A 72,089-nucleotide genomic window follows, 5' to 3' on the forward strand; every position below is an offset into this window, starting at 1 on the left:
CATGGAGCCTTTTCAAAACCTCTCAGAACACATGTAAAAATTCCAAAGCCACCGCACAGCCATAAGAAGCCAGAATCCCGGGTATATTCACAAGTATCCTACAATAACGAATCCGACGGGGTTTTCCTTGCACTGTACTGCTATGTGGAAAGCACACAGTTCCTGCTGTTTCAGAGAATGTCTCCTGGGTCCTAAAGCTCTCGAATGGCAGAAGGCTTCTTCCAACCCCCCCCCTCCCAAAAAAAAAAAAAGCCAAGAGGAAAGCGGGAGGGAGGCGAAACCCCACAGTTGTCCGTTTGCCTTGAATGATGATAATCTTCGGTGAAAATAACAAATCAAGAAACCAACAGAGCAAGCAGGAGGAAAAACGTCAATCCACTCCGCATATCCTAAGGCAGGCAACAACGGAGTGATAGAAAGAGGGAGCAGGAGAGAATGAAAGAAGAGGACGAAGAGAAACTGCAATGCAATGCATAAATGATTCCAGTGTTTCGACAAGATTGGCTCATTTGATTGAATGCATTCCCTGCTTTGCTGCAAGTCATAAAGAAACTGTTACTGCCACCCAATGGATAGTTCAGTCCTAACGAATCCACACCAGATTGCCTTCTCTGCAAAGCCTTCACAGAGAAGAAGAGGCTGGGGGGGGGGGGTTTGAGGAAAGGGACAGTAAAGAAAGAATCGTTACTACCCACTTGTTTCGGGGACAGATCACCATAAGAGCCCCTTTGTCCCGCGTCCCACCCTGTCCCATCCCATGGAAATGAACGCCGAAGATAAAACGTCGGGAGGAAACGTTTGATGTAGAAGTTCGATATTGATCAGCCAAGCCGCCTTCCTCCGGAAATTTCTCTAGTGAAGGGTTGTTTTAAAAGCGATGATGCATTATCTATTCTTGGATTTGTGTGTTTCGGTATAAAGCAAACTGTGGGACTTGCTGTTGCCATGGGATCTTCTTTGTGTGAACTCTCTGAACTGTGTGGGAGCAAAGTTTTTTTTTTTTTTAAAAAAGACCCTTTCCTTCTTTATTCCCTTTTTAAAATTAGCTCCCCCTACTTTCTCCTACCCCTTTTACAAATTCTAAAAGCAGGTAACAAACTCTTGCTCCATTATTGCCAGTTAAGACCTTCCGAAGCTGTAAGGTGTACCTAATCAGGATTTTAAGTTGCTTCACCAAAGATATACTCATTTGCAGATGTTTAAAAAGTTAAACAACTGTTCTGCTAAATTTTACACTTGAAAATTCACACCCTCCTATCCTCCACCCCCAATATCTAGATATAGATAGAAAAGCCAGGATGCTTTCTACATGAGTAAATGTGAGTGGGAAGTAGACATAAAGGAGAAAGAAAGGGAAGACTGCAGGTTTAAGCCTACTGCTTTGCAGATATGTGTAATAATAATAAAAGTCAAAGGAACTTATGGGAAACATAATTACAGTCCAATCAGAAGAATTCCTCAGGGATTCCCATTCTTCCCATCAACATGCTTTCCATTTTTATATTTTTTTTTACCATCAGGGCTCCTGTGCTAAAAACTGTGGCATGAGATGCAGTGATTGAACTGATGCGGTTTTTGCCTCATACACGTAGGTTGCCATAAACTCTTCATGTGGTTGGTCCATTATGTAGCAACTACAAAAATGAAGCTTTTCTCAAAATTAATGACAAGTTTTTCCTTATCAAATTATTAAGATTAAAGCTAGGAAATACAAGACCTCTGCTAGGAAAAAGTTATGACTTTGACATGGATTGTTCAGAAATTAACATAAAATGTTTGGAATAGAAGCTTTAAGCTTCCTTGATTATATTAACAAAACTTTCTTTCTTTCTTTCTTTCTTTCTTTCTTTCTTTCTTTCTTTCTTTCTTTCTTTCTCTGTCCCTCACTCACTCCCATTCTCCCTCCCTGGAAAATTGTTTCCTCTACCTTAGGCCTTCCTGTATACATGAATCTTCTAAAAAAATATATTTTACAGGTGTTACATGAGGGAAGGGCTTTCCTCAAACTAGTGACTTAGTTGTAGAGGTCTGGAAGGGAATCTACTGATGGATTGGCTTCCCTTTTAGCTGAACATAGAGAAACTAAATCTACCTATTATTGAAGATTGGCATTATCAAAGATTGCCAGCCAGCTGTCTTACTGGAGGCTGGATTTTTTTCCCGTATTCATAATCACAAATTTGGATGACAGGTAAATGAATCAAATGGGGAAAGAACAACTGAATGAAACAAGATTACAAGAGAAAGGATGAGATGCAAATATCATGTACATATAAAGTCATAGTGCAATTGTGGAGACCTCCAATGTGAGAGCCCTTTGATCAATTTATGTTTATAGAACAGGAAAATGCCTCTGAAATTGTATGCAAATTTTGTTACTGGAAAATGGTGTCAAGAACTTGATTTTAACTTGATTGGGGGGGAGTGAAATTTCAGTTTAGATCATGGGTGTCAAACTCGATCGCATCATGTAACGTATAGTGATGTATTCAGTGGTGGGATTCAGCCAGTTCGGACCACTTTGGCAGAACAGGTAACTAATTTTTTTGTTGGCCAAGCCCAGAATGGACTTCCAGAAGCAGCATCCACACAGAGAACAGGTTGTTCACATATTTCAGACATGTCTAACTTGCGACATCACATGACATCGCGCAACGTATCGGGATGTTTTTGCCATTGCTGACAATGGGGTGGGCGCGGCTTCCAGATGACGCGTCTGGCCCATGGACCACCAGTTTAACATTCCTGGTTTAGACTAAAGATTTTTTGACTCTGTAGCCTTAAGTTGCTAAACTCCCATGTGTCAACCAGCTAGAAATAAAGCTGGTTTAAGCCATCTTTTCCATTTCACTATGATGATTTGATATTCTGTCTCGATCCATAACCTTGGATTGATGATTTTCCCTTGTTTAGTTCTTCTGGATCAGCTTAAAAAGTAAAGAAAAAAGACTACTTTACCTGTTTTCTTGGCACTTGAACTAGAAGCAGAAAGTGACAGAACTTGTCATGCTGAGCTAAGCTGATTTTTGACAAGCGCATTTGGGACAACAACCCCCAGGGTTGAGTGAAATTTTACAAGCCCCATATGAGTTGGCATGGCCAGGTCTTCAAACTCTTGAAAGGCCAGGAGAATGTTACTATTACTGTATTGTTTCAGATAGGTGTTTCAGATAAATGATAGGTGATTACTATTCCAAGTTTTCATTCTGTCATCGGTTCTGCTTCTGTTATCTTCTAGTATAAAGTAAAATGTTAAAGAAATTTGGTACATTAAAAATAGCATACTGTTTCAGAGCAAGAAAAAAGAAAAGCATTTTCATAAAAGTAGACCAGCAGATTTTTGTAAAGGCAGATTAATGGGAAAACATGGAATGGATTTATGAACCAACGTTTTCACTTGTCATGAGCTAAAATTAGTTGCTCTCTAATAAATATGCGAGTAGTCTTGGTCATTTATCAGTTTAGGCCAAGGGCTCCAATTGGCCTTTGAGAGGCAGGTCGGGGACCATACTTCGCAACCGTGTGTGGTGCTAAAAGTAATTTAATTGTGGTTTCAACTCATTTATATTTAAATTTCAACTCAAATATTTTTGACATAATTATTCTCCAGTCATGTATATACTGTAACTGTTTACCTATCTGTCACATTAAAAATTACATTTCAGTATAGGTAGTCTTTAATGATGGCAATCGGTACCAGAATTTCCAATGCTAAACCATATGGTCATAAAGTGTAATGTTACATGCATCATTTAGTGATGGCAATCCCATTGTCCCTGTTGCTATTCTTATGGGTTCTTAAGTGAGGACCTTCCCACAATTTCCTGCTGGCTTTTAATGAGCAAAGTCAATGGGGAAGCTGGCAGGGAGTTGCAAGTCCCAGGCAGCTCACAATGCAGGCTACTGGGCAGGTAAGTGGCTGCTATGGTATGGCAAGGGTGTGTCTGGCTGGGCAGTGGCTGCTTCTAGGTGAAAGAGCATGTGCAGGGAGCCATCACAGGCTTGTATTTGCCTCCCCAGAAGAAAAAGCCATGAGAGCACAAGCAACTTACTGGAATGACTTGTGACCTTCTCTGCTAGTTTCCACATTGACTTTGCTTGTGGAATGCTGGCCTGGAAGTTGTAAATGATGATCATGTGATGACATCATCATCATCATCATCATCATTTTGGAGATCATCTAGTCCAACCCCCTGCTCAGGCAGGAAAACCTATACCATTTCAGACAAATGGCTGTCCAGTCCCTTCTTAAAAACTTTAATAAAAATTTTAAAAAAAAACTTTAATAGTTATTAATTTCTTTCTCTAATCATTGACTCTTGTTTCCTGACCAACAAAGAATGGAAAATGCAAATATAGAACAAATATTCAAAATATTCAAAACTTTACTTTTCATTTAATATTCTTTTCTGGAGAACATCAGCATGGATTACAGTAATTCTGCCCTGGTTTACAGGATTCAAGAGGCATTTATAAAATACATCAAATCTGCGTCCTAAACTCTTTAAGAAGTTATGAGATGTTTTATATATTGTTAAAATGGCCTTTTTAAGAGTTCTACTTTAGGGGTTAGCATCATAAAAATAAATGGATAATGGATGGGTACATTCTGCTAAACTAGGAGTGGAGTCATTCTTTTCCCTGATGAAAGATTTTTGGTTAAAATTCATATTGAAACAGGAAAAGTTTGCAAAAGATGAATTCATGGGTAAAATGACCCTATGTGAAGAATCACAAAAAAATTAAAATGAAAAAGGCTTATCATATAATATATAATAGATATTGATATAGATGGATAGATATAATTATTTCACAGAACTTGCTCAATTTCTCCTGCTGTAAAGAATAGAATTGGCAGGAACAAGCCCTTACAATGTTCCAAAAATTTTCTTCTTCTGTTTTTCTGCCTGATTGTAAGGATATTTTTGCATTCTTTCAAGTTTTTCTTTGTATTGCTTTTGAGTGTTCGAACTGGTGGAAGGTGCATCTGATATAGGTGTTGTTTTCTTTATATGTATATTTCCATTCTTCTGAAGCTTCCTTGGCTGCCCACTCTTCCCTGTCTGATAAAAAGATAATGAAAAGTGGAGGCTGCAAACTGCTGAAGATAAATTAGTTCACAATGAAAGTGACACATTCATACACTGCTTTAGCCAGCCTGAAACTAGTTCAGGAATGGTACACTTTGCCCATGGATGTTCTTCTCCTTTAAGAGTTTTTTTTTTCTTTCCCCAAACTGAATGGGGTAGTAAGAAAAAAAAAAATCCTTTACTTCCCCCTTTGTGCCCCTTTTAAGATTTCTTCTAAAAGTAATCCTTTAGTGGCAATAAAACAAACCAATGCTACGTTTGCATAACATAACATAACATAAAATGTGCACCCAACGTCTGAATAAATCAGTGTGAATGAGTTCTCCTGTTGCAAATGAGCTTAAATCTCACCCATTTGCACATTTGGCCTTTCCACATGCTGTTTAATCATCAATTGATACAACTTCCAATGTAAATGGTGACATTATCTATTCTGTTGCTGTACCAGGTAGACTGATTATTCCCTCATTTACGCTAAAATATGCTCAGATGCCAATGGAACAAAAGCATTCTTCCAATTTAGGCATCAATAGGCTAAGGAAAAACAGTTCTTAAATAGTTGTATGGAATTCTGAATGTTTCTATGGCCTGTTAACGAAACAAGAGAGACTTAGTGAGTGGGTATTGTCCTTTAGCTACATAGCTTTTGAGAAACATACAGTTTAAGAGAATAAACCAATTATGAGACCACATGCAGCTTAATAAGGATTCCAGCTACTCGCTGTCAACAATCTATAAACATTCTGAAACAAACTTTTGTCAGTTCTATGTAGAAATTCAAATTCCCACAAATACACTAGTTGTCCCCCGCCATGAGTGCTTCACATTAATTATTCTCTTGTAGGAAATGTCTTTATGGAGAAAGGCTGCAGCCATAAACACAATCCACATCATACAGGGAGAACAAGCTTAGAATAGCAAAAAAATGAGATCAGCAGCTCTGGAGAGTTGACAGAACACTTTGGTCTACAACCTGTGAGAAAAATAAATTCAACACGGAGCTTTCACCTCAATTGATCCTAAAATGTTAATCTATTTTGAATGTTCAATTGCTTTCTTCTTGCAGGGGGCAACAAGCTGTTTCTTTTGAGAACAACTGCAAAACATACTGAGCTGTTTGGCAATTTGAAGGAGGTGGTTTTGTTCTGAGACCAGTAGACAGAGATGCAATAGGGAGAAGGAGAGAAGGAAAAGGAATGAATAAAAGTGGGGAAAATGAAACAGTCTGAAATGAAAGCAGTATGATCAGAATTTTGATGAAGTGTTGGCAAAATAAATGATCTTCTGACTCTGTTTCTCTTTCAGTTTTATTGAGTAAAACCTGCCCTGTTGAAGCATGCGTATTCTATTTTTACAGCCCAACCTGAATAAATGGGTTTCATGATCAGCAATGACAGCATGCTGCCAGGTACAAATTCAAGACTATGGGAAAGGCTAAGTAACTGTTCTTGTCTTGTATCTCTATACATTTCTTTGTAGGTAATTAGGCATATATAATATTTGAAGTTTTTATACTAAACTTTCATTTCCACAGAATATAATACAAATTTATATTCATTGAGTTCTGAATGAAGCCACATTTATCAAAAATCATCACTACATTAAAGAAGAGCTGACTATCACATGATTTTTTAAAAAATAAATAAATAAATGCTTGATATTGGATTTATATTTATTTCATACTTTCATGAATTTTGGTCTTAAAATGTTGCAGATCTTGCAAAAGCCAACTCTTAACCAAATATTTCTTAATAATGAACCTCATAATTGACTAATGAAGACATAAGATTATTTATGCTGTATCATTATTATTATTATTATTATTATTATTATTATTATTATTATTATTATTATTATTATTATTATTATTATTATTATTATTATTATTATTATTATTATTATTATTTAACCAAAAGTTATATAATATTTGGCTGACCGCATTGTGTAATGGTTCAAAGCAAAGGTTTATTTGTTACAAATAAGGTAATTACATACTACAGAAACATAAGAAGATGCTTGATTGATTTAAGTTGTGGAATCATATAATGATAAGAAAACCACTTTTTTCCATGTAAGTCTATGTAAGATTGAACAATAAGCCTATTTGAAACAAATGAATTAAGTTTCACAAAAAATCTGCAGATATTACATGTGGGATAGAAATGGAAATGCATTGTGCAGCAAGGTACATCTTTTGTTGATGTCATGATGCACCTACAAAAGACATGGAGTTGTGTTGTACCATCACACCATTGCTTTTATCAGATCAACTAGTTTGACCCCCCCCCTTTGTGGATGACACATGTAGAAATTCATTTTGAGGTGCTTGAATAGCTAGGTAAACTTCATTAGATGTTACAAATTTGATTTGAAACTTCTAAAACTACTGTATTTACAGTATATCAATAGGAACTATGACTAAATAAAATAAATTCATTTGAAGTTTTAGTTATATTGGCATTCAGACTTGACAACTGAATGCTGAATTAGGCAACAGTGGTTCTAATTCCACTCAGTTCTACATTTTAGCACTCATTACATGTCATAATATAGTTACTTATCAAAGGCATTGGCACATCTTCTCCAGTGTGATAAAATTTGAATGTATTTAAGGCCACAGTCCATTATCTATTTTTAAGAAGTGGCATCTTCTACTCCCAAGCGAAGTATAATATGCTAAGTTCTTAATCATTTGGTCACTACACACTTCTCCTTTTCATTATCACATAAAAACAAGAATTAACAAAAAGTCAAGTCTACCTTGTCATTTCTCTGACTCTGACTTATATTTGGTCTCAGTTCACAAATATTTTCATGAAGTACACATCTGAAGTTGTTCAAGATAATTAAAAAACCTTTCAAGATTTTCTGGGATGAAAACAACTTTCATATCACACCATGCCATCAACAACATTATAAATTAGGATTTCATGTCAGATACTTATAAAAATATGCCTTCAAGATGAATAGCTTTGAACCACATGCAGTATTTTTACTCCTCCCCTTTTACAAATACAGCAATGTCTTTGAAGACAATGGGAATCTGCCCTTTACAAGGAACAGAAAGACCAAGGTCATTCTTTTTAATATTGCTGATGGATTTCACTGAATTTATTCACAGACAAATGGTGCATAAAAATAATGCTCTTCCTAGGGTGATGTATATCATAAAATGTGATCCTTATAATTTTGAAAATTGAGTGAAAAAAGAGAATGAGTAGCAAATGAATCTGTATGTGCTTATCTTAAAGTAATGTGAGGCGTAAAAGTACTATTGTCATAAACCTAATACAGTAAAATAGAATACATTGATCAATATTATATAATCCTATGGGAATAACAATTATCAACACTCTATGTAAACCATCAAGCCACTATTTTTAAATTTGTTTTTATTTTTTTTGAAAATCTGGATTCTGTAAGTATGCAAATATTTGGAAGTTCTGATTCTATCACCCATGGTATATTCTACTAAAGTCATTCATTTGAACATACAATGCTGTATGAATAATATTATGTACATATTTGATATATGTTAATCTAGAAAGGTATGTTATCTTCCTGGAGAAAAAATATCAAAGATGTGACTGAGAAATTTACTAAAATAATCAACCCCACAGATTACTACTCCTTTCTTCTCCTACACATAGGGACCAATGACACAACAATGAATCTAAAAACAATAACAAGAGATTACAATCAGCATAAATGTATAAACAGAGGCATATAATCAAAATCATGTAAAGTAAGCCTTAGTAAGACTGCATCCAGTTTTGGTTACAACACTACAAAAAAGATGTTGAGACTGAAAAAAATGTGCATAGAAGAGCAAGTATGATGATTAAAGGCCTGGAGACTAAAACATATGAAGAACAGTTGCAAGATTTGGGTTTGGCCAGCCTAGAGAAATGAAGGACTATGGGGGACATGATAACAGTATTCCAATATTTGCCACAAAGAGGAGGGCATCCACTTATTTACCAAAGCACCTGTAGGCAGTATAGAAACATCCCTTCCAGCTGTATTCTGATTAAACTCCTCTTTGATTAGGCAAAATATCGATGCCAATAAGATTAAATACATATTTGCAGATATCTAACCTATATTAAGATCATAATCTAACTTGGTGAGTTTTTAATTCAAGGCAATAGAGCTGTAGACATTGTTTTTTTATATATATAGAAAAAAGTAAATGATTATTTGTCAGAATACTAATCAATGCGGGGATTCTTTTTACACAAGAGTGGAACAGTTTGGCATGCACTGATGTTTGGGACCAGCCCTCCTAAGACCTCCTGGTTTATCACTGTCATCTACTGACTTTTGTTTTCTACATCTTATAGAAATGCAAATATTTGGACATTCTGCTTGACACCAATAAATAATACTTTTTTATTAAAAAGTTTTAAAGTACATTTTTGAACATAAACCCCATCCCCCCTACCCCTAACCCATACCCTAACCCACCCAATAGCCCTACCTCCCCCAGCCCCCCCCAACTTCCCAAAGCTGAATACAGGGTATTATTTTCACAATCTTAATCTAAAATATACTAACTAACTATAATTACACTTTAAATCCAGTCGTGCTTTAACTCTCCTTAAACATCGTAATATAACTCCATTACAAATATTCTTCACATATTCCAAATTCTACCATTTTATCTGATTCAAAACTTTCAAAATCCATTCTTGTATAATAAACAAATCAGCCTTCTTCCAATATCTTAAAGATCTTACATATTCCACTAAATTACTTTAACTTTTAAAATTGTAATCTTTTACAATTCAACCATACATAATAATACATTGCATCATCACAACCACATCTTCAACATTTAGACTAACAATTTAAATACATACATACTAATTTTTAAGATCTACTGTAAATACCATCCCCAAATATCCACCATTATTAGATCTTGATTATCCTACAATCTTTAACAAGTTCCATTTCTAAATCTTATTTCTATCAAAGTCCACCATTAATCTGTACTGTTATTATTATTATTATTCCTTAAATCTAAATGCAGCCCATGTCATTCTTTGAATCTTAAGACCTTTAAATAAAACCAAGGATTGCACAGCTTCCGAAACTATTTCTTGTAACTGTCGCTCTCCTTCTTCCTTTCCTTTTTTAACTTCTGAAGATGACAGTAAGCCTGCTTTCAATACATTAGAATAAAAATCATGTGCCTTCCCTACTGTATTAAGACAATATCTTTCTCCAGAATAATTCACCACAATCCCTGATGGTATCTCCCACCTGAACCGAAGCTGTTGTTTCTTTAATTCATCTGTCAGAAAGAAAAAATCTTTCCTTTTTCTCAAAATTCTTGAAGGAATCTCTTTCAGAATCAAAACCTCCTGATTAGCCACTTTAAGTCTTTTATTATAAGTGATTTGGATGATCTTATTTCTAATCTTTCTCTTTGTAAAATACACAACCACATCCCTTGGCAGTTTCCTTTGTTTAGCAATCCAAGAATTAACACAAAATACTTTATCTTCCCAAAAAAATCCTCAAGTTGAAACCCCAAAATAGGAGCCAGGACATCCACCAACGTCTCTTCCAGATTCTCCTGCGGATTTTCTTTCAAGCCTTTGATCCTCAAGGCGAATTCCATATCTCTATATTGCATCATCATCATTTCATCTTCAAGTTTTTCCATTTTGTTCTCCACTTCACCCATTTTAGCCTCCAGCATCAGATTATTTTGTTTCATTTCTTCCACACATTCATCCAGATTCTCAATACAGCCTGAAAACACTTAAAGTGTCGTCAAAGTATCCTCCCTTATTTTCTTGCTCTCCTTTCCAATAAATTCTGCCACCTTCTCAAATACCAATAAATAATACTTTTGACTACCATGAAAATCACACAATTGCTTTATTATGATAGTTTGCCACATAGTCGGCCAGAGATTCAGACTGAACATCATTCTTACAGAGAGTTTACACATAGAGATGACCATAAATGTAATCATCCTTTTCTGTATGGCAAAAATATTGTGCTCTATAGCCATCACTGTGTACTATTACCCAAGAAATATTTCAGGTTATTGAATTCAAGAAATTATGCATTGGGGGACAATTTGCAAATCATGTTTTGTGCATATGTCTTAATTAAATTTCTATCAAGATCCTGAACTTTGGGACTTGGAGCATCTGAGCTGTGAACAGATAAATGTGATTGAGGATAATCAAATACATTGTAGTCTTCTGAATAAACAGAATGTTTTAAAGAAGGACTTGAATTGCCAACTGCTGTTTGACCTTGTTCAAGCCACTTCAGATGGTTTCTGTTGCACTTGTATAAATGCCATTATGTAATCAATGAAGGACATGTACATTAGAGACTGCTCTGCGTGTATCAATAATTGCCAACTATCATTTGCACTTCTTTTAGATTTATTACCAATGCATAGGATCAAATGGAATAAGCTGCTTACACAGTGTACATTGATCACTAGGGAAAATATTTTTTTCAGCTTTTAGTGGTTTTAATTATATCTTTCTTCTGAATTTGAGAGGAAAATTAAAAAAACAGGAGTGTATTTTTAATTATGAATAGTAAGTTATGAATTTTTGTATGGTTTTTTTTTTGCAAGGAAATGCCTTATATACTTTTTTGTTTTGTTTCAGAGTAACATAAAATTACAAACTCAAGATTTCAATGGACATATGTGTTCTTCACATCACAAGGAAAACTGAACCAGGCATAAAAGAATACATATACATTTACATTTGGTATGTCTTTAAGAGTTATCACAAATATCTGTAATATTTATTCTGCCATCCTTGAAACTTCAGAAAATGCCACCAAGCATATATGCAACACTATAAACATTATGAATAGTGATAAATAGTAAATCCCACTTTTAAAGAGAGAGAGGGGGGGAAAGAAAGAAATGTTCATGTATCATAGATTCTATACAATAGATTAAATTACCCAAACCCTGCTGTGGTAATCAACTTCATAAAAAGCAAATTGGATGAGAAGTTTGTTATTTCACTATGGTGATTAGAAGTTACTATAATTAAACTTTAGAAGTCAGCATGAGGATATTCATTAGTGATGGGCAATATTCAGTACTTGAAACAGTACTAGCAGCCCTTAAAATAAAAGTGATTCCCACTGAACTGTTGCAAAATTGTTTAAAAGATTGGGTGTTATTTGGGAGATGACACTGAAAACTCTGGCTAAGTTGTACCTATCATTTTAATGCCATTGACAAATGCACACTGTCTTAAAGTACAGCAAATCCTGAAGCAGATTTTTAAGAATTTTTTACAAAAATCAACCAATAGCAAAATCATAACATAGATTAAACATTCTTAATATAAGTGAGGTTATTATTCTTTTAGAATAATAATTGTTTTGGAAGTATACACAACATGATAGTGATGATAGTTGTATTAATTATTCACTCTAGAGCAGTTTTTCTCAACCTTGGCAATGTTAAGAGCATAAATTTCAGCTCCCAGAAAAGTACATAGAAGAATGCAATAAAAATCAATTAGCAGCACCATATTTTAGCTTTTATCCCTGAAGCTATTCAAACTTTAAAAACTTCTGGAAAGAGAGGGGTTAACCAAGTCTGGAACACCATAAGAATGGGGTCCACTCAAGAAAGGAGGAATTGCAATATACGTTAAAGAAAGAATCCCAGCAAAACAAACTTATCGAGATGAGGAAGGTAGAATATTGATTATTGAAATTTCCTTGAATAAAAAAAAAAGGTCGCCCTGGTAGGAATTTATGCCCCCAATGAAAAACAAAGACAATTTTATAAGAAATTGCATAAGGTTATTGCTGATATGCAATATGAGAACATTTGTATAATTGGCGATTTTAATGCAATTATAGACAGAGAATTAGATTATAAGAGTGAGGAAGTTAGGAAACGAACCAGGAGTATATTACCCGGTATTTTTTTAAAAATAGTGGAGGAATTAAATGTTCAAGATAGTTGGAGGGAGAGAAATTTGAATGAAAAGCAATTTACATACTATTCAGGGCAGCATCAGTCGTGGTCTAGAATTGATATGGTCTGCACAATGAAAGAACTAAATTCAGATATTGTTGATATAATAATAGATATTAATACTTGGGCAGATCATAATGCCATTTTAATTAAATGGAAAGAACAGAAAACAACAACAAGGAGGTGGACTCTTAAAAAGGGAATCCTAAACCAAACAGAATTTAAGCATAATATGGAGGAACAAATGTGGACATTCTTCCAGATAAATAAGAAAAAGGAGACTAGCACTCAAAATTTATGGGATACGGCCAAAGCAGTTATGAGAGGAACTGCAATTGTGTATATGGTCAATGAATATAAAAAGAAAAGGCAATATCAAAAAAGTTTAGAGGATGAACATAAAAAAATAGAATTAGAACTACAAAAATACCCCACAATGTAGAAATTTAAAACAACAGTTGGATTTAAATAAGCATAAATTGAAAAGGGAGAAATGGCACAAAAAATAAAAAGCATTAGACAAAAATTTTTTGAGAGGCAAATAAACCTGGGAGATGGCTGGCCTATAGATTGAAAAAACAAAAAGATAATAGATGGATTAGTAAATTACGTAATCAAGCAGGGGAGATAGTACATCAAAATGATGGGGAAAAATGGGTGATGTATGAATTCTATAAAAATCTTTATAAAGTGGAGGAAATGATCACTGAGGAAAGAATATCAAAATATCTTATGAAAGCAGATCTACAGAAGGTTTCAGAAGAATTTCAAAATATATTAAATAAAGATATAATAGTCCAGGAAATTATGGAAGCTATTAAAAAACAAAAAGTAATAAAACACCTGGCCCTGATGGTTTACTGTCCGAAATATATAAAAACCTCCAAGAGCTTTTGGTCCCAACCCTATTGGATTTATTTAATGAGGTACTAAATACAGCAAAAATTCCAAACTCATGGAAAGAAGCAATCATCTCACTAATTTATTTATTTATTTATTTATTTAGTTATATTTATATACCGCCCTATTCCCTGAGGACTCAGGGCGGTTTACAGGGAATTAAAAATCCAAAATACAAAAATTAAGAACCAAATTAAAAAATATTAAATTAACCCTGTAGTCAGTTAAAAAGAACCCCAAATTAAAAATTCCTCCTCAGTCTGGGCCCGAGAGCTCGAAGAGCCAGGTCTTCAGGCCCCGGCGGAATGATCGAAGGTTGGGGGCAGTTCTCAGCTCCACCGGCAGCTGGTTCCAGAGGGCAGGCGCTCCCACCGAGAAGTCCCTATCCCTGGGTGTCACCCGCCGGCAGTCTCTTACCGGCGGGACCCTGAGCAGACCCTCCCTGTGGGAGCACACTGGGCGAAGGGCATTTGATGCCGGCAGCAGGTGTTCCCTCAGATATCCCTAAAGAAAACTCTGATTTGACCTGTATTAAAAATTATAGACCCATTTCTTTACTGAACACGGATTACAAGATTTTCACAACTATAAAGACAGAAAGATTAAAAAAATATTTAGCTGAATTTACCCATACTGACCAAAATGGCTTCTTGCCTAAAAGACAAATTAGACATAACATCAGGATCATACTAGACTTAGAATACTATGAATTTCATAGCGAAAAACAAGTGGCATTAATTTTTGTTGATGCTCAGAAAGTGTTTGATAATGTCAAATGGAATTTTATGTTGACTCAACTCAAACAGATGGAATTTGGAGAAAAAATTATAAATATGTTTAAAGAAATCTATTCCAAGCAAGAGGCAAAAGTAATCATAAACGGAGAATTAGCATTCAAATACAAAAAGGCATGAGACAAGGCTGTCCACTATCTCCTTTATTATTCTTTCTTTCTTTAGAAGCACTCACAAGAATAATCTGAAAAGATAAGGTGATTAAAGGATTAGAAATCAGAAAAGAGATATTTAAATTACAGGCTTATGCGGATGATTTAGTTTTCATTCTGGAAGACCCTTTAGAATCTGGAACAAGATTATTACAGGTGCTGGAAAATTATGGAGATGTTGTGGGATTAAAAATCAACAAAGAAAAAACTAAAATGCTAGTTAAAAATATGTCCAATTTACAAGAAACTGAGCTAGTAGAAAAAATTAACATCCACACATCTAAAAGAGTAAAGTACTTGGGGATCCAACTATCAGCAAGATGTACTACACTTAAAAGAGAAAATTATGATAAGTTAATGGACCAAATTATAGTAGACCTAGATAGATGGAAAAAATTGCAGCTCTCTTTTATGGGAAGAATAGCGACAATCAAGATGAATATACTGCCCAAATTACTCTTTTTATTCCAATGTGTACCAATTAAATTACCGTAGATAAGTAGTATAAGACTACTTTTTAACCCATGAAAATCTTCTCAAAAGTCAGGGGTCGTCTTATACGCCGGGTGCTGAAACTTTAGGGACAGGGCTGGCTGGAAAACCTGGAGCGGATCTTCCATTTAGTCTGTGCAGGGAAAGCGGGACCAATTGGAGTAGAAGCTGCAGTCTGTGATTTTTTACAGGCTGGGGTCTGGGCTTCTTTCCTTCTAAAGTTGAAGAGCAGCTGTAGGCAGGTGGGGAATGCAAGAACAATTTGAAAGGCAGGTGGGGAATTCATAGCCCGAGCAGCAGCTTAGCTCTAAGGACACACTTGACTCAGGAACTGGGCGGGCTGGCTGGAAAACCTGGAGTGGATCTCCCATTTGGTCTTTTTTTTAAATCCCATTTATATCCCACTCTTCTCCGAAGACTCAGGGCAGCTTACAATTTAAAGCACAAATCAATGTGCTTAGCAATAGCCTTCATTCTATGTATATGCCTGCCTATTAGAGCTTTCACCCCCCCACACAAGCAGCATTATTACAAAGTCAGCTTATTGCTCCCAACAATCTGAGTCCTCATTTTACCTACCTCGGAATGATGGAAGGCTGACTCAACCTTGAGCCTGGTGGGATGAGAACCTGCACTAATTGCAGGCAGCTGGGGTTACTTAAGGCTCTGTGCAGGGAAAGCTTTAGAGTGAATTAGGAAAAGTGAAAAAGTGAATTAGGAAAATAGGAAAAGGGTTGCTGGAATTGGGTACGTGTAGTTTAATGAAGAGAAGAGTGAGGGGTGACATGATAGCAGTGTTCCAATATCTCAGGGGCTGCCACAAAGAAGAGGGAGTCAAGCTGTTCTCCAAAGCACCTGAAAGCAGGACAAGAAGCAACGGATGGAAACTAGTCAAGGAGAGAAGCAACCTAGAACTAAGGAGAAACTTCCTGACAGTTAGAACAACTAACCAGTGGAACAACCTGCCTCCAGAAGTGGTGAATGCTCCTACACTGGAAGTTTTTAAGAAGAGACTGGACAGCCATTTGTCTGAAATGGTATAGGGTTTCCTGCCTTAGCAGGGGGTTGGACTAGATGACCTCCAAGGTCCCTTCCAACTCCTTCTTCTTCTTCTTCTTCTTCTTCTTCTTCTTCTTCTTCTTCTTATTATTATTATTATTATTATTATTATTATTATTATTATTATTATTATTATTATTATTATTATTATTATTATTATTATTATTATTATTATTATTATTATTATTATTATGTTTAATCCACTTGCACTGTTTTATGTTTACATGTTTGATGACAAACAGCCTTATGTTTATAAGTGACAGTTTTCCTACTAAGTACCTGCATGTCATAAGCATTTGAATTAAAATTACCATATTAAAATCAAATCTGATTTTTTTAATTTTTATTTGGTGTGCGTTGGAAGAGGGGTAGTCTTATACGGCGAGTATAGCCCAAACCCTATAATTTAACAGGAAATGTAGGGGGTCGTCTTATACGCCCAGTCGTCTTATACGCCGGAAAATACGGTAGGTAAGGATTTTTTGAAAATTTAAATGGAATTACATCTAAATTTATCTGGCAAGGTAGAAAACCGAGAATCAAGTTAAAATTATTACAGGATGAAAAGGAAAGAGGAGGCTCGGCCTCTCAGATTGTGAAAAATATTATCAAGCAGCAATAGCGGTATGGATAAAGAATTGGATACATTTAAGGAATAGAAGACTATTAGCCTTAGAAGGTCATGACATGCAAATTGGGTGCCAGGCTATAATGTGGCATGGAAAATATAGGGCTCATCACTACTTTCAGAATCATCATATTAGACGGGCACTATTAGATGTGTGGTTAAAAATTAAAAAAAAATAACTATATAGAAATTCCCAATTGGCTATCTATATTAGAGATTTTTATGCACTCCAAATTTATAAATCTAGGAAGTGTAATTACATATAAAGATCTCTTAGACGAAAATGGAGACCTGAAAACAAGAAAAAGATTATCAGAAGATGGTGTAGAGTTGGAATGGTGGGCATACTTACAAATACAGTCACAATACAGAAAAGATAAAAAAGAACCAGAGATAAAATAAGAGCATACACAATTAGATAAAATTCTTCTAGGAACAGAAGATCGAATGATAAAAAAGATATATCAATATTTATTAGAACAGGATTTGTTAGAAGAACAGGTAAAAGAAACAATGTTAATCTGGAATAAAAATTTTGGTTATAATATTGACTTAGATAATTGGCAATTATTATGGGATAGAAATAGGAGGTTAATGCTAGCCACCTCCTATAAAGAGAATTTGTACAAGATGTTTTATAGATGGCATCTTTCCCCTACAAGGTTAGCAAAAATAGATAAAAAAATCTCACCAATGTGCTGGAAATGCAGAAGGCTTCCAGGGACTTATTATCATATGTGGTGGGAATGTTCAGAATGTTCAGAAGCGCAAATTGGCAGCGGATAAAAAATTGGTTGGAAGAAATATTATGACAGCAAGAATGTCCATCTTGTGTCTCCTTTTGATGGAAAAAGCCTTTACCAGACACTGTTAACTTGCACTGAGCGGACAGAATACCTAGGGTAGACAATTTTAGATACAGTATAATCAATCCCTGAATCATATAAGGTTTTACTGTATAGATATTAGCCCACACCTTTAATTGCACTAAGAAATAGACAAGCAGCCCCTGGGGCAGGAGTCTTATATGGCAACATCATGATTAAACAGTAAGCAAACAGGCACTTAACAATTCTATCATCCAGATTTATTGGTGATCTTCAAGAGCAATTTCAAGTAAAGCAAACTACAGTAATCCAAGAAGAGGTGACAAAACCACAAGATTGCTCTCAGTGCATTATTTTCAGGGAAGGACTACAGAAGAGGAACCATTTAAAATGGAGCAAAGGCCCTATTGCTTCTGTAGCATGACAGAATAAATGTCCTATTTTGTTACCATTTGAAATGGTGCGCCAGTTGCACCCCTATCTGGACCATGATGCCTTATGTATGGTCACTCATGCATTTGTTACCTCCCATGTAGATTACTGCAATGCTCTCTACATGGGGCTGCCCTTGAAGGCCACCCGGAGGCTTCAGCTGGTGCAGAATGCGGCCGTGCGGGTTGTGATGGGAGCATCCCGATACTCCCATATTACACCCCTCCTGCGTGAGCTGCATTGGTTGCCAGTTGCCCTCTGGGTGAGGTTCAAGGTGCTGGTTCTTACTTATAAAGCCCTACATGACTTAGGTCCAGGATATTTGCAGGACCGTCTGCTGCCAGGAACAACTTCCCATCCCCTGTGCGCTCACACAGAGAGGGTCTCCTCAGGGTGCTGTCGGCCAGACAATGTCGGCTGGTGACCCCCAGGGGGAGGGCCTTCTCTGTTGGGGTGCCTGCCCTTTGGAATCAGCTCCCCCGAGAACTTCAGATGGCCCCAGATCTCCAGTTCTTTCATCGCGACCTAAAGACATACCTTTTCCAACTGGCCGACCTGGACTGACGTTGGGGGTTTTAATTATGTTTTTAATTTTTACTGGTTTTTAGTGGGGCTTTGTAAAATTTAATTTCTTTTAATATTTGTATTTATTGCTTTTATTGTTGTTTTTATTTTTGTTAGCTGCCCTGAGTCCTTCGGAAGATAGGGCGGCATATAAGTCCCATAATTAAATTAAATTAAATTAAATTAGAAAGGTAATGTTCCGATGGGTCCTCAGATTTACAACTGTTGCAATGTCCCTGTGATCACAGGATTGAGATTTGGGTGCTTCACAATTAGCAGGTGTTTACAACCATCACAGAAGCCCATGGTCACATGATCCCCATTTGTACACTTCACAACCACCTACTGATAAGGAGAGTCAACATTTGCACAAGCAAGGATCAACTCCAGATAATCCAACAGAAAACAGTTGCTTAATCAAGGAAGTACCAAAGAGAAAAGTTATACCCCCACCTACACTAGCAGGACAAACTACTGTATAAAAACAGAAAGCAAACCCCACACTCACTGCCATTAATGAGGTTACTTAGTTGGATAATGAAATGTCTGCAAGCAAACAGCCAAGCTCAGAGAGTACCAAGGACTCCACAGTTCAACCTTGAGCTAAATATATTCTCCTATTCTACCTTTATTGTGAAGAATATTCTGCCTGGCTTTTTTTGTTGAAAGTATTACACTTTCCCCTATTAGCTTGACAGAATTATAATCACTTGTTTTCTCCATTCCTTCAAGTCTCTTAACACTTGAGGTAATTAACACCTCTGCTAATTAAATTACTGTGCTTGGGACCTGTTCGTATAAAGTAGTGCTGATGCTTTATATTATTTCACATATAGCTTGTATGCAGAGGGGGTTAGGCAGATTATCTGCTGTGTCATACTACAAAATCATACAAAAGGATGATAGAGGAGCTGATGCAGCGAAGGCCAAACAGTTGCCATATCCAGTTTCCCTTCCGTTAGAAGAACCGCCAAAGCCTTTTCTTCTTTAGAGAGACAAATGGCCTTGAAAGTGCATTCCTACTCTTCCCTCCTCCTAACTTTAAACTAAAGCAATACACAAGTCTTAAAGCAATACACAAGTTTAACATATGAAATAGCTACTTCTTCATCTCTTGTCAAGCAATAACATTTGATGTTAGCAGCGTTGACAAATACTTTAATCAAATTGTCTTTCATATTCCAAACAACATACACAGAAATAGAGGAAGAATTACTTGATGATTCAAATGCATTGACTTGGAAAGTTAGTTGGCAAAGGAAGAAAGCTAGAGTAAGACTGCAGAAAATAGAGGTTTTGACCCATTAGATGGGATATTATACTATTAATCAGATGTTTGAACATGGCTGAGAATAGATAATTGTTAGAAATAGAAATATTATTATAACTGGAAAGATATGAGAAGGAAAATATGAAAATGCTAAGAGGGTTTGAATAATTATTGATATTATTAGGAAAATGTAACAAAGATGTTGATATTCAATTGTATATGTATTAACAATAATACGAATTGTATTTGCCTAATGTGGGAAAATGTGTAGTACCAGAAGAAGAGAGGAAGCATTGGATGGGGTAATTTTGGGTCTAGATTGAAGAAGTTAATATGTACCACTGAACTACTAATGGACCCAGGACAGCACGTTTTTTATTAAGTACTTATGATTGTAAAACTAGAAAATTTTTATATATAGATGGAATGGCAGCAATTATTTTTTTAGTTAGGGTCTGCAATTTCAATATTAGATCATGAGCAGTAGGAGCTGTTATAGGAATTGGTATTTTTTGATATTCCAGATATTCTTAAACCCAAACCACAAGCAAGTCTAGTCATCATTGTCAAAGTTGGAGTTGTAGTCAGCAAAATTTCAATGACCATATATTATTAACCTTTATTTTACAGTTTTTCTTTTCACATATCTTTCAATTCACATCACATAAGTCCCAGTCTAAATCACAGTTTTCTGTTGTTGTGTTTAATACTCTGACAGGTTTGAAAATCAGGCATAAATATTTTAAATATTTAGGCTGCCATCTCAATAAGGGACGCTCTTAACAATAAACGCAGACTCTTGAAACTAAGTGACATTTACTAAGCTATTAACATGCACAGCAAAAACTAAACATTTAAAACCCAGTCCCATATGAAATACTGGGAAAAGCAACACTTGGTGTATATCCATTATTTTAGTAGTTTATTATGCCAAGTTTTGATCCTTCTTTCTATAAGATCCTACAAATGCTTCACATAAATATGCCTTACAGACTAGAATGTTCTGAATGCTTTTTTGAAAAAGACATTTGAAGGTGAGAATCTGAAACAACAAAAACAAAGGTCTATTAAAGGCTCAAAGGCTTGAAGGATTTCTAGGCATAATTTTCAATTAATTTATTCAAATGATTTAAGCAGCAGGGGTATTTGTCCAGTGGCACAGGTTCAGCATCTTCATTAATTAACAAGTTTTCTGGTCTCTTTTCTATATCTCTGAAAAAAGCACATTTTTAAAGGAAAAGTATATTTCTCTTCAAGTGGAATGTTAACATGAAAGCAGTTGCTGATACTAGTTGATAGGTTCTGAATCTTCAACATAAACCTGTTGGCATCATAGTTGCATCCTATGCCAATCACAGACCCAATGCTCCAATAGTTAAATGATTAACAGAGATTAAGCTGGCAAAAACTGAGAACTGAGTTTGCTGTCTGCTAATAGGCCACATCAAGCCCTGTGCTTTTATTTTGTTCCCATAGCACGTTCAGAATTCCAAATGTGCCCACTAAGTGAAAAAAAGCTGGTCACTCAGCATTTTCAACTTCTCCAGTTGTTATCCTCTAGTACTCATGGAGTTATAAAGATCACTCAGAACTTTAAAGATCAAGGATCTTTAAATCTGAACTCAAAAAAAGTTTGCAAGACAAAGACTATTTCAAATTATTTCTAGCACCCAACTAAGGAGACAGTCACTTCAGTACTTTGAAGATGTTGTTCATCAAAAGATTATTCTTCATTAACTACAATTAACTGAAATTGCAGTGTTTTACTGGTAAAACTGATAGCTATTTATTATATAAGAAAACAGGTATTTTGGAGACTTTAATTGTATTAAAAACAAAGTTTTGAGGATAAGTAATGACACTTTCACATCACCATTGTTCTTGGTCTTAAATCTCTCTTAAAGAGATCATCTGCAGTCACATTTACTGATTGTGTCATAACTGCAATAATGCATTATTAATGCAGTTGTTGAGGGCAATAATGTATTTCCATAAAAGATAGTTGTTTTAAAAATTATCATGCAATTGCTACATTTGTGGCTCCTCATGTTCTGAATTACTTTGTCAGGGCTAGATCAAAATTCTGAAATAATCTATAGTTTAAGTGGTTGTGGGGCAGATTATTATTAATTATTAGGAATTTAATTGATGCTAGTGCTTTTCAGTTCATCCAAAGATGATCTGCGGTTAGAGTGAACAGTGACATGGCCAAACAGTCAAACAAAACTGATGTGTAATGATTTGAAGAGATCCAAAGTGACAATTCACTTTGGCAAGTATTACTCCATGTAAACAAATTTAAGTTAAAATAACAATCTGTATTTTAATGACTTACAAATTCATTATCACAAGGGATTATAAAGGTAAAGGTAAAGGTTCCCCCGCACATGTGTGCTAGTCGTTTCCGACTCTAGGGGCCGGTGCTCATCTCCGTTTCATAGCCGAAGAGCCAGCGCTTGTCCGAGGACATCTCCGTGGTCATGTGGCCGGCATGACTAGACGCCAAAGGCGCACGGAACGCTGTTACCTTCCCACCGTAGTGGTCCCTATTTTTCTACTTGCATTTTTACATGCTTTCGAACTGCTAGGTGGGCAGAAGCTGGGACGAGTAACAGGCGCTCACTCTGCTACGCGGCACTCGGGATTCGACCCGCCAAACTGCCGACCTTCCGATCGACAAGCTCAGCGTCCTAACCCACTGAGCCACCGCGTCCCTTAAGGGATTATAGGTCACCATCATTAACAGTGGAATACACAACATGACACTAGAGTCAAAAGACTAAGATCACTATACTGTAGTCTTCTAAAGTGTAAAGTGATGCATGTTAGGGAACAAAAAAAAAAAACCATCTCTCACCTTCTCTGTATGACTATAAGAACAACTGTTTGATACTGATGAAGTCTTAATCCCGAGTCAGTGGTAAGTGATCAGCAAATGGGATCCTGGGATATTGGAATATATTAAGTAAAAATACTAAACCAATGTGCATTACTATCAATCAATAAAAACATTTTAACTGAGAAAAAAGCAAAAATCCCTACACTAATATATTTTCTATATTATCTTTCCCCGGGCTATACTTTCTAATTTTGTTAGTTGCTTACCCAAGTGTTTAATGGCTTTATATCATAATAATTCATATTCATGCCCATTTTATTTAGTTCCCCAGATTAGATTCTTGAGGTCCTATTTTACAACTTGTCCTGCTTGTTTCCACGCCTGATCTTTTAATCTGCTAGTTTGTGGCTTTCATCCCACAAATCTATATTCTCTCTTTTCCCAACCCCTTTCTTTTCTGGGAAAACATTTCTGGAAGCATCTCTGAACTTCGATCAATGTTTTGGGGACTGATGCAGGATGATGCAAAGTCTTTATCCTTGTCCCCAGGGATAAACAGAGAGATAGCAATAGTGACCATTAGCAGAGTTGATTGTACCCAGGTAGCTTCACTGTATTTGTATAGATTGTAGGGGCACATTTCCTTTAGGCAAGTCAGGCAAACACAAATAGATCTGTAATGGTCACATCTCCTAGGTTCACAATTCATCATTTGAATGTCTCTTTCAATAATTTTCACTTTGCAAGCCTTGGATAAGCACACAAACTTATGTCATTTTGTGACCAGAAATATACTTAGTCAAAGCACTGAGAGCTTCATGAGAATTTTACTTTCTCCATGCAGAATTGACCTTAAAACATATTTAGTATGTTTCTAGGCAAACAAGGATTCTTCTGTTAGAGCTTACCATTATGTAACTAGGGAGAAACTTTGCTGGGAAACATTTTGACTTCTTTGCTAATTTTTGCAATTGTTCTTCTAATGCATCTCCTTCACACATGTACTGTATACTTGTGGGATTTGGTGATCTGCAGAAAGAGAAAGTTCATAATCCAAAATAATTGCCAATGTGTTTACTTCAAACAGTAAGCAAGTATTACAAGGAGCAAGGCAAAAATATTAGGCATCTTCCTCAGTACAGAAATTAATTTTATATTTTCAAATACAAAGACTTTTTTTTAATCTACATTTGAAGGCTCACTCTAAATTTCAGCTGCATTTAAGATGACCTTTAGATCTTTGAAGGATTTGATACAACCCATTTGTTAGGACCCACCTCAATCCACATCTTAGGAAATAAGAACTCTTGGATGCAAGTTAGTCCAAAAAGGAAATGTTTACTAGGATGGAATCGATTGTGGCAATACAAGACGGGATCTAACAGAGTTACATTTCAATCCTATATAAAGCATTCCCATTTCAACCCCCTCCCCTCATCCATTAGGTCAGGCTCCCATCTTTTACTTAGGTGTCAGGCCCTTCCGTGGGAAAGGGAACTCTCCTGTGTTTATTGTTATTGCTTCTTCCTTTTCAGTTGTAAATGAAGATGCGATCCAGATCTCTCTCTCCCCCTCTCTCCCCCAGATCAAATGCTTCCCTGGTGTTTGAAGATAGCCTATTTTAATCTAAGTAACCATCCTCCCCCCCCTCGAAGAGATGGCAGAATCCCCAGAATAAGCACAATATTCTACCTATACATTTATGAAATGTGATATAAATGGATTCTGACACCATTTGGAAGCTGAGTGGTCTGACACAGTATTGGCATAGCCCGTCATCCAAGGTCAAGCTTACTACAAGTTAGTTTTCTTTCACTCAAGATTCGTTGGAACTTTTCAGGAGCATTACATGGTCCATTCTGATAGAGTCTTGACTTACCTCCAAATCCAGGTACTGTTATTGATCCCTATCAATCTGGTTCATGTCTCCTGGACCATCTGCTGAATTGGATACTCATGTTTTAGAACCTTCTCTAATATTTGTTCAATTTAAACTATGCAAGTTCATAGAAGAAGTGATATATGCATTCTTTCAACCTAATAAATACATTGAAGAACTATAGTCTCTATATATCTTAAATAACCCTGTACCAATGTTCATGTTCTTTCTCTATAGCAATCAGTTATCAATATGGTGCTCAGTAATACCCCTAAGTAATACAGTAATGTGTGACTGGTTAGGTGATGATGGTAATAATACTACTTCTAATAGCAAAGACAATACACTTGGAACTAAGAAGAGTTGAATGTTTGCATTCTATCCATTTTATGGACTATCCAAGGACACCTGATTAAATAATGGGAAAATATAGGCATGACCACATTCAGCTGGTTTTGTTTTGTATTCCGATTCTTTGTTAGTGGTAGAACAAAATGTCCAAAAATTGAATGTATTATTTTATGCTTCCTTAGGTCAGCTGCTTGCCTTCCAGCTCCAGCTGACTCAAATCGGCAGCTTTTTATCCAACTATACTTAGCAAGAGACACACTTCCCAGTTCTGTTATGCTTAATTTCCTAGGTTAATGATTCCTCTTCAGCTGGAATGGTAGCTATCCAAGAATGAGAGAGCTAAGCTTTTAAACAAAAACTGAGCCAAAGTGATCAATTTAATATTTTGACTATGCGGAAGCATAGGAAACATTTAAATGCTGTCTTTAAGCTACTAAAAAAAATAGATCACCCTTTAAAGTATTTATTGGGTTTCTCAAAAGCTAGATTCTTTCATATGGATTTACTTTGTCCCCTTTCAGGTTCAGACTACAGGTAACACAGATCCATGGTTCGAAAATCAATTTTCTTTCCAATTACACAAGAAAGGATGGGATTTCAATCACATTATCAAAAGCAGAACATTGATAAATTCACTATCCCTCTCCCCACTTCCCTGCAGCTTTTCATTTGTATGCTAAATCTATGCCCACCCTGAATTCCCTCTAGGGTTAGAAGAGATCTTTCCCAGGAGCAAAATGCTTTGTGAGAAATTGCAGAGAAATAAATGGCAGAATTCATTTCCCATCTTTATTTAGTCTGCAAAATAATTGTCGTTTCTCATGCTATATACTTGGGCTGATCCTGATTGCTTTTCACAAAAAAACATAATCATAACCACCACATTTAAGCTATAGACTGATTGTGTTAGGAGTGTGCAGTATAGGAACACAATTACAAAATTTATACTACAACATATTACATAATTAGTATAATGTGGAATTTTAAGAGTTAAAATTCTTTAAAAGGTTTTCTTAGCTAAGATTTTTATTTTTATATGTAAATCATTTTCCCTGTGTTGATTAAAAAATTGCATAGAATGAAGACATTTGCTGGGATTCAGGATGCCATGGGAACTTAGTTTAAAGTGACCCTGAGAAATGAAGCAGAAGGCAAATTACAGAAAGCAAAGTTGCATTCTGGGAAGAAGTATAAAAAAGGTTCACCTTATCATTAAATAGAAATAAATGTAGATTATGACTGAAAACAAGACTAGAGCAACAGTTTCAAAATGTTGAGCTGCGGAGGGCGGCGAGCGGAGCGGATGTGTTTTTCTCCTCCTCCTCCTCCTCCTCCTCCTCCTCCTCCTCCTCCTCCTCCTCCTCCTCCTCTTCCTCCTCTTCCTCGCCCGACATGGCGGTGGACTCCAGGCGGTTGGAGGGCCTGAGCCTTCACCAGCTCAACGAGCTCCTGGAAGACGAGGAGCAGCTCCAGAACATGGCCCTGGAGATGGAGGAGGCCCAAAATCTTCAGCTAAGCAAAGATATGACTCTCGCCAGTAACCACAGCCTAGCAGAAGGAAATCTCTTATACCAGCCAAAACTAGATGCCCTGAAAGCCACATTAACCCAAAAGTATCAAGAGGTACAGGTTCTCTTCGAAGCGTATCAGATAAAGAAAACCAAGCTAGACAGGCAATCCAATAATGCTTCGCTGGAGACCCTCCTCGCGCTTCTTCAGACTGAGGGAGCCAAAATTGAAGAAGACACTGAGAACATGGCCGAGAAGTTTCTGGATGGCGAAGTTCCTCTGGACGCTTTCATTGATGAATATCAGAGCCAAAGGAAATTGGCTCACCTCCGGTGGGTCAAAATAGAAAAACTCCAAGAGGTGGTGCTGAAAGGACCCCGGCGGCCCCCGGTGCCCCCTCCCCCTGTGCTTCAGACTTCAGAGCCCAACCCGCCTCCTTCGGTTATGCCTCGCCGTAACCCTCCCCCTCCCTCTCCGGCGTCCGTGGTCCCGGCAGGACGTTTCCCAACCCCGTTTTTGGCGCCCCTAGGCCACAGCCCGTATCCATACCCCCCACTTCCCCTGAGAACAGGGGCTCCACCACCGCTGGGCCAAGGGCCGTCGCCAGCTTACTCAAATCCCTTTCTGCCGCTGTACCCGTCCATGCCGCCTCAGAGGCCCCCGCCTCGCCTTCCCCCCAACCCCGGTTTCATCATGGAATGAAAACACCCTCGAGTCGTGACTCTCGTACGCTGGTGCTGACCTTTACCATCCTTAAAAGCTGGAAACCCAAGCGAAGTCGTGGGGAACCAACAGGGCTCCGCGCACAAAGGAAACCGTCGGCCTTCCTAGAAAGGCCTCAACCCAGTGTAGAATTGGTGAAATGCTTCCAGGGCAGACTTGCCTTGTTCTTCCAAGGAGAATCCAGCCATTGTGGCATGAAGGCCCACTTCCCAGGAGAGCTGAAGTTCTTTTTAGTCCTCGATTTGGAAAGAAAAAAAAATTCCAGAAATGAAACCTCGTTCTAATCCCGGGACGGTAGCTTGTCGAGTATATGTTCTGCGAACAGACTCTCACCAAAATGGCGATACGGTGATTCGTGCTGTGGTGGCACACACACAAAAAAAGACATTTAGGAGCTAGTGAGCTTGTGATTCTAGCAAATTTTCGTGTTAGCCTCAGTTGGGGGGGGCAAGTTTGTTTCCCCACTAATGTAATCCAATCCATTTGAGCAACAGGCTGCCAATTTTCTGTGGGCGAGGGTGGGAAAATCAGCTGTTTTTTACCTGTGGAAACCTCAGGATGTAAAAAAAATAGCAAATGGGACTTTAGTTCCCTTCTCTTGATGAGGGTAAGTCAGGAATATACAATCCCGTGCCACTGGAGCAAACATTTTTCCTTCTGCTTCTTGTACCTCTTTTCACCCTACATCCATTCACGGCTTCTTGCTTGTGGTGAGGGTTGTGTGTCTCTGACATATTTTCCTAACAGGGCTCTAGAAAATTAAATCAAATTATCTTATTGCCTATACAGAGTTGGGGATCTTTTCGTGTTTATGTCATATAATTAATTATTTGTGACTATTGATGTGTGTTTATCCTTTAAAAATCTATTGTCATAGATTTCAGTCAGCTTTGTTGGAGGCCGAAGTGATCATTGTTTTAGGATATTTCGATAAAGAAACTTTCTCTGGACTCCATTCCTTTGGTTCATATTCACAGCTATAAGTTATTTATAAAAATTAAAATGAAATAAAATCAATAATAAATAAATTGTAAATGGCTACTTTTTCCATGACCCAATATGGAAATGAATAGTATTTATATTAAGTGCAAAACCTCAGTTAAATCAATCAATCAAAGCTTTCTAATTAGTTCTAGATTAGGGGGTGTTCCTTTAGAAAGGCACTCTACATATGGCCACCTGAAAATTTCAGCTGGCCCAGAATGCAGCAGCACAAGCAATGATGGGCATGCCTTGATGGGCATGCCAATGTAACACCTCTGTTTTGTGAACTGCAGTGGTTGCCAGTTTGGTTCTGGGTGTATTTAAAGTACTGGTCACTAACTATAAAGCTCTACATGACATAAGGCCTTGTTGCTTGAGGGACTACCTGACTCCCATAGTATCTGTTTGACTGTTTGATCTGGCAGGATTGATCTGCTCCAGGTTCCATCAATTAAACAATAACACCTATCAGGTCCTTGGAGTGTACCTTCTCTGTAGGAGCATATGCCCTCTGGAATAAGGTTCTCCATATAATGTGAGTGGCTCCCACCCTGATGGAATTTTCAAAGGATTTCAAAGACCTGGCTCTATGGTTAGGACTATTGATGCTTCTTTCTTTCTTTCTTTCTTTCTTTCTTTCTTTCTTTCTTTCTTTCTTTCTTTCTTTCTTTCTTTCTTTCTTTCTTTCTTTCTCTTCCCCTCTGCTGTTTTTCCCCTTATCCTGATTGTTTTTATGTTTTTGTATTGTTCCTTGTATCTTATAACAACTGTAAATCACCCAGAATTGCTGGGAATCAGATTGGCATGTAAATTAAATACATTATTGTTAATAGTAATAGCAACAATGGAAAACATGATACACTTGATATTTAGAAAACATTAATAGATGACATATTGATAGCATATTCTTAATTCTTAATAAGAGCACAGTGGAAAAGTTACATGACGCATATAGGCAGCATGTTGAGCATCTGGGAGATATTTGCTTATTGAAAGCTCAGTTCAAATATATGGATTTCAAAAAAGGGGAAAATAATCCAAGACAAACAAGAAGAGTAAACAATGAACAATTTGAAGCCTGTTTTGTTGCTTGTTATGTGCTGAGGTAGCAGATAAACAGTAAAGAAATGAATCAATTTACTTTCCTTATGGCACATTTTGGTTCATTTTCTTTTCTGTTCCAATAATTTACCAATCTAGATCTTTTAAATTTATTTATGTAATTTATATAATTCCAAGTCCAAATGCTCACTTATTCCTTCTAAAACAGCTCACACACTGTTTAATGATATTTGATTATTTGAGTTCTCTGTGCCCTATTGTCCTTTCTTTGACATCCAATATACTGAAAACAGTTTGTCACCTTTCATTTCTTCTTGTAATTAGATTTCATGTTTCCTAAATTACTCTATGTTGGAAAAAAAATCTAAAGGTAGGTTTGTTTCTATATAAAAATATTGATGAAAACTGGAAATGTTAGAATCTTAGAAAAACTGGATAAGCCAAAACTGGATCTCATTAAATAGACGTTTATTACTAGGAACTGAACAAATTCTCTCATAATGCTAAACTTGCATTTCTCAAAGTATGTTTGATAATTTGTGGAATTTCACTTTCACTAATCAGGCAAATATCTTGTCCTTTAGTGAAGAGGAGGAATAATCAGAGGCCACACTTGAACACTTAAAGAAAAAGATCATTAGATTTTTAGATGAAATTTCATTCATTCAAATGTGAATTAGTTAAAGCAAATCTTATTTTATTCTATCATCTTTCATGAGAGAAATGCAATGACATTGCTTTTTTTGTTTAACTCTAGGATTGTGTTACACCTGTCCAACTACTTCGTTAGGCAACCTCTGAAATGATGGGACACTATCAGTAACTGAAATCCAACTATTATTTCTTCATCATTCCTATCTCATATTTAAGAAAGAAGTTTTATGAAGAGTGCTTCTGGTTAATCACTATGTTTGGAAAATACAGTCAGACAATGAAATTTTCTATGGGAAATAAAGTTGAATTAGATTAGGTCCATTATGCATAATAAAATGAAATTGAACACAAATTTATGAAAAATTTGTTTAAATTCCTCTGCTTGACTTATTTCTCAGCTCTATTTTTTACGCTCTCTCTGTTTGCTACATAATGTTGCTTGGACTGTAAGGGAATAGCATGATGGGTAAATATGTATATATGTAAATATACAACTTTTGATAAAGAATAAAATATTTTATTGATTTTATTCTACTCTTCCTTTTCAAAGCAGAAATGCTGTTGTTGATAGTGATTCTCAAAGGTACAAAGTTTAGAGGACATTTGAAATGTGTAAGTGTATATTAGTAGGCACTGACATTAGATGATATTTGATTTAAAATCTTAAGTTGTGGAAAGGGAAGTTTACTCTGAGAACTCTATCCATTTCATGATTCAATTCAAATAGGATGGTTATTAGTTTTCAGGATATTGTTCCTATGCATATCTGAAGCCTGCACTTCCATGTTCATGAGATATGGTTCCTTGAAATAATTACTCTGATGTTAGGGAATCTTTTCCTTCTTCTCTTCTGCTTGGGGACAGCTGCTATCTTTTGAGGCTTACAAAATATTTATCTGAAACACTAGGAAGCATTTGTACTGATTTATATCACTGTTGGAATTCTTCATTTATGCTGATTACAAAAGTAAATGTTCTTTTTCTTAAGGTCTCAAAAATTGAATGCCTTTGCTCATGAATCTAGCTAATACATTTTATCTGTATGAGAGCATTAGAAAAATAAATGATGCTCTACTGCTCAATAACATATCTATTAGCAATCAAAACAGAAAGACTACTGATATCTACTTAAAATGAGAAGACTTCTGTGGAGGAAACACCACAGACAACAAACAAACCTCTCTTATATTAATTTATACATTCTCATCAATTTTAGTCAATTAGGAATCATAGTAGAATAGCTCAGAAATACCATATTTTGGCCTTTGTACCTTTTCTACACTGAAAGATGGCATAATCAAATCAAAGAGAGGTAAAGCTAGACTTAACTATGGAGAAGAAACATCTTGTTACTTTATGTTGTTCCACAAACTAATAGAAAAGTTCTGTATTATTTTAACATGCCAAGTGAATTACATTAGAAATTACAGATACCTAGGGCAGTACTAATAATGATGAATAAAAATTTACTTTCTTTTCAAAACTATTTAAATTCGATATTTTCATCCATTTAAAAGGTAAAGGTAAAAGTTCCCCCGCACATGCATGCTAGTCCTTTCCAACTCTAGGGGCCAGTGCTCATCTCCGTTTCAAAGCCGAAGAGCCAGCGTTTGTCCGAGGACATCTCCGTGGTCATGTGGCCGACATGACTAGATGCCAAAGGTGCACGGAATGCTGTTACCTTCCCACCGTAGTGGTACATATTTTTCTACTTGCATTTTTACGTGCTTTCGAACTGCTAGGTTGGCAGAAGCTGGGATGAGTAACAGGCGCTCACTCTGCTACGCAGCACTTGGGATTTGACCCACCAAACTGCCGATCTTCTGATCGACAAGCTCAGCGTCCTAACCCACTGAGCCACCGCATCCCTTTTTCATCCATTTACATATTTTAAAAAGGTATGATATGCTAATAATTACACTGTGGTGATCTAGGCTTCACAGAAAACACATCAGCAGTTAAATTTGTAATGTATGTAATTTGAAGTCCACAAGCATTGTGTTATTTTAAAATTCAGCATCATGTAGTGAAATTTTGCATTCTGAGAAATTTTGCTTCTATGAATCCTGTAAAATCCGTAATGGATAATGTGGAATCTTGCTAAATATGAAAGGAGTGCACTGATTTCTTCATCTAGTCTGTAATTGGTCTGTGGATTCTTTCTTTCTTTCTTTCTTTCTTTCTTTCTTTCTTTCTTTCTTTCTTTCTTTCTTTCTTTCTTTCTTTCTTTCTTTCTTTCTTTCCTTTTCCATCATTATTTACAAATCACAATCAACACATACCATGTATAATGTTATGGTTCTGGTTGAAAAGCCCAACAAAGTAAAACCTTCTCTCCCCTCTCTGACAATTCAGCTCACATTGTCCAATTAGTCTTCAAATGTTTGTTATGAGAAGAAAACCTCTATTTGCCAAAACATCTCTTTGGTGACCTCGGCTTTCATACTGATAGCAACCACCTGTGCACTCCAAACCTCCTTCCGGACTGTAGGCAAGCTAGAAGCAGCATGGCAGTCCTAATGCAAGGGATCTTCATAGCTTGATGTCTGTGGAGATTCTCAGTCATCCAGGTCATAGTTATCCCAAAGATGCTTTTACATGAGGCAACTGGACTTTCTTGTTTTTCTATGAAGACGTTTCACTTCTCATCCAATATGTTGTGTTGGCTGAAGATCCTCCTGAGCTTTTCCGATATTCCTGCAATGTAGGGAATGACTACATTGCTTCGTTTATTGTTTTCTTCATCTATTATGGAGGAGCTCCTGCTGGGTCTTTTTTGAGATTTGATGAACGTCCACTTGAGATAGTTCTGAGGGTTTCCTTAAAGGTAAAGGTAAAGGTTCCCCTGCACATGCGTGCTAGTCGTTTCCAACTGTAGAGGTCGGTGCTCATCTCCGTTTCAAAGCCGAAGAACCAGCGCTTGTCCGAGGACGTCTCCGTGGTCATGTGGCCGGCATGACTAGATGCCAAAGGTGCACAGAACGCTGTTACCTTCCCACCATAGTGGTCCCTATTTTTCTACTTGCATTTTTACGTGCTTTCGAACTGCTAGGTTGGCAGAAGCTGGGACGAGTAACAGGTGCTCACTCTGTTACACGGCACTCGGGGTCGTGTTTTAATTCATAACAGATAAAGGAAACCATAAATGAAGCATTTCCTATATTGCAGGAATATTGGAAAAGCTCAGGAGGATATTCAGCCAACACAACATATGTGTACACTTCACACCGAAGAATACACTAAGGCAGAAACTTGTCCACCCCAAGGATAAAACACCCAGACACAAACTGAGCAATGTGTATATGCAGTACAATGCAGATCTGTACAATGGGGAAACAACAAAAAAACAATTTCATAAATGTACGGCACAACATAGGACAGCAAACCCATAAGGACAAGATTCAGCAGTCCATATGCATTTAAAAGACAAAGGCCACTCTTTCAAAGACAGCAAATTCCACATTTTGGACAGAGATCACTGCTGCTTTGAAAGAAGGATCAAAGAGGCCATCTATGTCAAAACTGAACAGCCCTCTCTCAACAGCCCTCTCTCCACTTTACAATACAGTCCTTTACACAGTTCCAAGAAGGCTCCACACATATTTGCACTACTCAGGTGACCCTGATGATACAGATAAGCCAAAAGATAGCACTAATGACTTGCTTAAAAAATGCAGATGACTAGCTGTCTGCAAGGAGTGTAAATCTTTCCATTCCCCACCATCCAATCAGAGCTGAAAAATCTTCTTGAATGAGAGAAATGTCTTCAAAGAAAAACAAGTCCAGTTGCCTCCTGAAAAAGCATCTTTTGAGATTTCATAGCTTGACATATAATTTGCTGGATATGTTTAAAAGGCCTCTAATGATTATTATGATCTCTCAGAGATATTACCTTGACTGTGATAATGAAAGAAACCAGCCAAAGCTGGCATGGGCTCTGATAGGTACAAAGAACAATAATATGCACAACAAGGACAGATGGTGAAGACCTTAAAGGTCACTTCCAGCCCTATGATCCTCTGATTCTCTTGTCTAAATTTGATTATACCACTTGGCTTCCACATATTTTAGAATCATATTATTATTTATTTTATTTTCTCATAGAAATTTGCTGGGGTTTTTTCTTGCCCTCTATTCCTAAAATACAAATATTTTTTTTTCTTTATTTTATTATTTGTGATCCTGTGACAATACAGCAGAACCTGTCAGCTAGTATGTTGGTGTGCAATTCAACTGTAAATAACTGGGTAAGACTGCAATAGATGTAAGTATGCCTAAGCATGTTCTTTGCTCATAAGCCATAATGCCTGGTGTGCTTATTGCTTAATTGCTACAATTAATTTTGGGTTAGATTGAGCACTATAAAGTGAGTAAGGCAACTAGTATGTGGAAGAGGAAACACTTCACTCATGTGGATAGATCTGGGTTTTTGAGCACTGATTGGGGATTTTAAGTTGTAATATGATTATTTTTGAGCAAATGTAGGTTTTATCTATTTTTCACCTCTAAAGAGCAGCTGCACAGGAATTCAAAGCTGATGCTGTGAAGGTATGAAAGAGTCAATTAAAGATGAATCTGGACATCAGAATACAGTATCCTGGAGAAAGATAGTCAAAATAACTTAATCTTAATTTTATCTAGTATAAGATGGGGCAGATAAAAGTTTTCAAGATTTTCTACAGCACTAAGGCAGCATTTCTGAAATTTAGTGTCTGTGTTTTGGCCTGGCCTACCTTGAAGTGAAAATGGCACATTCAGACTGCTTTAACAGATCAAAAAGAGATACTGTGCTTTCTCTGCTAAGAAATGTTTAAGCTATTAAATATTTTTTCTTATCTCACATGCTGCAAGAGATCATGAAGAAGTAGAGAAGCAAATGGAGGAACCTGAGACATAAACATCCAACAAATACAAAGCATTAGTAGCTTCAAAATAACAAACTGGGATTGTTATTTTGAACAATTTGTAGTGTTTTTTTTAAAAAAGCTTGTCTTTCATTTCCAGAAAATTGCATGTTACTATTTATTTATTGACAATTTTTCTCATAAAAAACTGAGATAGTTGATATATTAATATGCTTTATTATTATTTGTCATAAATATCTCAGACCATTTCCTTATTGACATCTTTGCAGTTAAGAGTCCTTTTGGTGCAGTCATTAAAGTGCTGAAGTAGAAAGTTGTTGTCCTGTTTTCCTAGGCATGAAAAGCAGCAGGGACAGTGTGATGGTTCAGCAGTTAAGATGCTGGGCTTTGTCAGCTGGAAAGCCAGCAGCCCAGGTTCAAAACATAGCACCATGCAATGGAGTGAGCTCCTACCCCTGCCCCAGCTCCTGCCAACCTAGCAGTTTGAAAGCATGTAAATGCGAGCAGATAAATAAGTACCACTTAGGTGGGAAGGTAAAGTGCTCTGTGTTGTCATGTTGGGGACATGACTGTGGAAATGTCTCCAGACAGTGCTGGCTCAATGACCTTGAAACAGACATGAGCACCACCCCCTATAGTCGGCAACGATTAGCAAAGTAAATTCCGCAGGAACTCCTTTACTTTTTCCCCCCCTTTCCCAAAATCAGCTTCCATGGTTGTTGTGGGAAAAATAGGAGATAGGAGCATTATGTACCCCACACTGAGTTGTACAAAATAAATGTGGGAAAGAAATATATAGCAATAACAATAAGAAGGAGAAGTATTAATACACAAGTCTAGCTGTAGTAGTCATTTATTTTATCCTTGCTGTGCTAGTTATCATTCCTATTTATCTAACTTTCTCCTTATTTGCATTTATTTGCTAAATTCTCTGTGATGTTCCAGTTGTCCAGTTTGTCCTTCATAAATCCATTAAATATATTTTATGTACCTTTTGCCATGGTTGCATAAATCAATAACACAGTTACACAAGTAATTGTGTGAGTTATCGTATTATACATTTTTTAAATTTCATCATGGTCATCACCAGTCTCATGGTTTTTAGGAGGAATTGGCTTTGAGAATCGTCCAATCTTCTTCCAGTGGTGAGATTTCTGGGGCAACTGTTCGCAATTTCATCTGACTTTATTAACTTCTTCTTTTGTCTGAACTTATGAGGAGGAGTTCTGGAGTTCATATTTCTGTCAATGAATTCTATATGTATTTGTTTCACTGAGCTTACAATCAATTTACTGTTGAATGGAAAGTTAAGCATTGCATAATGTCTACAGATAGTGCTGCTTCAAGGATTTTGCAGTGTTCTGCTTTATAAGCAAAATATATTGAGTTCAGACCACACTAAATTATAAAATCAACACAGATGCTTTCTAATTGTACTGATTTTCTCAGTTCTTCTTGAAGGATAATTTGCCCTTCTTATAAAGTAGTTTCTTGATGCCATAATTTTCAGCAAAGGCTTCTGTCAGAATGCTGTACCCTGCGTTGCATGTAATTCAAGGGGAAAAAAGAACATTTGGCAACAGCTATTAAATTATCTTCTTCTTTAAAATGTGAGAAGTGGCCTAGACAAACCTAACACTGACCAATATCATGGCATAAAAATGTATTAAATCCACATTCAAAAAAATGTCACCCATGATAAAACAACTTTCACTGTGCAGCTGGCTGTAAATATATTGAGCATTGATATTAATTTGCAAGGGTGGGCTGCTAGATTGCTTGGAAAACAGCTTAATTAACTAAGTGAGGTGTAAAGGCTATGATGAAAGTTGGAAAAAAACAGAACACCAGAAACTGAGGAGAGATATGTAGTTTCATTCTGCAATGTACAGAATTTAATACACAAAAGGGTGGAAAAGCAATGCAACCTTAGTTGTTTTCTGGTATATTCTGGTATGTGATATTGCACATCAGCTGTCTATTGTGGAAATCAAAGTTCCAACAAAATTGTGACATTTATTCATAACAATCTGATTCAAATATAGGCAGCAGATTATAAATATTTTAACATTTGACCTTTCTAATGATTTTACTCACTGCATTACATTTAGGTTCAATATAATGTTTTTCATTGTACCATATTTTTGCTTTTATGTCCAGATGTACAGTATGGCTCAAGATCTCAAGGACATTGGGTCATAATGATACTCTTCAATTGATTGTTGTTGATTGCTATGTAAGCAGAAAGAGTGGAAAGGAAAAAAAAGAACAAAATCTCAAACTCTTGCTTTCTGGAAGAAAAAATAATAATGGTGGTTGATAGCTTCCTGTTGATTATGATGAAAAGGGAGGGAGAGAGGGAGGGAGGGAGGAAGGGAGGAAGGAAGGAAGGAAGGAAGGAAGGAAGGAAGGTAGGAAGGAAGGAAGGAAGGAAGGAAGGAAGGAAGGAAGGAAGGAAGGAAAAAATAATAATGGTGGTTGATAGCTTCCTGTTGATTATGATAAAAAGGAAGGGAGAGAGGGAGAGAGGGAGGGAGGGAGGAAGGAAGGAAGGAAGGAAGGAAGGAATAATAATGGTGGCTGATAGCTTCCTGTTGATTGTGATAAAAAGGGAGGGAGAGCGGGAGGGAGGGAGGGAGGGAGGGAGGAAGGAAGGAAGGAAGGAAGGAAGGAAGGAAGGAAGGAAGGAAGGAAAAAATAATCATGGTGGCTGATAGCTTTCTGTTGATTGTGATAAAAAGGGAGGGAGAGCGGGAGGGAGGGAGGGAGGGAGGGAGGAAGGAAGGAAGGAAGGAAGGAAGGAAGGAAGGAAAAAATAATAATGGTGGTTGATAGCTTCCTGTTGATTATGATAAAAAGGGAGGGAGAGAGGGAGGGAGGGAGGGAGGGAGGAAGGAAGGAAGGAAGGAAGAAAGGAAGGAAGGAAGGAAGGAAGGAAGGAAGGAAGGAAGGAAGGAAGGAAGGAAGGAAAAAATAATCATGGTGGCTGATAGCTTCCTGTTGATTGTGATAAAAAGGGAGGGAGAGCGGGAGGGAGGAAGGGAGGAAGGAAGGAAGGAAGGAAGGAAGGAAGGAAGGAAGGAAAAAATAATAATGGTGGTTGATAGCTTCCTGTTGATTATGATAAAAAGGGAGGGAGAGAGGGAGAGAGGGAGGGAGGGAGGGAGGAAGGAAGGAAGGAAGGAAGGAAGAAAGGAAGGAAGGAAGGAAGGAAGGAAGGAAGGAAGGAAGGAAGGAAGGAAAAAAATAATAATGGTGCTTGATAGCTTCCTGTTGATTATGATAAAAAGGGAGGGAGAGAGGGAGGGAGGGAGGGAGGGAGGGAGGAAGGAAGGAAGGAAGGAAGGAAGGAAAAAATAATCATGGTGGCTGATAGCTTCCTGTTGATTGTGATAAAAAGGGAGGGAGAGCGGGAGGGAGGGAGGGAGGGAGGGAGGAAGGAAGGAAGGAAGGAAAAAATAATAATGGTGGTTGATAGCTTCTTGTTGATTATGATAAAAAGGGAGGGAGGGAGGGAGGGAGGGAGGGAAGGAGGAAGGAAGGAAGGAAGGAAGGAAGGAAGGAAGGAAGGAAGGAAGGAAGGAAGGAAGGAAGGAAAAATAATCATGGTGGCTGATAGCTTCCTGTTGATTGTGATAAAAAGGGAGGGAGAGCGGGAGGGAGGGAGGAAGGAAGGAAGGAAGGAAGGAAGGAAGGAAGGAAGGAAGGAAGGAAGGAAGGAAGGAAGGAAAAAATAATAATGGTGGTTGATAGCTTCCTGTTGATTATGATAAAAAGGGAGGGAGAGAGGGAGGGAGGGAGGGAGGGAGGAAGGAAGGAAGGAAGAAAGGAAGGAAGGAAGGAAGGAAGGAAAAAATAATCATGGTGGCTGATAGCTTCCTGTTGATTATGATAAAAAGGGAGGGAGAGAGGGAGGGAGGGAGGGAGGGAGGGAGGAAGGAAGGAAGGAAGGAAGGAAGGAAGGAAGGAAGGAAGGAAGGAAGGAAGGAAGGAAAAAAATAATAATGGTGGTTGATAGCTTCCTGTTGATTATGATAAAAAGGGAGGGAGAGAGGGAGGGAGGGAGGGAGGGAGGAAGGAAGGAAGGAAGGAAGGAAGGAAGGAAGGAAGGAAGGAAGGAAAAAATAATCATGGTGGCTGATAGCTTCCTGTTGATTGTGATAAAAAGGGAGGGAGAGCGGGAGGGAGGGAGGAAGGAAGGAAGGAAGGAAGGAAGGAAGGAAGGAAGGAAGGAAGGAAGGAAGGAAAAAATAATAATGGTGGTTGATAGCTTCCTGTTGATTATGATAAAAAGGGAGGGAGAGAGGGAGGGAGGGAGGGAGGGAGGAAGAAAGGAAGGAAGGAAGGAAGAAAGGAAGGAAGGAAGGAAGGAAGGAAGGAAGGAAGGAAGGAAGGAAGGAAGGAAAAAATAATAATGGTGGTTGATAGCTTCCTGTTGATTATGATAAAAAGGGAGGGAGAGAGGGAGGGAGGGAGGGAGGGAGGAAGGAAGGAAGGAAGGAAGGAAGGAAGGAAGGAAGGAAGGAAGGAAGGAAGGAAAAAATAATAATGGTGGCTGATAGCTTCCTGTTGATTATGATAAAAAGGGAGGGAGAGAGGGAGGGAGGGAGGAAGGAAGGAAGGAAGGAAGGAAGAAAGGAAGGAAGGAAGGAAGGAAGGAAGGAAGGAAGGAAGGAAGGAAGGAAGGAAAAAAATAATAATGGTGGTTGATAGCTTCCTGTTGATTATGATAAAAAGGGAGGGAGAGAGGGAGGGAGGGAGGGAGGGAGGAAGGAAGGAAGGAAGGAAGGAAGGAAGGAAGGAAGGAAGGAAAAAATAATAATGGTGGTTGATAGCTTCCTGTTGATTATGATAAAAAGGGAGGGAGGGAGGGAGGGAAGGAGGAAGGAAGGAAGGAAGGAAGGAAGGAAGGAAGGAAGGAAGGAAGGAAGGAAAAAATAATAATGGTGGCTGATAGCTTCCTGTTGATTGTGATAAAAAGGGAGGGAGAGCGGGAGGGAGGGAGGAAGGAAGGAAGGAAGGAAGGAAGGAAGGAAGGAAGGAAGGAAGGAAGGAAAAATAATAATGGTGGTTGATAGCTTCCTGTTGATTATGATAAAAAGGGAGGGAGAGAGGGAGGGAGGGAGGGAGGGAGGAAGAAAGGAAGGAAGGAAGGAAGAAAGGAAGGAAGGAAGGAAGGAAGGAAGGAAGGAAGGAAGGAAGGAAGGAAGGAAGGAAAAAATAATAATGGTGGTTGATAGCTTCCTGTTGATTATGATAAAAAGGGAGGGAGAGAGGGAGGGAGGGAGGGAGGGAGGAAGGAAGGAAGGAAGGAAGGAAGAAAGGAAGGAAGGAAGGAAGGAAGGAAGGAAGGAAGGAAGGAAGGAAGGAAGGAAAAATAATAATGGTGGTTGATAGCTTCCTGTTGATTATGATAAAAAGGGAGGGTGAGAGGGAGAGAGGGAGGGAGGGAGGGAGGGAGGAAGGAAGGAAGGAAGGAAGGAAGGAAGGAAGGAAGGAAGGAAGGAAGGAAGGAAGGAAAAAATAATAATGGTGGTTGATAGCTTCCTGTTCATTATGATAAAAAGGGAGGGAGAGAGGGAGAGAGGGAGGGAGGTAGGGAGGAAGGAAGGAAGGAAGGAAGGAAGGAAGGAAGGAAGGAAGGAAGGAAAAATTAATAATGGTGTTTGATAGCTGACTGCTGATTGTGAGAAAAAGAATGAGGTGGTGAGTGACTGAGTGAAGGAGGGAAGGAAGGAAGGATATGCTTTTTTTAAAAAAAATACATACAATAAAATACAGTCCAAATGTTTATGATTATATTATCCCTTTTCCAAATTTCATCCCTTTTTAGAAGAGAACTAAAATTAAATTATACTTATTTTGGTGTATCCATGCCATCATAAGTATCCATTAAACAGCAGTGCTGAATTATAAAACAATGAAGCTCAGATGGTTTATCACCGACAGTTGTAATCATGTAATGGTATTGGGAACGACCCTGGGAGACAGGCTGAAGAGTCGCAGGCTGGATGACCAACATGCAAAAATATCTCAGTCCACAGAAGCAGAGGTGGTATAAGATGCATTTTGGAAGAAGCAAACTCCCTTTCTTTTTACTGTCCAGAACAAAAGCCAGGCTCATTTCTGAAATGCTTCCCTTTCTGTTTCTGTGGGCTGGCATACATTTTGCATCTAGGCTGCAGCGCTTCCTCCTGTTTCCCAAGGCCATTCTCCATAACAATCAATAAATCCATTCTGAACTGGCTGGATGGCTGAGACCTTTTAAAAGTAAAAGCAGTCAAGGAAGGTGGAGGAGAAGGACAGGAAGAAGGAAATATCTCTGTTCAGCTGAGGAAAATATTTTCTGTGCAGTATTTATGGGATCGTTTGACCTTTGGAAGGCTTTGGCTTTCAAGCTGTAATGCATCAGGTTGCCATCAGTTATTGTAGTCCTGTTGATGTGGCACTAAAGGTGACTGAAGCAAAGTAACACTGAGCTAAATTGTTACTAAAGAAATAATTAAAGAAATATATGGATTGGCTGTCCATGAAGTTTTGTAAACAAGAAGGATGCATTTCTTTTGGGGTCAGAAGGGCATATTGGCATCTTCTGTCACTCTTGGCAGCTCTTCATGGCCTTTTTCTCCCTAAGGTTGGGGCACAACAGACTTGTATTCTGTGTAACTGTGGTTCAATTGAATTGAGGTCTGCCTGGACCCTGAAAGATCTACCCCATAAAGGCAGAAGATCTGCAGTTATCCTGTTGAACTGGCATGACGTTCAGTAGTATTTCACCAAGGTAAAATCTGCTCTTATCTATATTATTGTCCTGTTTTTCATTGTTTATTTGCTTGTCTGTTTGCCTAACCAGACAGTGGTTGACTGATGAAAGCAGAAATGCATAAGTACCAAAGATAAATTATAGTTTGCTGTTTTCAGTTGTTAAACAGTGCACATTTATGGACACTAAGGACAGAACAAACCATAATAAATTTTCTTCTTCTTCTGATGGTTTACCTAATAGGAAAACGTCTACATGTACTTCTGCAGATCCAGTGTATGAACTCACCTCCAAGAAGCATTCCCTGTTTTCTGCTTGATTTTAATCTGGCATTTGGCAGAATTTGCCTCCAAGGTTATGACAAACAGTCTAAGTCTGGTTTTAACCTGCCCAGATTGTAATACCTATGTAGCAAGCTTTTGATTTCTTCTTGTTCTTATAATGCTTGAACTGCTTTGCTTTTATGCAGTGACCTGTTTTTGACTTGTTATTGAGGTAGCCTTGGGTATTCTGTCTGATGACATGCTAGCCAAGGACTCTAGCTGACACAATCAATCTTGGATGGAATCAGAGATGCTATCTTAAGTAAAAGATTGTATTTATAATGTTTATTATTACATTGCACCAGGAGAATTGTAAAGGGCTGCCCTAGCTCTCATCAGGTATTAAAGTTTTCAGCTGATCTAGGGATATATTTCTACATAGTCATGCTGTGGGGGAAAGTCTGCACAAGCTGTATTGCTTTGCAGGATTAGCAAATCTGCAGAAAGGCAATTGCCCTGCAGATTCTAGGATAAAAGAGACTGAAATAGATCATATATTCTCTCTCTTTTTGATCCACAAATATTTAAGGACCGAAGAAGCTACAATCCTGTACTTTTGTATTGTTTCACATTTTTATAAAGCCTTTAAGCAAAAACACATGACCAATAAGAAGTAAACTACTTTCCATTTCTGTGGTGTATGTGATGAACAATAAAGAAAACTACTCAGAAGTAACTATCAGTAATGTATAATTTTTGTTCTTGGGAGCATGACAGCTTCACCTTACTTGATTTTCTATAAAAATTACAAGGCACAATACTCAAACTCCTACGTTCTTTCATGCAATATTTACAGTATGGAATGTTGAGAACACATAAACAATTTTATTATATATTATTATATTTATTTTATTATATTATTATATTTTTTTATACCGCCCTTCTCCCGAAGGACTCAGGGCGGTGTACAGGGCAATAAATATAAAAACAGAATACAAAAGTTAAAAAACGATTAAATATGATGCCCAAATTTAAAACAATAATTAAAAACATATTAAAACCCCAACCTTAACCCATCAAACCAGGTCAGATTGCTCAAATAAATATGTTTTTAGATCACGCCGGAAGGAGCGAAGGTCGGGGGCCATCCGGAGCTCAACCGGCAAGCGGTTCCACAGGTCTGGCGCACCCACAGAGAACGCCCTCCCCCTGGGGGCCACCAATCGGCATTCTTTGATCGGAGGCACCCTGAGGAGGCCCACTCTGTGGGAGCGCACTGGGCGGAGGGAGGTTGACGCTGGCCGCAGGTGTTGCCGTAGGTAATCCAGACCTATGCCATGTAGGGCTTTGTAAGTCATTTTACAATGGTACAATGGTACAATGGTACAATGGTACAATGGCCTTTCAGTGAAACACTGTATCCTTTACTATGTGGATTCTTTCTGTTATGGCCATTCATCCTCCATATCATCATATGTTCTCATCATATACTTTCCAAAGACCATTAGCATTCCAGTTGAGCTTTGCTTTCCCTCCTCCCCCCACAAGGCAGGTGGACTGGGTTGTTCATTTTATCATGCAACCACACTGTGAACGCTGCTAACATCGGGTGTTCTTGATGGAAATGTAGCCATCTTTTTTCTACCACTTTTAGAGTTTGTTGATGCTGGGAGGGGGAATGTGGATGAGAATCCAGCTAGTCATAACAATAATAACTCAGCCCTGGGAATCCAAGGTTACTGTGCCCAGAGTTGACAAAGATTTGGCAGGCTGGAGAGCTGGGGAGAAAGCCTGCAGTTCAAGCTAATTGGGGAATGTGATTTATGACTGTTAATTGGAGAAGGGAATTGTGCTTTACTACTTTGTGCCCAGGGAAGGGGAATTCAATTTTTGGCTTTAATTATGTAGTGTCAATACTTTGTTTCTCCAATAAAAGATTCTTTAAGGTAAACAATGCCTCGAAGTTCTTTTGAAGTTTCATAATAAGTCTTCATTGATTAGCCCTTGGGCCATATCAAAGTGCAAAGTTCCAGCAACAAATTGTTACTAAAATTTGATAAAGGAAATTTAAAATGGAATTTGATAAAATACAATTTAAAATGGAATTAAAATAAAATACAATTTAAGATGAAATAGTAATAAAATACAATCTAAAATGAAATTGTAATAATATACAATAATTTAAGATATTGATAACATTTTTATTGATAACATTATATTTTGGAGTCACCCTTGCGACTCCAATCAGTCCTACATATGCAGATCTCAACCACATCATTTTGTTTAAGTACTGTGCTACGTTAAATGTTATTTTCAAGTTCTGGCCGGACATAAGGTAAGTTATTTTGATCTCACCCTCTTATACAGGCAACAGTCAAATAGGATGTGAGCCAGGTCCTCTACCTCTGCCGCTCCGCAAATGCAGAGACGCTCATTGTACGGTATAGCATGAAATCTCCCATATCTGACCATTGTGTCAAGCTGTTCAAATCTCGCTCTCATAAATATCTCCCTAAGATGTTTTGGGAGTTGTAACTTCAAATAACTGTCTACTTGAAAAGTACGTTTGTATTTACTCAGCCATTTCAAGTTACCCACCTTACTAAGGATAGCTATATCAGTTTGTGCTTCTATATCCTTAATTCTTTGGACAACTCTTTTTTTAGATTGTTCTCCTGTTACAGGAAGGCCACAGCTTTTGAAGAGTTTCATCTTTCGGAACCATGACACACATTACTTTTTTATGATTTGTTCTTGAGGTGCTCTTTGGTACACTTACACTTAAAGGGTGGTGTTTTTTGGTAATAGAATACTATGGCTGGTTTGGGGGAGGGGGTGGTTGGTTGGTTGGTTTTCTTTAGTGTGTCAGCTTCCCATGATTACTTTTCAAACAATAAAAACACCCCACAACCACTTAAAAATTTGAAAGGAGCCTAAAAAGATACAAAGGATTTAGATATCATATGTAGATATATCCCTATAAAATAAAATGTAGCACCTTTGGTCATGGTAAAGTAAGTAGGTTAATCTGTGATCCTGATTTTACTCTTCCTTGGTCAAATCACCAAATGTACAGCTTGTTTCCCACTGACCTTTCTCCACACTACATTATATATACAACTAATTACACGGAGAAATTTAGCAACAGTTTGAACTCATTCTGATTTTCTCTGATTTATGCTTTATAAAAGACTTCCAAACTGAGGTCCAAAATACTCTGTTGATGACAGTAAAATTCTATCAAAATTAATGGGGATGAATGTATCTACAATAATGAGCAATCTGCATGGTTCAGACTCTGGAATAAATTATAGATCTGATTTGAAAAATAGGCTGTGCAATACTGCACATTAAATTTAAGGAATTTTCCAACACTATAATTCATTTCAGGTACAGATTGCAGAATAAATTTCATTACATTCACTAGGGGATATTTAATTATTAGAAGTGATTGCATGATTTAAGAGTCCAAGATAACTTCATATTACATACATTAAAGCCAGTTTCTTGTTTGGTAGGTGTAAATACAACTAATCTACAATAGTATATCTCAAACTAATATTGCAAGTGAAGATTGATTCTTTCTACCAGCAGTGAATGAATAATGCTTTTGCAAATGCAATATGCAGAAACATTTTTCTCTATGCTGAACTAATATAATTTATTTTCTTGGTTTTCTTTTAGTTCCTTTGTTCTCTAAATGATAGTTTGCTTGATTCATGGATATTCAAGAGACAGATTGAAAATTTATGTCAATAGTAGCCACAAACAAAATGCTAAGTCAGAATCTTCCAAATTCTGCCTTGTAGTCTACAAGAAAACATGCACAGTCCTCAATCATGCTGTCCTTCTGTACATAGCATGGTTAAGCTAATTAAAAATGTAACTATATAATGTGTTTATAAACTTAGTTCTTTATATGTAATTTAGAATAACCTACCAAGTATCCCCCTTTGGAGGTCAAATTATGTTTAGCATATTTCTCTTTAAAAAGCTGTTTTTTCAGATATAGGTCTTTGATATAGATGCATATTTTTATGGGATTTCAAGGGCATCTTGTTCTTATTTCTAATTTTAATAAGAGGCTTGATGACTCTCTTATCTGATTATAGTACATATATTAATATGCAGAACATTTTCTAGAAAAAGACAAATGTCTTTTTATAATTAAAACTCTTGAAGGCATGATAGAAATAATTTAGTTATCCTTACTTACAATGACAACAAGAGCCATTCTAGTTGTTAACATATTAAGAAGGATGCGGATAGAACTGACATGACATGGAAACAGGCAGCAAAGACTAGGTAGCGGGGCCTGCATAATTGGGGTAGTTCTCAGGGGACCAAAGATCATTTCTCTGACAATAAGGATCTGAGCTTAATTGAGTCATTAATTACCAGAACACAGTACAGGTAGAGGGGCATGACCAGCTTGAATATGAATATTAGAAATATTAAGTGTAGCTTTGCAGTACTTCTTGTACTGGCCTCATTTTTTCTTTATTTTTATTAATAGTTTTCTTTCAATCTGATGAAAAATAACCCTAATTACTTATTTACTTTTAAACAGAAGGAAATGTTATGGACGGTTCCAGAACTTACTTTAATTATGAGCTAACCAGTTATGAGGTTTGAAAATCCTGTTACTCATTGCACGAGCTTGTCATCGTTAAGTTAAATTTCCAAAGAAGGGCTTTCTTTTCATTTGCAATTTATTCATTTAACTTTGATCAAAGATCCACAAAAAAGAAAAGAAAAAAAACTCAAATGCACTCTTCCTCAATAAAACAGATTACAATTGTGTGTGTGTGTGTGTGTGTGTGTGTGTGATAAATATAATAATATTACAAAATGGTTCTAGATTAAGCAGAAAACACGAAGACAAGAAAAACATCTTAACTCTATGGACATCCATTTACAAACCTCTATGGTTGAATACAAAGAATTTGGAAAAGTAAATGTTACATTTATTTTAATATTGAATGCAATAAATAAATAAATATCAGATCAGAAATCTTCTAGACAATAGATTAGGAATAGGAATAACAGATTTTAAATATTCTGATAGAAGTGTGTGAAATGATAGCTTTATAAGTAGGAAGGGAAGTAGGAGGTACATTGATTTTTTTTAAAAAAAATACAACTGTGGACAGCTTACAGTTGTTTGAAAATAATGTATATCAAGCAAAAAAGAGGACAACTCACTCAAGACAAAACCCAAAGAGTCAAGTAGGAAAATAAAACATAACTAAAGGCACTTAATCATATCAATGTGCAGAGTATTGGGGGAAAAAACAGGGAGAATTTTATGTATTACTAATATTGTAATTTAATAAATACAACATTATTGGAATTCCAGAAACCTGATGAGGTGGAATTCATGATTTAAAGTATATAATTGTATATAATTGTTCAAAAGAAACAAATTGCTCTGTATATTTGAAGAAAGATCATATCTGTATAGTAAATGTATGACACCACTGGAGAGAAACTTAACAAAGGCATCTTGATGAATACTAAGGAAAAAGAAACAATAATGGTTCTATTGTGGATGTGAACCACAGGCCTGCCAACCATGCAGATGGTATATATGAAATCTTAATAAATCATGTTGTTAAGGAAAATCACCACTTTGTAACAAAAGATATCAACTACTCCCCCATTAACTGGAAATCAAACTTGCAGCAAGTAGAAAGTCCCATAGGTAACTGAATGATTATGAGACAATTTAATCATCTCCACAGTGAAAGATGGAACTTTAACCAAGATGAAACTGCTGACGGCTGCCTTGGTAAAATGCTCTCTGATAGTTTTTTTTTTTATTATTATTATTATTCTCTGTGATTCACTTTGGATTTCATACTCAAGGGACCAACTGTTAAGCATCAAGCAACTTCTTTTAATGGACAGCTTTCTGTGATTACACCCCACCCACCCCCGTCTTTACAAATGCAAAGGAGATTCTCATCCAGAAAGTGGCAGCACTCTCTGAACAATGGAAACACAAAAACAAAAGGAGGAGATGATGGAGACAGGGAAGGGGTAAGCAAGCAGAGATTTTTGAATAGACTAAGGAAAAGTGAAATAAAAATCCCTCTTCTTTCACACTTTCTGACTAATTTACATTCACTCGCTAATAAGACGGATGAAATACTTCTTTTAAACAGATGCAACTCTGATTTTTATAACTCAGCAGCTCTCTGCTTCACTGAAACCTGGCTAAATGAGTCAGTTGATGATAGCAGCTTGCATATCACAGAATTTCTGATATAGAGGGCAGACAGAATTGCAGAAACATCAGTAAAAAGAAGGGAGGGGATCTTTGCTTTTATATCAACAACTGATGGTGCAAAAATTTAACTGCACTAAAGAGATTCTGTGATGTGGACTTAGAGACATTAATTATCAATTGCAAACCATTTATTCTTCATGAGAGTTTTCCTCATTACTTCTATTTGCAGTGTATGTTCCTCCATAAGCTTGCATAAACAGTGCATTACAAACTCTAGTGGACCAGATTATGTGGGCTGAAAAAAAATATCCTGATTCTGTCCTCATTGTGTTATGTCAGGGTGTCAAACCAGAGGCCCAGATTCATCATGGGCCTGGTTCCACAAAGGCAAAAAACATCATGATATGTCATGATACATCACATGATACAATTGAGTTTGACACCCCTGTGTTAGGAGATTTCAACAGTGCTAACTTAAGCCAAGAGCTACCCAAATACTTTAAGCATGTCAACTGTCTTACTAGAGGCAAGAACACTTTAGATTACTGCTATAGAGCATTAAAAGATGCTTACTGATTTTTACAATGAACATTTGTGGGACACTCTGATCATTGTATGATTCACCTTGTACCTGTTTATGGACTATGGCTTAAAACCATATAACCAATAATTAAATCAGTGAAATCTTGGACTGAGGAGGCAAAATTACAGCTTGACTGCACAGATTGGAATATTTTCAAAGATACCTCTGCAGACTTGGATGCACTTACAGATACTGTAACATTATAAATTAGTTTTTGTGAAGACCTATGTGTTCCATCCAGAAACCTGTGAATATATAATAACAACAAGTCTTGGTTCACAGCTAAACTCAAGCAGCTACGGCATGCCAAAAGGAAACGTACATGAAAGGAAATGGAATGATGTACAATCAGGCCAGAAATGTACAAAGGAGATCAGAGCAGCAAAAAGAAACTACTCTGAAAACCTAAGGAATCAGCTCTAAACAAATGAACCAGAAAAATATATGGAAAACTCTTTAAAATATCACTGGTTACAGCAAACTTCCTTTCCATGCTGAAGGGTGTCAACTATCCAGTTGGTATTTCCAGAAAAAGAAACTCCTGGGACAAGATCTTACTAAGAGTAAAATACTTTACTGAAAATTTACATTGGCACAGAAGAAGCGAAACCAGCTCTGGTTTTCCCACACGAAAGTTTACTTAATTAAACAATAGATTCCTTTGTCCCCACTTACCGGGTGTTCAAATTGTCCAATAGTAATACTTCTTGTTATGGGAAAAGTCCGCTTCTCCATCAAGCACCTGCGTTAGTGACCTTGGCGTTCTTGTAGGCTCTCAAAGATGCCTAAGTTGCCTAGATACCATCCCTCCCAACTTTGCATTCCATTCCACAATCTTTACTCTGGTTTTTCTCAAGCTATGAGCGAGGGAGAAAATGTAGGTGAAAGGGTGAATCAATCTTGGCAAAGGGAATCGACAACTAGCAGATGACCTGAACGTGTTTTACTGTAGGATTGAAAGGAAGCCACTGTCACCTATCACCATGATCTCCATCTCAGATATACCAACAACAACCAAGACTCCTACAACTGAACCTTTCCTTTGGGCTCCAACCCCTGGTGATCACAGAAAATGATGCATGAAGTGTACTTCACAGACAAAAGCCTGGAAAAGCACCAGGCCAAGACAAGATAACTCCTTGCTTGAAAATTTGTGCTGAGCAACTGGCCCCCATCTTCACCCCCATCTTTAATAAATCACTAGAGATATATTATGTTTCTTCTTGCTTTAAACACTCTACTATCATCCCAGTGCCAAAGAAACCCTCCATCAAGGAACTGAATGACTACAGACAGGTTACTCTGACATCAGTAGTTATGAAAACCTTTGAAAGGTTAATGCTGGCCTGAAAACCATCACAGATCCACTGTTAGACTGCAAAATCACATTAGATACCTCTACAATTAGCACAAGACACACACTCCACCCCCGGGCTGTGTGCTCTCTCCATTATCCTTTTCTCTCTATACCAATGACTGCATTTCAAAGGATCTCTCTGTTATTGCAGATGATACAACAGTCATTGGTCTCATTAGACACAATGACGAATCTGCATACAGACAGGAGGTTGAATAATTAGCTTTGTGGTGTGGCTGAAACAATCTTGAACTGAACACTCAAAACTGTAGAAATGGTAGTAGATTTTAGGAGAAACCCTCCTATTCTACCACTTCTTGTAATACTAGACCAGGGAGGTGATTGTCATATAAACTAAGAAAACAGATAGAAAAGAAGATGATAACTAAGCTTCAAGAAGGGAATAAGACTTATATGGATAACAAAAACATTAAAAGATTTTTTTGGAATTATACCAATTTATATAAAGAACAAGAAATTTCTTTAGATACTATGGAGGAGTATACAAAAACTAAAAATATTCCTAAACCATTGGAAAACTACAAGCAAAGTTTGAATAGTCCAATAACAACTTTTGAACTAACAGAAGCAATTAAAAGAGCTAAAACAGGCAAAGCTCTGGGACCAAATGGCCTACTGATCAGATTCTATAAAATTTTCGAAGATCAGCTACTTCTTCTGATGAAGTACTTAATGAATTCTATCTTACAAGGGAAGCCTATACTAGACTCTTAGAAGGATGCCTACATTTCTTTAATACCCCAGAATGGACTGGATTTAACTTCTGTGAAGAACTACAGGCCATTTTCTCTCCTTAATAATGAGTACAAACTTTTTACATCTATTTTAGCTGAAAGAGTTAAAAAACGTTTTACAGGATTATATACATAAAGACCAGTGTGGGTTTTTTACCTAAAAGACAACTAAAAAATAATGTAAGAGTAACTTTGAATATAACTGAATATTTATGACAATGTAATGACAAACAGATTGCATTGATCTTCTGTATGCAGAAAAAGCTTTTGACAACTTGAACTGGGCCTTTATGTTTAAAGTAGTGGAAAAGATGGATTTTGGATTGGGCTTTATACAGGATCTGAAATCCATCCATACACTCCAGAAAGCTCGAATCATGGTGAATGGAGACTTTACATCTTCTACTCTTTTGATTGTTCCTGAAAATTGGTTTGAGGAAAAACAAAGACCTTTATGAAGACTCAGTTCATAAATGCATTTGCATTGTCTGAGGAGTGTGTCCTCTGACAGAATAAATGACTGACAAAGACCAGAACACTTAAATAAATATCTAACAGCTGTGGTATGTTATCATCATTTGAGCATTAAGTAGGACTTCAGCTAAAAACATCAAGTTTTGAGAATTTTGTTCTATGTTTGAACATCCAGGTGATAAATCAATGCTATTAAAATATATGCAGATGTAGATGACACTTCCTTACAGTTCATCTCTAATTACAAGCTGCATTCTATTGCTTTGTTCTCTGGGGCTTGAAGTGTTTGTGTGTTTACTAAAATTGCTTCTATGAAAGAAGCTTTGTGATTATCCAGTAAGCATTTAAAAAGTCTACAGGAACCAATTTGCATTAGAAAGCACAATTTTTATTGTGTTCGGTGTTCATAAATATGTTGTTAATAATCCAACTTTTCTACAGAAAATGTGCTTCTTTTTTTAATGAGCAGGAAGAGGAACCTGGGATAAGTATAACATAACCAAGCTAGTGTATGTAGCTACCTGGCCTGCCATTCATTGCTGTGTTACCTCTTTCAATTCAGGTAAATGAAGGACAGGAAAAAACAAAGTGCTGTTACTTATATAGTAAAAATGTGCTACATAACAATGTTGCACTGATACAGTTACTAATTGTGCTGACAGTGTTCCTGACCTCAAAAACCCATTTCAGAATTGCTGACAGATGCTGAGTGGGCACATGGTACAATGCAGAAACTACTTGTAGATAAATTTACTTGATAGCACATTGGGACCAGTCCTATCCTACTTTAAAAAAAAACAAAACCACAGCATAGATTTAGCCTGAATTTGACATTTATATGTTTATCTTAACCCTGTATATCTGGAATATCCCATTACATAAAAAGACATATACAGTCTGATATACATGGCTTTGCATTCTTAATCCATAAAACAATTGAATGAATTTGATTCTTTTTCCTTTCTTTTAATATAATACCTTTAAGGATTAATAATTTAAAAAATAATAGTTTCATCAGTATAAAAGCTGTTAAAGGTAATCATGAAAAATAAGTTGGTTATTTATAATAAGTCTTTTTCAAATCTAAAACTTTCACTAAATTAATTAAAGTGCCAATGAATACATAGTATCAAAGTTGTTAAAAATAAATAAATAAATTTACCTAAAAATTATTATTTACTTGATCTATAGATTTTTTTTGAAATACTAAATTATTACTAGGATGCTATTTCATATTTAATAAATGAGACAAACATTAAAGTTGCTTCTTGAGGACAATATGTTCCATTCTTATTGGATACAATCATAAGATGCCACCTGTGTTTTTCACTTTTGGCATACTTTCAGCTGGAGGGCACTATGTATAATTAACAAGAGTTAATTATTAGAGTTATCTGTACTATTTACATACTATTATGGTCGTTACATGGATATACTGTATGTATATATTTGTCAAAATGGATATTCTGATTTTTTTTTCCAGAAATGTGACGGTTACCCAGCAAACGTAATGCAACAAGCCGTAGCTAGTACATATAGATAATGAATATATTGATTTAATTAAGAAAGAGTACATATATTTGAGAAAGTGTGAGTTGGGCTCATCTTAGTTGTTGTGGGGTAAATACGAATGCACAGTGCTTTTTTTGAAAAAGAAAAGAAAAGAAAAGATGCCAGAACTCACACACGTCATACAACCTGCCTTGCCTACCCTACAAGGTTTCATCCAAAAAAGGTGCTGGAACTCCTTTCTGGGCATTCTATGACAAAAAAAGCCCTGCGAATGCATAAATTCAGACTTCCAAGTAGCTGAATGTTCATCTGTTCTAAGCAATAGTAATAATGGAAGAACAATTTTGGGAAAATTGTGAAGCACTTTAAATGAATGTGATTCAGGGAAAATTATTTTGCTGCCTAATATGAATGATCTGGAGGGATAAGATAAGACAGTTCTGTTTTGGGGTTTTGTTTTGTTTTTTGTTCGTTTTTCTTTAAAAAAGAAAAACAGATCTCCAAAATGATGTTTTTGAAATCAATGATTGAAACATATGTTTATTTGCATGCACACATGAAAAAGGTATGAATATAAATCTAAAGCATCACTAATCTAATTGTTGTAAAACAATGACATAATTTGGAAATAACAGGTCATTAATGTTTTTGACTTGTGACAGGACATTATTTGGGAAATTAAAGAATTGATATGTGGAAAAATGGACATGAAAATAAAAGAAAGACACGCAAGAAACAAGAGTTTATATAAAACTGGAGGGAAAGTGCAAAGTCTATGTTAAAAAAAGACAATATTCATCTCCGTACAGAATAAATGGAATGAGGACAAAATGAAACAAAATGTATAAACAGCTTGACAGAGTGGAAAAAAATTACATTATAAACTTCCACAGAAATGTGAATAGTTATATTAAAATATGGAAATGATTGCTTGGTGTAATGATAAATAAAATATTCATATAGGGGAACAAATGCTGTAAATAGGTAGAAAATGCTACATAATCAGCATTGAAAACACTGCAAAACTTTAATCAAAGAAATTTAAAAGGATAAATGAAGAATATTTTTATTGGTAATTTAAAAAAATGGAAGTGGTAAAGACTAAACAAGGAGCTTCCTATAGAATCTCAAAATCAAAGCAAAACAAAATAATAGGAAATGTGCTAGGGAAAGTATTTGGTAGAATTTTGGCTGAAAAGATACAAGTGGAGATAAAAAACAACAACAATTTTTTGGATGAAGCAGAGGGCAATTTTATGCCAGGTGAGTTCATAGAGAGGGTTTCTCTCTGAGTATTTTTTTCAGGGCATTTTACAAAATTTGTATGTGAGAAAGAATGTGCATTGCATGTCTTGCCTGTTTGTTGATTTAGAAAAATCATATGGTAAATTAGTTTTAAATATGGAATTTTGTGCAACTATAACCTGAACACAATAATGAAGCATCTGTGAGAATAAATAGAATTTTTAGTGTATGAAAGGCTGGGAAAACAAATGTGTGCAATTTTTGATGGAGACAATAACGTGTGTTTCCTGGGAACTCAAACAATAGATGGGTAGAAGAGACAGACAGATAGTAGCATGATGCAGTAAGGATTATATATCTGAAAGTTAATGCATTAAAAAAACAAGGTAAAAACCATTACACAGTGGGTTAGGATGCTGAGCTTGTCGATCAGAAGGTCGGCAGTTTAGCGGGTTGAATCCCGAGTTCCGCGTAGCAGAGTGAGCGCCTGTTACTCGTCCCAGCTTCTGCCAACCTAGCAGTTCGAAAGCACGTAAAAATGCAAGTAGAAAAATAGGGACCACTACGGTGGGAAGGTAACAGCATTCCGTGCGCCTTTGGCGTCTAGTCATGCCGGCCACATGACCACGGAGACGTCCTCGGACAAGCGCTGGCTCTTTGGCTTTGAAACAGAGATGAGCACCGGCCCCTAGAGTCGGAAACGACTAGCACGCATGTGCGGGGGAACCTTTACCTTTACCTTTACCTTTACCTTATAGAATGAAATATTTTTTAAAAATATTTTTTAAAAAAAAAAACCCTTCTGACCCCCAATCTAGGGTCCTTTATCAGAAACCTGGGAAAGTTCTATGTCAGACCTGTCAACTCGTGATGTCATGTGATGTTGTGCAACGTATCGGAGCTTTTTCACCATTGCCAGCAATGGGGTGGGCACAGCTTCCTGGTGACGTGTCCGGCCCACAAGCCAGCAGTTTGACACCCCTGTTCTATGTAGTACCTTTGCTGTTACTAGCACTGCACTCTTCTGGACAGAGACCTCTGATGATGTTTATGGGATTTGTTGGAGCCACTATCCCAGCTTAGAGTCACAATCCCAAGCACTCCTACCATTGCTGGCAGAATGGGACCATTTGCCAGGGCCAAGTCGCCATAGCCAACTTGCCACTGCCACTGTCATAGATCCCATTGATGGGACCAATTGGCCTTTACTTTCCACAATCTTCCAGTCCCTCCTTCAGGTTCTGGTACTACTCCAGCTTCTCATACTTCCTGAGGCTGCTGTGATTGAGCACAACAGCTGTATATAGTACTTTGGTAAAATGTTTGCTAAAATTGGAAAATTGAAAGAAAAATATGATGTTAGAAAAGTAGTGAATACAAGGTAGTCTGTGGCAAAGAATGGAATGGTTGATAAAAAGGAAGAAAAAGAAAGAAAGAAAGGAAAAACTAGATGGCTGAATGTAAAAGTCTGCTCTTGAATCACTGGGAATTGGGACACGATTTCCACAGCTAAGTGTGAAAGCAAGAATATATGGAGTCAAGAATGAATGGATGCTGAAATCAAGCTTTTATTTAAGAACAATTAGGTTTTTAAAAAGTCCCAGCTTGGTGTAGTATTTAAGGCACCAGACTAGAAACCTGGAGACCACAAGTTCCACTTTTGCCTTAAACATGATCCAACTCTCCCTGAGTCCTAGAAAGAAGGCAATTAAAAGCCACTTGAAAAATCTTACTGAGACAACTGCAGGGAAATGGTCAGGTAGTTGCCAAGAGAAACACTGACAAAGGCAGCATCCACTCACCTCCCCCCCCCCAGAAAAAAGACACAAAAATGATAAATAGTATAGAGAAGACACCCTCATGATAGCTTGCTAAGCAAGGACCATGACAAACTTGTAGGAATATACCTTTAACCATAATCATTGTTTTAAAATCATAAAGGATTCACACACCATGCTAAATTCCAAACCAAGCAACCCAATAACTAGAATCCAACACCTGGTCATGAAATTCAAATGGATAATTTCTTCATAGGCATGGGAATGGATGACAAAACACACATCCCAAGAACACACTTTCTGACAATGTAGAATAATGTGGACCTGACTGTGGAACCCCTTAGCCTGGCAAGCAATGACACATACATAAACTTTTGTTTAACGAATTCCCTTGTAATTTAATCTGCACAGGAAACAAGAGTTAAGTAGATCTACCGGAGGACTGCATAAATAGAGCAATTGGATGCCTTCAAGAGTCAACATGTCTGACCTCCTCTATTATAATATGAATTCTTCAACCATGCTACCAAAAAGCACATCGTGTAGACAGAACCAAGTTGTTTAACATTGTTTAGATGAGTATCTTGGTTTTATTTTGGAAATTATTCTGCCATCTGTTAAATGAACAACTTGAAAATATGAACATTTTTGAAAAGGTCACATTTTACACTTGAGTCAGTACTCAATTTAGTAGGTGGTATTCAGTAGTATGTGCACACAAAGTAAAGGTTTTAAACATATATATTTATTGCTTTTTTGTTACATTAATTAAAGCTTTAAATGACAGGTAAATTATTAGCCTCAGAATCTTCTCCGACAATTCCTGAAAAGACTTTTTAAAGCGTGTGTTGTGTACTATGGCTCGCCAAGTTAGTGGATAAAACACTATTATCATACAGTACATGACAGCAATTTTGGTGTTTCTTTAATTATATGGAATTCAGGCAGTATGGAATAAACTATACCGTCTGAAATAACTTGAATTCTTAATATAAAAATACCTTTCAAGAAAAAAAATCTAAAATGTCTGAAATTCATATGTTTTGTTTCTGGTCCTCTTTATTTTTCCTTTCCAGCACACAATTACTTTTGCTTTTCCTTCTTTAATTTCAGTTATATAATCTCTCTTCCTTTTTTAATTACATTCAAATGTAAATTCATCAATTACAATTTTTGTCAGAACATCCATTCTGTAGAGCTAAGGAATAAGAATAACTAACTTTTGATGAGAACTATAATTTAATTTTAATTAGGGAATAACAATATCCCTATTGCATAACATCTGTACAATAAAGTTCCATCAGTCACAGAACAAAGACAAATACAGTCACCCTACAGGTACCCAAAACTATTAATCTTTGTGTATCTACTTGCTTATTTGTTCTTCCTGTTGCCCATTTTAAACTAGCTAAAACTGTATCTGTGCAGTTAGTTGCCAAAAAGAATCTTCTACATAATATTGCTGCAAACACAGCAAAGAATTTGGGCATCTTAGAACAAATAGATTTATAGCCATACCAACTTTTATGAGCCAGAACTGATTACACTGTCAACTGAGTGTGTCTGAAGTAACTGGAACCACAACTGATTGCAAAATTATAATCTCTTGGACTGCTTAGCCTATACTTTAAAAAAAAGCAAAATTACTGTCAGTTGTTATTTCTGCTATTAAATTATTGGACTAATAAGAGCCATTCTTTTGCTGTTGGAGTAGCTGATTTCACAAAACCTGAAGTCTAGTTCACATACTGGTCCTAGAATATGTTTAATAGCATCACTACTCAGTTGCATAAGGGCAAGAGAGTTGATTACTTTTCTTTTCCTTTTGCTGAACAGGATGTCACATTTGCTGTATTTTCAAATTTAAGAAACAAAACCTTTTCCTTGCTGATACAGATAGGAAAGGTGAATTTAACTTTTACTACGTCCATCAAGGCCAAGTGCTAAGAGTCGTTCTGAGCCTATTCAGATGCTGAAGATCTTGACCAGAGTAAGTTTCAGCCTGAACCTATGTTATTTCCTGAACTGAGAGCCCCAGTGACTACTGCTAGGTAAATTGTCTGATATTTCTTACCTTGCTCTATGACAGGGGTCGGCAACCGGAAAAAGGAAAAGAGCCACTCAGAACCGGTTCCATCACACAAACAAAAAAGTGGGAGCCGCAAAAAGTACGCGCGCGTGCGTCCACTCACGTGCATGCGCAAAAAACATTTTGCGCATGCGCAAAATGGGAGGCACCTGCGTGGTGACGGGTCTCCCCTTTGGAGAGGTGCGCGCCGTCCCATTCGGAGACCTGCCGCGTTCGTCAAACATGGACAAACGTGGCAGCTGTGCAAACGGGACGGCGGCGGCTTGGGAGAGGTGCGCGTGCACCTCTCCCAAGCCGCCGCCGTCCCGTTTGGATGAATGCGGCAGCTGTGCAAACGGGACAGCGGTGGTTTGGGAGAGGTGCGCGCACACGTCTGCCCTTCGTAAAGGTGTGCATGCACCTCTCGGAACAAGCGGTGCCACTCTTCATTTGGAGAGGTGCCTGCGCACCACTGCCTGTTCGAAGAGGTGCGCGCACACCGGGCGACTGGGAGCCGCAGGTTGCCGACCCGTGCTCTATGATGAATTTTGCTTTGGTTACTGTGTTCCTCTTGGCTGTATTAAGTAAGCACAGGTGAAAAGGTTTTTCTATACGCTCTTGGTCATATAACACATACTTTTTTAATTACAATATTCACTGGTTGATTTATTTAGTAAAATAAAGTTCCTTGATTTCTATATCTTCTGTCAGATCATGGAAATCATATTAAAACAGCAAAATAAGCCAGTAAACAATTTCAGCTCTTTTAAAAGTCTCTCTGTGTGTATGAGAAGCCAGGTATTAAATTCCTACTGAACTAAAGCTAATCTCTGTGTCAGCTAGGCTTCCAGGAAAAACTCCATAAATGGCTCACTCTAGTATTTTCACTTCATGTATTAGATGCTCAGCAGATTTTAATACATGGCTGTTCCCTCAAATATGCTATTGAAAGGTGTTTAGAACTTATCATATTATTTTCTAATACCTTGAATTCATACTTGGAGCTATTCAAAGCCGGTTTTAATATGGTTTCTATTACACTGTTCCCAGTGGTGGGATTCAGCCACTTTGCACCACTTCGGCAGAAACAGTAGCTAATTTTTTGTTGCCTGGGCCCAGAATCGACTTCCAGAAGTGGCATCCACACAGAGAAGCAGTTGTTCACATATTTGAATCCCATCACTGACAGTTCCTAATAACAATGAAGTTACTGCATTCTGTACTAAATGTAACCACTGAGTTATCTTCAAGGGCAAACCTATGTAAAGTATACAGGAGTAAAATATTTTACCATAGTATGAACAAGCTTGGTTATGTTCTGAATTTATTTTAATTCAACTGTAGCTTTAACAATATCTTAAAAGTAATATTTTTTTTCTCTTAGGTTTGTAAACAAAAGTTTATTTAAAATAAATTTATCTGAGATTTCTTTAACACTGGGTTCCTTCATCCATGAATTGTATAAAATTAAAAAAAACATTTCTCATTTTTGAAAAATAGCAGTACTTTATGATTTTACAACCAGATTGAGAAAAGCATTCAGTTTAATCAGTTCTGGATGAAATATTTATAGTTAAAAGAACTATAATCTTTGTTTAATGGGAAAAAAGCTTTAGACAAATCATTTTTAAAAAAAACAAACTGTTGGAAGATACTTCCCTATTTGTTAATTATCAATGTAAATGATTGTATGTGTATGTATATGTATATGTATATGTATGTGTATGTATATGTGTATATGTCTAAAATAGTCCTGAAAATATGAGTCTCGGGTATATCCATATTTAAAACTAGAAACTAGAAACAAGGATCACCAAGGCTGAAAAATTTATTAAAACTGAGCTTTTGTCAGCACCTGCTGACATCGTCAGAGTGTAACCCAGGATTGGGAAATACGTTCTTATAGTCTCTATGAAGCCAGCAGTTTAACTAATGAGCATGTTATGGGTCTGTTCATCCCCCACCTTCCCATAATCAATTGCATCATTCCTATTTCCGTTAAAAGAGGCTTGGTTATCCAATCAGTATTCTGTTAACCAGCACATTATTACCAACTTATCAGATGCTACGCCATCATGAATCATGACTGAAAGGATGAACCAACGACCACCTTCTCCCCCCCCTGCACGTACAGGCGAATAGAGGATCGTAACCTCTCATCAATGGATACATTGTTACAGCAAGAGATAAGGAGGAGGCAGACAGGACCCATGAACAGCAGGAGAGGATATTTGACTAATGTAACAGTGATGCCAGCACCAAAAAGGAACAACCAGCCGAGACAGCAGCAGTACATACAGAAGTGCCAGACGAGCAGCGAGATGATTGCACGTGGCAAGACGTGGACGAGGCAAGTGGAGAGAGGCAGACCACCAAAACTTAAACAGATGTCAACTAGTCTGACAGAAATAGGAACGATGCAATTGATTACGGGAGGACAGGGGCTGAAAAGACCCATAACACACTCATTGGCTAAACTGCTGGCTTCACAGAGACTATAAGAGTGTGTTTCCCAATCCTGGCTTACACTCTGACGATGTCAGCAGACACTGAAGAAAGCTCAGTTTTAATAAATTTTTCAGTCTTGGTGATCCTTGTTTCTAGTTTCTAGTTTTAAATATATGTATATGTATATGTCAAAACTGACTCGACTCCATAGTTGCACTTGTTGCTCCCTGTTTGCCAAACAGCAAGAGGGGATGGGGTGGGGTGGGCAAATTTCTAAGGGTGAAGGAAGCTATGGAATGCAAGAGAGCCTTCTGTTGCTGGCAAGACATTATCCACCAAGGTCAAGTTATGAAATGTTGAAGTAGAGCAGACAGTCTTTTTCAAAATAAGAGAACTGAACTCATTGGTGAACTATGAACTATTGGTGGCCCAGAGGGAGAAAAAGGGTTTTTAACTTTGTGGGTTTTCCCAGAACTGACTTTGCTTCTGCTGTACCTAGATGGATCCTTCAGTAAAGCTACACTCTTGGTAATTTAAAAGAGCTGAGTTTCTTTGGTTGAATGTGCCAAATGAGACAGTTGACATTAAGTCAGTTCTCATAGTAGAGGCCAAAGTCCCAAGATATTCGCAACAGGCAAAGAATTGGAGGCAAATAAGAAGCCAGAGGTGTCCTTGACTTGAGAAGCCCCAGCAGCACTGCAGACTGGGGCAGGGGTGCAGATGATGGGTATGCATCCAAAACTGAGGGCTGAAAAGCCACAGTTGCAAGTGACAAGCCTAAGGGAGCAGCTGCAGGATGCTCCCTACCAGGGACAGAAGACTTGCTGGGTGGTGAATGTGGGGTAGGCAGCAGAAGCTGATGACTCCCTAATTCCTGCAGGAGTCAATGTGACCCAAGGGAGCAGATGGAAGGTAAGGCAACTGATCAAGTGGGATTAGGTGGTAGAAGCTCCCCACCAACACCCACAGCCCATCAATGGAGCAGCTGGGAGAGAAGTTCAGAAGCCTGGCAATCAAGGGTGTGGCATCACTGGAGGAGTGCAGTTTCTAACCACCCCATCTCCTCCCCTCCTGTAGCAGGTGGTGCCAGTACTATCTGGGATGATTGGGTCTCCCCTGCAGGCAACAGCAGCAGTGGACTTTGCCTTCCCTCCCTTAATATGGCAGCAAGCAATCCCAGTGGCTCAAGTTCCTATGCCCACACTCCGGGCAGCAGCAATGGTCCTACCACCTGGGTACATTGTAGTGAGAGGTGAGACCACCTTCATGGTTCTGTAGGGATTCAGCCAAGCTGGCTCACTTATTAGCTCAGATGTGGCATCACATGGAGTGCTATGGGGAAATGTACAATGCAACCTGGGTTCATGCAGTGGCATCCAAAATGGAGGAAGGTGCAGCTGGATGGCTGGAGTCCCTGCATGATGCAGGGTGGAGGAGCTGGACAACCTAGATGCATTCATGCAGATCCTACAAGGGTGGATTGAGGATCCCCTGGTGGTCCGGCACACTGAGTCCCACATCCAAAACTTTAAGCAGGGGAAACAGCCAGGAGTGAAGTGCATCCAAGACTTCTGCAGTCTAGCCAGCCACCGTCCTGCCTAGCCCGAGCACATGTTGGTCTCCTACTTCCGAAGGAGACTAGACCAAGAGCTGTACTAGAACTGCATACCCTGAGGGTGCTATGGAACCTGCAAGCATTGTTTCGAGTAGCCAGCAAAGTGAAGATTGACATGATGGAATTCCAAGAGTTCTCCACACAGGAAATCCAACCCCGCAGAGAGCTCAAGATGATACAACTGTGGTGGGTCTTATTACAGGTGGGGATGAGACAGCATACAGGTACAAAAACTATCCATATGGTGTAGTAACAACAACTTGCACCTAAACATCAGCAAGACGAAAGAGATGGTGTTAGAATTTCAGAGAAAAAAGGAGGAACCTGCCCCACTTTACATCAGGGAGGACTGTGTGGAGAGAGTTTCCTCCTTTAAATTTCTGGGAGTCTACCTCTGTGAAGATCTGACCTGGAAAGTTAACACAACCCAGGTGGCTAGAAAGGCCCAACAGAGGCTTCACTTTCTTAGGGTCTTGTGGAAGAACAGAGTAGAACAATGGCTTATGACCCTCTTTTACCGGTCTACTATAGAGAGGGTCCTCTCGTATGGTATTGTGGTTTGGTGTGCTGGTCTGACAGCCGCGGATAGGAAAGTATTACAGAGGGTAGTGAGCACAGCACAAGACATTGTGGGCTGTCCCCTGACACCACTGGATGACATCGCCAGGGCTCATTGCCTTGGAAGAGTGAGGAAAATTCTCAGGGATGACTCACACCCTGGATGGTATCTCTTTACTCTCCTACCATGCTCAGCTAATCTCAATGTACACATGTTGTACTTTGACAATAAAGGTTTATTATTATTATTTATTATTAAGAGACACCCAGGCCTCCTTCCACTGAAAAAATATGAGCCATTGAGCAGCCAAGTGCTTTGCACCATGACCAGTGACTGTTCCTCCACCCACCAGCCAGCCCAAGAAAAAGGTCCTAGGACTAGCTTGGTAGAAAAAGTGGAACCCCTCTGTGAGCTGGGATATTGAAAAGTGGCAGATGTGGAGAAGAGCCACTAATCAGCAAGAGCCAGGAAAAGTGAGAGGGGCTGACTATGCACCTGCAGTAGAAATGTGAAAGCTGAAACCATGAATACACTAAGAGGAGATAGTGGGTTGGAGCCTCTGATTCCAGCAGAATATCATGATCTATCTGAGGTTTTTAGTGAAAAGAAATCAGATGTGCTCCCACCTCACCGACACACCTATACGATAGAGATCTTACTGGGAACCAAACTGCCCAAGCCAAAATTGTAATCTATGAACTCCCAGAGAGATCAAAGAACTCTGGGCGTTTATAGATAAGAGGGGGTTCATCCAGTCAGCAAAATCGACAATGCCTGCCCTGGTGCTATTCAGAGAAAAGACAGATGAGTCCCTTAGACTGTGTGTCGATTATAGAGGCATGAACTGCATATGTGTGGAAAATATGTACCCTCTCCCTCTTAGATGGACATGCTAGGCTATTTCACAAAGAGAAAACTGGACTTGCAGCAAGGGTACTACTGAGAGAGGATTAAGGAAGAGGACAAGTGGAATATGATGTTTAATTGCCCCCTAGGCTGCTATTAGTTCCAAGTAATGCCATTCAAGCTGCAAGGGCCCCTTGCTATGTTCATGCATCTGATAAATGAGATCCTGCATGAGCACCTGTATAAGGGAATATTGGTGTACTTGGGCAATATATTTATATACACTGAGACCTCTGACAAACACGTGAAGATGGTCAGAGCCATGACTAGAAAATTGCATGAAGCTCAACTTTATGTGAAGCTGTCTAAGTGTGAATTTCACAAGACTCACTTAGACTACCTGAGATACTGGATCTCCAATGAAGGAGTGGAGACAGATCCTAGAATGGTGAAGGGAATACTGGAGTGCAAGCCCCCTCAAACCAGGAGGCAACTACAGAGTTTCCTAGGTTTGGGGAACTTTTACCACCAGTTCATCCCCACCTTTGGCCAGAAAGCCAATTTGCTAAAAATGGGGGGGGGTGAGGAAGCAAAGCCAAAACCCAGCCAGCTTCTGGATTGGTCCCTTGACTGCCAAGCCACATTTGAAATGTTGGAGGATCATTTTGCAGCAGAGCAGGTCCTGAAGCACCCTGAGCCAGAGAAGCCATTTGTCATATAGACTGATGCCAGTGGTGTGGCAGTAGGGATAGTCCTACTCCAAAAGAAGATGCATCTGCATTTCTTGTGTTGGATGAGGACAGCATATCTTTCTCCTTCTGTCCTGACCACTTTTTACAGAGGTACAATTGAAAGCATTTTAACAAATTGCATCACTGTCTGGTTTGGTGGAGCAGTGCCTCAGATAGAAAGTCCATACAGAAAGTGACAAGGACAGCCAAGAAGATCATAGGAAGCTCACTTCCTGGTATTCAGGAGGCTGCTTTTAAGTGCTATGTGCTTAGAGCTCAAAGCATTGTTAGAGACCCCACACACCCACTTTATGGTCTGTTTCTGTTGCTCCCCTCTGGGAGAAGGTTTCAAAGTATTGCTAGTAGGACTATCTGATCTATTTATTTATTTATTTATTTATTTATTTATTTATTTATTTATTTATTTATTTATTTATTTATTTATTTATTTATTTTATTATATTTATATACCGCCCTTTCCCGAAGGACTCAGGGCGGTTTACAGGGTGATTAAAACAAAAAATTGTTGTTGTTGTTAGTTGTGAAGTCGTGTCCGACCCATCGCGACCCTATGGACAATGTTCCTCCAGGCCTTCCTGTCCTCTACCATCTTCTGGAGTCCATCTAAGCTCACGCCTACTGCTTCAATGACTCCATCCAGCCACCTCCTTCTCTGTCGTCCCCTTCTTCTATTGCCCTCAACCTTTTCCAGCATTAGGCTCTTCTCCAGCGAGTCCTTCCTTCTCATTAGGTGGCCAAAGTATTTGAGTTTTAGCTTCAGGATTTGGCCTTCTAAAGAGCAGTCAGGGTTGATCTCCTCTAGGACTGACCGGTTTGATCGCCTTGCAGTCCAAGGAACTCGCAGGAGTCTTCTCCAGCACCATAGTTCAAAGGCTTCAATTCTTTGGCGCTCAGCCTTTCTTATGGTCCAGCTTTCACTGCCATACATTGCAACTGGGAAGACCATAGCCTTGACTATACACACTTTTGTTGACAGGGTGATGTCTCTGCTTTTTAGTGTGCTGTCTAGATTTGTCATGGCTTTCCTCCCGAGGAGCAAGCGTCTTTTAATTTCTTGGCTACAGTCCCCATCTGCAGTGATCTTGGAGCCCAGGAAAATAAAATCTGTCACTACCTCCATTTCTTCCCCATCTATTTGCCAGGAATTGAGAGGGCCAGATGCCATGATCTTGGTTTTCTTAATGTTTAGTTTCAACCCAACTTTTGCACTCTCCTTCTTCACCCGCAACAAGAGGCTCTTTAGTTCTTCTTCACTTTCTGCCATTAGAGTGGTATCATCTGCATATCTTAGGTTGTTGATGTTTCTTCCGGCAATCTTAATTCCAACTTTTGATTCATCTAGCCCTGCCTTTCTCATGATGTGCTCTGCATATAAGTTAAATAGGCAAGGCGACAGTATACAGCCTTGCCGGACTCCTTTCCCAATTTGGAACCAATCAGTGGTTCCGTGTCCAGTTCTCACTGTTGCTTCTTGGCCCGCATATAGATTTCTCAAGAGACAAATAAGATGGTCTGGTATGCCCATCTCTTTAAGGACTTGCCAGAGTTTGTTATGATCCACACAATCAAAGGCTTTAGCATAGTCAATGAAGCAGAAGTAGATGTTTTTCTGGAACTCTCTAGCTTTCTCCATGATCCAGCGTAAGTTAGCAATTTGATCTCTAGTTCCTCTGCCTCTTCGAAATCCTGCCTGTACTTCTGGTAGTTCTCGATCCACATACTGCTGGAGTCTAGCTTGTAGAATTTTAAGCATAACTTTACTAGCATGAGAAATGAGTGAAATGGTGCGATAGTTTGAACATTCTTTGGCACTGCCTTTCTTTGGAATTGGAATGTAAACTGATCTTTTCCAATCCTGTGGCCACTGTTGAGTTTTCCAAATTTGCTGGCAAATTGAGTGTAGCACTTTTACTGCATCGTCTTTTAAGATTTTGAATAGCTCAGCTGGAATACTGTCACCTCCACTAGCTTTGTTGTTGCTCAGCTTTTCTAAGGCCCACTTCACTTCACATTCTAGGATGTCTGGCTCGAGGTCAGTGGCCACCTCATTGTGATTATCAGGGACGTTAAGCTCATTCTTGTATAGTTCTTCTGTGTAATTTTGCCACCTCTTCTTAATCTCTTCAGCCTCTGTTAGGTCCCTGCCATTTTGGTCCTTTATCATGCCCATTTTTGCATGAAACGTTCCTTTCATCTCTCCAATTTTCTTGAAAAGATCTCTGGTCCTCCCTATTCTATTGTTTTTTTCTATTTCTTTGCATTGTTCATTTAAGAAGGCATTCTTATCTCTTCTAGCTATTCTTTGGAATTCTGCATTTAATTGGGCATATCTTTCTTTTTCTCCCTTGCCTTTTGCTTCCCTCCTTTCCTCAGCTATTTGCAAAGCTTCCTCAGACAGCCATTTTGCTTTCTTGCATTTCTTTTTCTTTGGGATGGTTTTGGTTGCTACCTGTTGTACAATGTTGCGAACCTCTGTCCATAGTTCTTCAGGCACTCTGTCTATCAGATCTAATTCCTTAAATCTATTTGTCACCTCTACTGTATATTCAACAGGGATATGATTTAATTCATACCTGACTGGCCTAGCGCTTTTCCCTACTTTCTTTAATTTAAGCCTAAACTTTGCAACAAGAAGCTCATGGTCTGAGCCACAGTCAGCTCCTGGTCTTGTTTTTACTGACTGTATAGAGCTTCTCCATCTTTGGCTGCAGAGCATATAGTCAATCTGATTTCTGTGTTGACCGTCTGGTGATGTCCATGTGTAAAGCCGTCTCTTGGGTTGTTGGAAAAGAGTGTTTGCTATGACCATCGTATTCTCTTGACAAAATTCTATCAGCCTGTGCCCTGCTTCATTTTGTACTCCAAGGCCAAACTTGCCTGTTATTCCAGTTATCTTTTGGCTTCCTACTTTAGCATTCCAATCCCCCATGATGATAAGGACATCATTTCTGGGTGTTAGTTCTATAAGGTGCTGTAGGGCTTCATAGAACCGGTCAATTTCATCCTCTTCAGCACCGGTGGTTGGGGCATAGACTTGGACTACTGTGATATTGAATGGTTTGCCTTGGATTCGAACTGAGATCATTCTGTCATTTTGAGGATTGTATCCCAGTATTGCTTTTCCTATTTTTTTATTGACTATGAAGGCTACTCCATTTCTTCTGAGGGATTCTTGCCCGCAGTAGTATACTTGATGGTCATCTGAATTAAATTCACCCATTCCTGTCCATTTTAGTTCGCTGATACCTAAGATGTCAATGTTTAGTCTTGTCATCTCTTGTTTGACCACGTCCAGCTTTCCTTGATTCATGGATCTTACATTCCAGGTTCCTATGGAGAAAAAATCTTTACAGCATCGGACTTTCCTTTCACCACCAGACATATCCACAGCTGAGCGTCCTTTCGGCTTTGGCCCAGTCGCTTCATTCTTTCTGGCGCTACTAGTACTAGCCCTCTGCTCTTCCCCAGTAGCATATTGGACGCCTTCTGACCTGAGGGGCTCATCTTCCAGCGTCATATCGTTTTGCCTTTTGGTACTGTCCATAGGGTTTTCATGGCAAAGATACTGGAGTGGGTTGCCATTTCCTTCTCCAGTGGATCACGTTTTGTCAGAACTCTCTGCTATGACCTGTCCGTATTGGGTGGCCCTGCACGGCATAGCTCATAGCTTCATTGAATTACACAAGCCCCTTCGCCACGACAAGGCAGTAATCCATGAAGGGGAAACAAAAAATACAAAAGTTAAAAGCAGTTAAAAAAATTATATCCGTCCCTGAACAAATAAAACCCCAGTTAAAATTAAAATTAAAATTAAAATTCTCAGCCTGGGCCAGAGAGCTAAATCTTTGTCATATTTATGTAGTGTATATTGGAGGTAGTGACACTCTGAAAGCTGTATGCAATGAAATTTCATTTTAATGTATGCCAATTAGTATACATTCAAAGTGACAATAAAGTTATTATTCTAAAGGAATGCCAAGTTGTCCTACACTGAAAGGCACTCGGCTATCTAGGAAAAGGAGGCTTATGCAGTCCAATGAGCTTTCCTAATGTGAAGGCAGCTCCTGGAGGGTAGCAAGGTCCCCTAGGATCATAAGAAATAGAAGCCTTAAAGGCCCCAGAAGACTATTCTCTAAACAGGTCCAGTAGGCCCAATACTTTAACTGGTTCGATTTCATTCTCTGATCTCTGCCAGGAGGGAAAAACCTCCTTGCATATACCCTCTCCCATATGCCGCAATACAATAGCACTCAAGAGGTAGTGGTGACATTCATCATCCCATCTGAGCAGTGCATGGCACTGGCTCTCACCTGACAGCAAATGACACTATGGTAAAAGCCAGCCCAGAACTTAGTGAAACCCTTAAAAATGCCCTAGTAAGTGATGAGTGGTTCCAGCAGCACAAAGACAACCTATCTATGAAGGAGGGGCTAGCATGGAAAGGCACCAAAATATACATCCCAGAGAGCCAGCAGACCTGGATTTTACAGAGGAGCCACAACACAAGAGCAGCAGGATATTTTGGGTTTACACCTAGTGAAGAGACAATTCTGGTGGCCATAAATGAAAAAGACATAGAAGCATTCGTGGCCAGCTGCCCTGTGTGTGTGCCTCAATGAAACAAGTGCCTGGGATGTCCTCCAGCTACTGCAGTTGGTAACCAGCCCAATGAACCCCTGGGAGGAAATTTCCTTGGACTTTATTGCAGACTTGCCAAAGAACACTGGATGCGCTGTAATTTGGACGACTGCAGACTTGTTCTCCAAGCAGGCACATTTTGTGGCATGCCCAAAGATTCCCTCTGCCCAATCCCTGGCAAAGCAATTCATATAACATATCTACCAACTGCATGGAGTCCCAAAGTGCATCATCTCAGACTGGAGCATGCAGTTCACCACAAAATTTTGGTGGGAATTCCTTATGCTGATTGGCCCTTCTCAAGGCCTTAGCTCCACCTACATCTCAGTACCAATGGAGCCTGTGGATGGACAAATTCCATGTTAGAGCATTACCTGAGGTGTTATGTAAATTACCAGTTGGGCTGAGCTCCTGTCTTTTTGCAGAAGTGGCATATAATAACTCCATGCATAGTAGCACAGGATTTACAGTATCCCATTCAGGGTAGATAGTGGAGTGGAATTTGCACTGATGCCAGACATCCATCAGGGACAACTGTCCTCAGTATCATTGGCTGAGTGGATGGAAAAGTTAAAGGAAATGTGGGGGATAGTGGCCAGAGTGTTACAGAAAGCTAGAGAGACACAAAAGAGGCAAGCAGACAAGAAGAGGGGACCAGAGGTGGAATTCAAAGTGGGAGATAAAGTGTTCTTGTCTAAATTTGTCAACCTGAGGGCAGCCTTATAAGAAGCTGGGTCCCAAGTATATAGGATCTTTCCAAATTATCCAGATCATAAATCCAGTTAAAAGCCTGAGGCAAGTCCACTGAGTATTTCACTGCAGCCTGCTGAAATCTTTCTGCAGTTCAGAGTTAAGATCTGCTGTGGAAGCCCCTCCTTTAATAATAATAATTTAATATTATGGAGAGGCTACCTTTTAGCCGATGCAGAATAAGTGACAGCAATGGATGTAAAGGCAGCTATGTTAGTACATCGATTTCATGCCAAGCATCCAGGTCAGCCGTGGAAGTGGACAGTGATGTCTAATGTTGTGTGCCCTGTTGTGTTTTGTTTTCTGGGATTATCATTTGTCTGGTGGTTCAGCATGTCATACCTGACTCAACTGCATAGTTGCACCTGCTGTAGCTCGCAGCAAGGGAGGGGGATGAGCAAATTCTTAAGGGGGGTAGGAGAGCTCTGCAATGCAAGAGAACCTTCTGTTGCTGGCGAGATGTTATCCACCAAGATCAAGTTATGAAATGTTGGAGTGGCACAGACAATCTTTTCCCAAAACAAGAAAACAGAACCCAATTGGTGAACTATGAACTGTGGATAGCTTGGAGAGGGGAAAAAGGGTTTTACTTATGTGGATTTTCATGGGAAACTGACTTTGCTTCTGCTGTATCTAGATGTATCTTTCAATAAATACAGTCTTGGCAATTTAAAGGAGCCAAGAGTTTCTTTGGTTGAATGTGTCAAATGGGACTGTTGACAATATGTCAGTTGACTGTATGTGTGTGTGTGTGTGTGGGTGTGTGTGTGTGTGTATTTGTCTGTGTGAGAGAGATGTAAACTTATAATTGATATTTTGATTCATATGGAAAACCTATGTGGAAGACTCTAATCATTATGAACTATATGAAATATATAGTGTTTGTGAATGGTCCTCAGATTTCTGTTGGATTAAATTTATTCCGTCTTCATCCATTTTCCCTTTTAATACTTTATATCAGATCTTCTTTAAACTCTTTCAATAAACATGAAGTGCCAATTATATGATTTTTTTCTAGCTCAAACTTAATCTCATGTCCTACATATTTTTTAGAACAACTCATAATTTTCTCGTCCAACTTTTGTGGGAATTTCTGAAGTTGTAGTCCATGGAGCTCGAGGGCAGAATTTTTTGGAAAGCAACTTTTGATCTTCTATCTACTTAAGAATAATTTCATGAATGACCTCATTAATCTGTTCTCTCTTTAACCATCCTGCCTTTACTTTATGTTCCTGATGCTGCTTGTCACATCTCTTTCTTTTAGTTAATCTATTTTTAGTCCACCTTCAATTTAAATGTCCTTATTCATCACAGGTGACCCATCTCTGAATAATCCTGTACCAGCACACTATCTTGTAGGCACTGTATCAACTTGTGAAAAATTGAAAGTTGACTTTTCCTACATGAACTCATTGCTCATTGATAGCTTTCTTGTATGTTTTTATGGAGAAGGCATTTCACAAATTAACAATTGCAATCATAGATACCAATTTAAGATCTGACTAAAGTGTCTTCTCTCCATCTCTCTCTGAATGTGTTTGGTGTAGAGAAGAGGATATATAAAATATACTGTAATCAAATGTTATATCAGGTCTCCTAGGTGTTGAATAGTTGACTGTGCTAATGTTTTTTTTATGGAAGCAGTAGGATTGCACCCAATTTTAAGATTCATTAACAGCATAAAATCTAGATATATTAATCAGAGAACTAAACTGGAAGTTGAACAAAGATTTATAAACTAACATGTGAAATCTGAGATATAAAAACCTAAGGTTCATCAATAAAAACTTTTATCTGCAGTATATCATATATAAATCAGTGCAATGTACCTGAATCTGAAAGCTAATGTGTATAAATCAGAAATCTGAAAGCTACTGTGAATAGATCATGTCAAATATACTGCAGTGAGAGGTTTGTAAAAATGGCATAATTACAGTATATTATTTATTGGTGTAAACTGTAGAGATATAATATTTGATGTGTTAATTTAATTTTAATGTAAGAATCATTTTGTAGCCATTCACTAGCTAGTCCTTTGTGTCATTTCAGGACAACAGACTGATTGTCAATAAACCTATTTTTGAGTGTAAAACTAAAATATTGGGTGTTTTTTTTTAAAAAGAGTTCTATATACAAACTGTATACATTTAGAATAATCTACATTATTCTAAATGAACAAAAATGTATTAGCTGCAAGTGTGTTGAAAGAGTTTTTCAAACACTTTTGTTGTGCAGAGAGAGATTCTGAAGTGGCCATTGCTTATGGGTTCTTGTGAAGACTACTTCGAAACTGCAAATGATGCAGAATGCAGATGTGGTAAAAAGAGATACTATATATTTGTACAAGTTTAATTTTTTAAAAAACTTATGCTTTTAATAAGCTTCATTAG

The 72,089-nt window shown here is 37.9% G+C and overlaps 2 protein-coding genes across 2 annotated transcripts; both read left to right on the plus strand.

Moving 5' to 3' along the window:
• Positions 1-26,622: 26,622 nt before the first annotated feature.
• On the plus strand, positions 26,623-28,219 carry LOC308667990 (vacuolar protein sorting-associated protein 37B-like). The gene has a single exon (XM_081327654.1). The coding sequence runs from the start codon at positions 26,657-26,659 to the stop codon at positions 27,473-27,475; it is 819 nt and encodes a 272-aa protein (XP_081183780.1). The 5' UTR covers positions 26,623-26,656; the 3' UTR covers positions 27,476-28,219.
• A 35,650-nt stretch (positions 28,220-63,869) lies between these two features.
• Positions 63,870-64,280, plus strand: LOC308667223 (uncharacterized protein; the record flags this gene model as incomplete). Its single annotated transcript, XM_081326367.1, has 1 exon — positions 63,870-64,280. One exon carries the CDS (start codon positions 63,870-63,872, stop codon positions 64,278-64,280), a length of 411 nt encoding a protein of 136 aa, XP_081182493.1.
• Between the last annotated feature and the right edge of the window lie 7,809 nt (positions 64,281-72,089).

This window comes from Vipera berus, assembly GCF_964194415.1.
Source record: "Vipera berus genome assembly, chromosome: 4".
In the NCBI taxonomy this organism is placed as follows: Eukaryota; Metazoa; Chordata; class Lepidosauria; order Squamata; family Viperidae; genus Vipera; species Vipera berus.

Excerpts from the sequence above, each read along its gene's own strand:
- LOC308667990 (XM_081327654.1), top strand. The coding sequence starts at position 26,657 with ATGGCGGTGGACTCCAGGCGGTTGGAGGGCCTGAGCCTTCACCAGCTC.